This window comes from Manihot esculenta, chromosome 9 (assembly GCF_001659605.2).
Source record: "Manihot esculenta cultivar AM560-2 chromosome 9, M.esculenta_v8, whole genome shotgun sequence".
Lineage (NCBI taxonomy): Eukaryota > Viridiplantae > Streptophyta > Magnoliopsida > Malpighiales > Euphorbiaceae > Manihot > Manihot esculenta.
The window spans coordinates 1,685,665-1,757,753 of NC_035169.2; the positions used below are offsets into that span (position 1 = coordinate 1,685,665).

Consider the following 72,089-nt stretch of genomic DNA (forward strand, 5'->3'; position numbering starts at 1 on the left):
ACACAACATATCATTATAAAGAAAGGGACACTCACCAAGGAGGAAAAAAAGCTCAATATTTATGGAGGAGATTAGGGTGATTATTTGGTCAGTTCAGTTTAAAATCAAACTGAATTGAATAAATTGAAAATTAAAATTTTAGTATTTATAAAAATCGAATCGATTTTGATCAGAAAATGAATCGAACTGAATCGGTCTGATTCAATTCGATTCGGTTTGATTAGTTTTGATTTTTAATAATTTTTTTATTTTTTACATTTTATTTTTAATATTTTAAAATTTAATTAAAATATTTTAATCTTAATATGATTTAATTTCTCTATATTATTGAAAAAACATATTATTATCACTAATCGGTTCGGTTCTATTTTTTCGATTTTTTTCTGATCAAAACCGAACCAAATCGAAATAACTGAAATTTCTGAAATTAAAAACTGAATCGAACCGAAATATATAAAAAACAGAACTAAAATTTTAAATCAATTCGATTCGATCGATTTTTTCGATTTGAACCGAATACTGCTAACTCGTAGAATTTTAGATCTGGAGAGGTTATTAAAAAAACATAAAAATAAATATAAAAATTAAAACACAACTGACTAAAAGGGAAAAAGTAGACACAGGAGAAAATTATTATCGGTAACTATTCCAAGAATATCACAATATAATGAAAGAAAATTAGCAGATTAAAAAGAAAGAAAGGGGAGAAACTAAATTATAAATTTTGAAATTTAAATTTTAAAAATAATTTTGATAATTTATATATATATATATATATATATATATATATATATATATATATATTTTTTATGATATGAAATTTAATAGGGTTGCAAATATCTGAAGCAGATTTGCGTCGATAGAAATTTTATATGGATCTCTTTGTGCTCGATTTTAAAAATAGAACAACTCATAATATATGTAATTTTTATTAAAAAATAAATATATTATTGAAATAAATTTTGAAATTTGAAAAGAAAAAATTTCCAAAATAATATCACATAACCTTTATTTGACATAAAAAATTGTAAAAAACATTAATTTAATGTTTTAAAAAATGTTTTATTTGAATTGACCATATTTTTATTAAAAAAAACTATATTAAAAAATTATTTTCCATGGTAAGGTGGTTTCAAAATTATAAAATAATGATTAGATATTTGGCTAAATTTATATAATTATCACTGTTATAAATTATTATAATAATGCTGTTATAAATACGATAGCTGTAGGATAAAATTTTTTCTAAAATCGGACACGATCCGGTGCTTCTTCTACTCTTTTGTGTAATGAAGTGTCCATTTTCTTAATAATAATAATAATAATAATAAATTTGAAAATTAAAAAAAAAAAAAAAAAAACCAGGGTTGGCAGTCAATTTCTTACATGTCTCCACAAAACATGGTTTTGTAATCTTGCAGGTCTGGATTATCTGTGACAGCTTGTCCAATGTGTTCATATGCGCTGGGGAATCTTTTCTTTCTTTCTTTTTTTTTTTTTATTAATCTTCTAAAATTAAAAAAAAAATATTTACTTCTGCTGGAATTATCACATTGGCTCCAATTTGAATTGCATTCTTTTTTTATTTGAGGAAGAATAAAAATCCAATACAAATAATGTCCTATTATATATATAATAGGAGAGAATTTTTTCTTTATTATAAAAAAGATGAATATTTAAAATAAATAGATAAAAAAATTTAAATTCGATATTTTACTTTTTTAATAATTATTTAATTAATTATATTTAAAATTGTATTTGTGATTAATTTTGTGTAAATCTCAATATAAATATTTAATCTAATATTATTAAATTTAGTTTAATATGAGAGTGAGTATGAATTTCTGATAAATTTATTAGGGATATTAAAAAAAATTAAAGGTTTAGGTGAATCATATTTATATCAAACTCTTAAAATTTTGGATAGTAAAATTAAATATTTTTAATTTGTTATGATTATAATTAAGAAAATTAAATTTAATATAAAAAAATCAATGATAAATTATAATATAATTCTTAAAATTTTATATTATTAATAAAATATATAATTTTTAATTTAAATTTTATATTAAAATTAAATATATTTTATATTTATTATATATAATATTAAATATATTATATTGAATAAATATTTATTATAAATGAATTTTTATTATATAAAATATCACATATAAATAATATATATATATAATAAAATATTTCACTAGCTGATTCTCAATTTGAAAAAATATATTAAAAGTGACTAGTGAATCTCTCAATTTTAAAAATTATATTAAAATGTTTTTGACATTTTATAAAATCTACTAGTTAATCTTTCAGTTTTAAAATAATATTAAAAAATTTCTAATATTTTAAAAAATCTATTAGTTAATTTTTTAATTAATTTTAACGATTGAATGCTGCAAAAAAAATTAAAATATCTGTGATATGAAGATACTAATTATTAATTTTTTTAAAATTTGAGTAATTAATTAATAATTTTTTAAAATTATAGGAATTAAATAATAAAATACTTAATGAAAAATTAACGGAAGAATAAATAGTAAATTTTTTTAAATATTAAAAATTTTTTAATATATTTTTTAAAATTAAAATATTATTAGTGAATTTTTTCATATTATAAAAATTAATTCATATTTTTTCTTTCTTTTAATTAACTTTCTAATTATACCATTTTTAGAAATATTAAATTTTATTAAATATTTTAATAATTTATAAAACATTATTTTAAAAATAACATAAAATTAGAATTATAATAATAAATTTATATATTAATCATATATAAAAAAATTAAACAATAATTTTAAAAAAATAAAAATAAATAAAAATTATGAGATGAATAAAATATAATTTTATAAAAAAAATCATAAAAATTTATAAATATTTAAATTTAAAATTATCATAAAGTATAGAAGAATAATTCACTTTAAAAAAAATTAAATCACTTTTTTTTAATTAAATATCAATTTTAATATTAAAATTTCATTTAAAAATTTATAAATATTATATTATTATAAATTATAATTATAGATAATATTATATATATAAACTAAATAATATTAACTATAAAAATATATTAAAAATTAATTTATAAAAAAATAATATTTTCTTAATAAAAACTCAAGCAAAGAAAATATAAAAATTGTTAAAAGTCATTTTAAAATTAATACAAAATTATAAGATATTTTCTCAATTAATTTACAATATTATTTAAATTTCATATTTATATAAGAAAATTACATTTAAATTTTTAATATATTTTTTATTTTTATTACATATATTATATTGTCATAATTGTCTTTTTTTAAGAACATATTAAAAAACTTTAAAATATTTTTTAATGTTAGAGTTTGATCATTAGTTAATAAAAAAATATAAAATTATTTATGGTAATTATTAATATGAATTTAATTTACAATTTATTATCAAAATCGATTTTTACAAATATTAAAATTTTAATTTTTAATTTATTCAATTCAATTAAATTTTAAACTGAATCCACTGAATGTTGCTATTAAAAGTATAATTATATAAAATAATGAGATATTTTAATATAATAATTTTAAAATAGGGTTAAATTAATAAAATATTTAAAAACTTTGAAATATGATATAATTCTTCTCTCTACATAGAAGACCAGAGAATATAAGCATTGGTAGATAGTTAGTCCTATCTCTTAAATTCATTAAAAAGTTTAGTAATTAATTGAATGAGAAAGAGGTGTCACCAAATTTTGGAGATATGGTTGTTTGAATGTTGTGAAAAGTTGATGAGAAAATTGGAAGATCTGATGATTCACCCACTAAGTAGATGATGGAATTGATTATTTAGAATTATATATGGAGAAAAGGTCAATGGAAACCCATAAACAATGATGGACACTTGATTGCAAAAAAGATTTGATTTGGTTAATTCTCACGACACCACTGCGTATACATCACTCCAAATATATTGCTTTTCTCATCTGTGTTTCATACACAAATGGGAATGCACCAACATTTCCTTTCCCTTCAAGATTTTCGGAAAATCAAGTCTTGAACCAGACTCTGCTCCGCTAAATTGAGATTATCCGAGCGAATTCAATCCTTGGAATATTCCAGTAAATAAAATTAATAATAAAAATTAAAGGAAATCTAAATTTATATCATCTATGCTAATTGAGATTATGAAATTTTTTTAATTTTATTTTTATATAATTCAATCGCACCTGTAATCTTTCAAAATTTTAAATATTATTAATTTTTATAAAATTTAGGCATGTAAATATATATTTTAGAAATACATAATAATATCATTAATCAAATCTCCATATATATATATATATATATATAATTATTAGTTTTCTACAGAAGTATAGTATTATGAGATTCAATTATTATATTGTTTAGATTGTGTTTGAAAATTCTGAAAATGAAGAAATTTAACTTAATTTAATTTATTAATTATGATATTGGGAAGTTTAAATTTGTTAAATTTTGATTATTTTAATTAAAAATCAATTATTTTAAAGGAAATGCATGTCAAAAGTGATGATTTTGTAAAATTTAATTAATTTTTGTGCTCCTTCATTTCTTAATAAGTATTTATTTGATAATTTTTGTTTAGATGTGGCCAAAAAATAAAATTATATTGTAGTTGGCTAAATCTGTAAAAAAAAAAATATTAAATGTAAAGTGGTGGGTGTCCACAGTGATAACTCTGACACTTAAATTAGTAAATTGAAAAATAAGATAAATATAGAATTTGAAAATAATTGTATTAAAGATTTGTGTTCTCTTGCCTACGTGATCGTTCCTTTTTATATTGTAAAAAAATAAAGATAAATATAATATTTTATAGTAATATGACAATAATGTAAGAAATTTTATCGGATTAACTGATCATAAATTCCGTGATTATTGGTGTAATAAAACTGCTGGAGTATGAATACAAACAATAATTTTATACTGAAACTCATATTATTCAGGAGATAACGAGTTTTGATAATAAATCGGGTATTAAGATATTCAAATTTTTTTGTTTTCGTATGGAACCACATTTTCAATTCATATAATTTTATTTTGTGATCATAACTCATAATTTATTTTCAACCACCATGACTAATATCAGTAAGTTTATAATGATAATTTTTTTAAATATATCCTTATTAGTATTAATCAATACTATAATAAATTGTGTGGTTTTAACATTTCATACAAAAGGAATTTTAATAAAATATTAAGGCTTTAATCATGACTTCAATGTTAATGAAATGAGAAAAAAAAGACCTTTATTAAAAAATGGAGAGAGTAATTTTTTTTATTGAATGCAAAAAAGCTATTTAAATTATATTTTTGTCTTTACAAATATGAAAACAATAGATTTATTTCACTTATCAATTGTTTTAAATTATACCATTTAAATGAATTAATTTTATTATTTTTAAAAAATAATCCAAAGACATGATCTCCTTAAAAAGAAGCTCACTTGAATAGAATTAAAAGGATTGAATTAATAAATGAACTACTTTAAAACAACAAATTATAATTGCAAACAAATAAAAAATATATTCTTATAGAAAAAAAAAAACTTCTTAGCTATTATATTTTTTAGTAATAAATTAATTTTTTGCAAAAATAATATAGTAATAAAAATAAGCAAGTAAAAATAATAGCAAAATTTTCCTTTTTGCTAAAATCAATATATATGTGTTATTATTTTTAAAAAGTGATATATATTAATTTTGATATATTTTAATTTATGAAAAATAAATGATAAAAATTATTTTTTTTAATACTTATAAATTTAGTCTAATAGTAAGTGTATCTGAGTAAATCTGAAAGGTTTTAGATTTTACTATCTCTAAGTTTTTTAAATTTTTTTTTGAAGTGGTGGGGAAAATGCAATTATGGAAACATCCCTTTCTCCAACAAAGTTAAACACCGATTTTTCAAAACTTTTATTTTGTCAAATGACTAATCAAAGCCAAAGAAAAAGAGATGCTCAACAATTCAACACTAAAAGTTTGATGCTTCTTTTTTCTTTCTTTCCTTGTTCATGGGTTTTTTTTTTAATTTTTATTTTTATAAATATAAAATTTCAAACTCAAAATTACAAATAAAAATTAAATTAAAATAAAAAATTATCTTAAATTAATATTTAAAAAGTTAATTTATTAAATACAACAGTCGTACTATAAATTAATTTAAAAAAAATATTTGTAATAAAATTATTTCTCATATTTAAATGTCAAATCACAAAGATTACAATTTTGACGTGGAAATATCCTAAGAGCAATATGGTCTTGTAATTCTAGAAGGTCAATCTAGTGTGATTTGAGATCATATGCTATAGATTCTTTTACCCATTCCCCATGATTATTTCTTTGAACAAATTTTATTATTTTTATTACGAAAAAAATAAGAAGAATAAAGCTAAGAGATCTGATAAGTAAATTCTTGGAAAATCTCCTTTCATGTTGATGAAACTTCTCAGAAAAAAATGTGGTGGTGAATTTCTGTGTAGTATAAAATAAATAAATAAAATTATTTAAAAAAATAATTAAAAAAAATGAAAAATAGAAAGGTAGGATGTAAATGAATAAAATCTTTTATGAACTATTCCATGTTCGGTTCGATAAAAACTCAATCGAACTCAATTTAATTTCTAAACAAGTTAAATTCAAGTTTCATAATATTCAATTTGTTAAGACTCGTGAGCTCCATTCATTTCTTAATTTATCAGTCGGTTCGCGAATAGATTCGTAAACAGTATTGTTAAGTAAACTGAAATTATTATCATAAGAGAAATAAATTCAAATTCTGCATATATTTTCATGAGTCAAATCTAAATTTTTTAAAATTTAACTCTATAAAGTTTAGTTAAACTCTTAAACTTGTATGTATTTAGATTATTAAGATTTAAAAATTTATATTTATAAGCTTACGAATTAATTTGTAAATATATTTATTTAACTAAAATTATTTTAATTTTAAACTTATTAATTTTAAATTAAAATTCATTATACGTGTAAATAAATTAAACTATTCTTAAATTATTCGAAATTAAACTCGATAAAAACATAACTCGTCTAAACTCGTTTGCTAAACGAGTTAATCTTGAATTTTTTAATACTCGACTCGAGTTCGAAATGAGTAAAATTTGAATTTAATTCAAACTCGAACAAATTTTAAAGAATCAAATTTAAATTTTTTATTGTTCGGTTCAGCTGGGTTCATTTACTCTCAATACAATGAAAAACATAAACAAAAAAAAAAGAGCGGAGAGCTGTGGGTGAAAATCAAAAGGATGAAAGAGAAAGAGAGATCCAAGAACAAAAGAAGGAAAGAGATATCTAAAGAGAAGGAAGCCAAAAGTTTAAAATTATTTATTTTTAAACATATTAGCTATATTTGATAATTTAATAAAAAATAATAAAATTATGATTAATTAATAAAAAATATATTAGTTAAAATTATGGTAAGTCTTACTATTAAATTTAAAATAATGAAGTTTTATTTATTTGGTGCACTTTATATATTTAGTATTTAAGCTTTCTATTATTATTTTTTATTTTTTATTCACTTTTTATTGTTAAATGAGTCATTTATTATTTCATTTAATTATAATTACTTATATATAAAGTAAATTTATTTCATTAAAAACAAAACAACATTTTCTTTCCTCTAAGCAAGGTTGTTCTACTACGAGCTTGGTTCCAAAGCAATCTCCCCATGTGAGTGGATACACTGAATTTGCTCCTTCATGATGATTAATAGATGCTTGTTAATAAATATATTAAAAAAAATTACTATTTAATAAAATTTATTAATTAATTTTTTCATTTAAAAAAATATATTAAAATATTATTGATATTTTAAAAAATTTACTACTTAATTTTTATTAATTTTACTATTAAATATTTTATTATTTAATTTATATAATTTTAAAAAATTTATTAATTAGTCTTTCAAAATAATTTTTTAAAATGATATAGATATTTTACTTTATTTTTAAAAATTAATAAAAACCGAGCATGATTTTATTTTTTAAATGATAATTTTATAAATTATTCTTTCATTTTAAAATAAATTAATATAAAAAATTAAATTAAATTCCTGTAAAATCTTTTAACTCTTAAAAAGTGACTGTTTATATAAATTAATCCACTTTATAAGGGTGTGAATCACTTTCTTTGTTAATTAATTTATTTTTTAAAAAATATGAATTATTTTTTTATTAATAAAATATTATCTGTTAATTAAAATTTTAATATTTTTAATATTAAAAATATAAAAAATACTTTTTTCTATAAAATATTTTATGTAAAAAATGTAATTTTAAAATATTATTTATATCCACAAAGACTCAGGTAACGTACAAATAATAATAATAATAATATAATTTAATTTTTTTATGTGAATCTAAATGCTTACCTGCATTGTATAAAGAAAAAAAAATTAGGAGGGGATTAGGCAAACCACCTAAGTAAGGATAGAGAGAGAATGAAAATGGAAATATTTTCTGATTTTTAATAGTAAAAAATTTACTTTTTAAAATATTTATTTTATTAGCAAAATAATATTTCTGTTAAAATAAAATATTAAAAATTAAATTATTTTTTATTAAAATGGTAGAGATTAAATTATAAATTTTATTAAATTTGAGGGATTGTATTGTAATTTACAGAGATGGTATGGGATGGGATGGGATGGGATGGGCATGGGAAGCAAATCTTAAAAGGGAATCAAAGCGAGAAAATTGGCCTGTCTTTGGCCACCACTACTCCCCCACCTGCTCAAGATATGGTAAGTGCCACATGATTTCACATTACATGCTTACATCACCTGTATCTCTTCTCCAGATTTTTATGGGTCCCACTTCCCCTCTCCTTCTTCTTTCCCTCTTGCTTTCCTCCAAAACTTCTCATTCCCATTTTTTCTTCTAAATGTCAATATTGTGAGGATAACTCATGTTTATATGTAAAAATTAAATACGTTACAAATTTATGTTAAAATTTAAAATAATAATAATAATAATAAAATGTCAAATTGGGAAATTTGATTTTATTCAATTTTTTTTTTCTTTTATTACATGCAGTGTCTCATGGTCATAATCTCACAGCTCACATATATAAATAGAAAACTCACCACCTTTCCTCCTCTCCTTAACATTTCTATTTCCTATTTTTATTCTTTTATTATTTTGCTATTTTTCTTTTTACATTTCTTCCCCTCTAATTTTATTCAATAATCATCTTGGAAATTTTGCAAGATTTGGAAAGAAATCTGGTCGGATCTTGCTTTGTGGGGTGTGGATTTTGTTGGGTCTCATTTCAAATACAAAACAGCCTCTTCCCTTCCTCTTCTCCTTCCCCTCTTCTTCCTCTCCTCCTCTGTAACACAAGCCATTATATCAATCCACAATAGCAGGAGGAAAAAGAAGAAGAAGAAGAATTTTCTTTTTCTTGGTCTTCTCTCCTTTGTTTGTTATTCTTGATTTTGTATTTTGGATCTTCAATTTGCTGCAATGTCCTTAGCAGCAGACTCAAAGTTTCATGTCTTAGCTGTTGATGACAGCTTAATAGACAGAAAACTCATTGAGAGGCTCCTCAAGATCTCATCATATCAAGGTACTATTATTTTCCTAGCTACCAAACAGAAAATAACAAGGGGAAAGATTTTTTTTCCTTCGTGGTTATCATCGTTTCGATTGTTTAGGTTTTGTTTCTATTGGGTTCTGATTCAATTTCATATAATTTCAGTTACTACAGTTGATTCCGGTAGTAAGGCTCTACAATTTCTGGGTTTACATGAAGATGAACAAAGCAACCCAGAAACACCTTCTGTTTCTCCAGAACATAATCAGGTACAGTTTCCTTTCCTTTTTTGATTTTCTTCTAAATGTTTCAATGTCAGGAATTCCTGATTTCCCATGATAATTTTCCCAAATTTTCATTCTGGGTTTCTGAGATTTTCTCACCTCTGTTTGGTTTTATTTGGTTTTCCAGGAAGTGGAAGTGAATCTTATCATCACAGATTACTGTATGCCTGGCATGACAGGCTATGATTTGCTCAAGAAAATAAAGGTATGCTTTTTGGCTTTCTATTCTTTGTCTCTATTCTCGGCCATCATTACATGCCCTTTTCTTTTTCCTAATCTTTCCGAATAAGATCCATTTCTATTATTGGAAGCATTGCTTCATTGAAATTCTTCCTAATTAATGAAAATAATTTCTTTTTTTTTTTTAAATTTTCCAAATCGGTTTAATTTAGTAGTTGTGTATAGATAGATTCCTATTTTTGCCCCCTGGCTATTTTTCCACCTATTTTCAATCCAAGTAAATCAGGGTCAATGCAATTGTTGATTGTATGCACATTTTCTTTTTCTGGGTTAGAGAGATTTATGGGTTTTCCTTCATATTCTCTGACTTTCCAGGAATCTTCATCTCTGAGAAACATACCAGTAGTGATAATGTCATCTGAGAATGTTCCTTCAAGGATCACAAGGTAAAAAAAGACTAAATCAAGCTAGATTTGGATTTGTTCTTTGCTTCTTTTGGGAAATTTGAGGAAGAGAAAGTGAGTGATTATTGTAATTTGGTAACAGATGTTTAGAAGAAGGAGCAGAGGAATTTTTCTTGAAGCCAGTGCAGCTTTCAGATTTGAACAAGCTTAAACCTCATATGTTGAAAACAAAAGTAAACACCCAGAAACAAGAAAATGAAGAAATCAATGAAGATGTAGGAAAATCAGAAAGTTGCCCACAACTGCAGCAACAACGACCATCACCATCACCACCGCCGCCGTCACAATCACCACAACAACCACCAGCCAACAATAACAAGAGGAAGGCTATGGAAGAAGGGCTTTCACCAGATAGAACAAGACCTAGATACAATAACATCACCACTATGGTCTGATAAATCATGAAATCTTTTATTATGATCATTATTGATTTTTCTTTTTCATCCTTTAACAATGTAATCCAGATAACCTCTTTTTTTTTTTTTTTTTTTTTTTTTTTTTTTTTTTCCCTTGTAGAAGTTAGTGGTGGTTGATACAGGCTGAATAGCAGTGTAGAGATAGAGCTGTTTCATGTATACATTTTACATGAAAATATTTCATTCCAATTTTGTTTTGCTAATTAAAGCCAAAAGAAATTGAGAGAGATTTTTTTTATTTAATTTTTAAAATTTAAAAAAAATTAATCGAAATAAAAATTAAATCGAATCAGTTTAGATTAAAGTAATTTCAGTCGTAAAATAAATGAGAGTAGCCTCCATTAATGAACATTTTTATTCATATTATAGATAATTTTATTTAATATTGTCAATTTTATCAATAAGACAACATTCAATTATTAAGAAAAATAAATTGAAATTAATACTTTATTATTATTATTATTATTATTATTATATGATTTTAAAAATTGTAATTAAACAATGATAAGATTTATTTTTCATTTTAATAAATTAATTTAGTATGAATTATATGGTAGGTCTACCGATGATGGCCATGGCCAAGGCCCAAACCTTGAATTTCTCTTCTACATTAGTAGAACGAAATTTCTTTTTGTCATCCTGACTACTGAACTTTATAAAAAAAAAATTGACATCTTGACTTTTTAAAATATTTCATGGTATATTTAAATTATTTAAAAATATAATTAAAAATTTAAGATAATCTTACAGTCTTAATACAAAGTAGTATATATTATAAATGCGTTAATAATGTTTTATAATCTCTAAATTATTATAGAAAATCACTAGAGTCAATAACCTAGTACTAAAAATTATATTAATATGTAATTCTTGAGTTTTAATTCAGAAGATTTAATATTTAATTTCAGGATATTACCATTATTAACAAGTAAATTTTTATATTTTTAAAAATTTATTAAAACGTTTTTTTTTAACGAAATAGTTGTTCTATCTTTTTTTTTCGTTAAAAATAGTTAAAAAATAATAAAAAAAAATTTTAAAATTCAATTTTACCCTCAAATAAAAAATTTTTATTTAATTATTGAATATTGTCATTATTAATAAGACAGTCTCTACATTTTAAAAAATTTATTAATACGTCCTTATCTTTTCTTAAATATATTAAAATATTATTATTTTTTTCAAATCTATTAAAACATCATTGTCTTTTTTTAAATATATTAAAACGTTATTATCTTTTCTCTCCGTCAATAAAATAATCCCTCCTTATGAAAAAAAAAAAAAGAAAAAAAAGAAAAATTTAGTGTTTTACTATAATTTTAATGATAAAAATAGATAGAAGAATTATTTTGTTAACATATATAAAAGATAATTATGTTTTAATATATTTATAAAAATATAATAACTGACTTGTTAATAATAATAATATTTTAAAATTAAATAATAAAACTCACTATTTATTATACCTAAAAAATCTTTTCCCTATATTTAAATTAATCTCAAAATACTTTATAAGTTCTACAAATATTTTAAAAAAATTTTAATTTTTAAATAATTTAAATATATGATGAGATATTCTTCAAATTAAAATATTATTTTTTAAAATAAAATTTAAGGATACAAATGTATTTTTTCTGTCTTGTATATTAGTCAAATTGATTAAATTGATCATCGGTCTATAGCTATTCTAATCGTAGCCAAGGCATATGCTCTTGATCCTTGGAAACCGAGATCAAGTCCCCCTCCCACTACTGTGGAGTGCCCTTTGAGGGCTTTACAAGGCTAAAAGATGTGCTTAACAAAATTTTAATATTAGTCCAAATCATTTTTTATTTTTTTAATTCTTTTTATTTAGTATATGTATTTTTTGTAAATTCTTTCTAATTGATCAACTGCACAATTTTTAGAACTTTTATTTTGACATCATTACCTATAAGTTTTCTTATTCAGCAATTAACACATCCATCCAACTTCATGTTTAATCCAGTGAGGGATAAAAACTTATGATTTTTTCAGTAAAATTTCAAACAAATTTAGCAATAAGTCAAATTATTTTTTTATTTCTTTTCACAAATCATCAATAATATAATTAATTTATATATTAATTATTATAATTTTTTAATAAATTTAGATATTTAAGAATGAGATTTACACAACTTCTCTTTCTATTTTTCTTAATTTTATTTCTGTAATATGGTATCAGACCAAGCTTTTTTTTTTTTCATTTTAAATTTTCTTTCTATTTTCTCAAGAAAACTTATAGCTACCTATTAAGTTAGTTATTATCTCCAAAACCCTTCCAATTCTTATTTCTTGCATCCGAATGAAAATCCGATCTTAGTACTAGTTTATCCACCCCTTACTGTATTAAATTACCACTCATGGGCTAGGATAATGCGAATGGCCCTTACTTCCAAGAATAAACTCAAGTTTATTGATTGACTTTATCCCCTCCCGTTAAGACGGATCCTATGTGCTCTATATAGGAGCGATGTAATACAATGGTGCTATCATGGGTTACAAAATCGTTATCTCATTCGATTGCTCAAAGTGTTTTTTAGATTGATAAATCTATGGATGTGTGGAATGACTTGAAAGATAAATATTCACAAGGGGACATCATTCGCATTTCTGACCTTGAATAAGAGATATATGGCTTTACACAAGGTGAGCTTTCCGTCACTAAGTACTTCACTCAATTGAAAACTCTTTAGGATGAATCGGTTAACTTTAGACCCTATCCATCTTGTTCTTGCCAAACACCATGTGTTTGTGGTGCTGTTACTATAACTTAAGATTATATGAAGAGTGATTATGTAATAAGATTCTAAACTTTTCCATCCATAAATAAAGTATTTTCTTTAGTCTTGCAACAAGAAAGACAACAGTTGAATAGAGTAAGTATTGAATCAAAGACAATAATTACTAAATCTTTTAAACCTGAGAATATTAATGGCAATTCTAGAAATCCTTATAGTAGAAAGGATTTCTGCTATGGCAAGTATAATACTAATCTTAGATACAAAAGTTCTTATGGAAGAGGAACATCCTATGAAGGGGAGGTCCTATCAAATTTTGTACTTACTATGAAAAACAAAGACGTACCACTAATACTTGTTGCAAGAAGCATGGTTTTGTACTACGATTCGAATTCAAGAACCTAATTTACTCTACTAATAGTGTATTTTCTGAAGGCATACCTATTGGTAAGATACAAGATGGCAATGCAACTGCTTCTATGATAAATTTTGCCCAAGATCAATCTATTCCTATAAATTTTACTCAAGATCCATATTGAAAGTTGGTATCTCTTATTTAAGACCAATCTCTAACAACTCCTACCTCTAAACAATCAACTAGCCAAGCCAGGTAGTCCTTTCCTCTAATCCTTATTCCACTGCTTTAATTGAATCATCTAAAGGTAATTATGTGGTTCTCTGTTAAGCATCACCTCTATGGATCTTGGATATGAGAGCTACTAATCACATTTATTTCTCTTTGTCAGCACTTTTAAATTATAGATATATTAAACCTGTGTATGTAAAGTTACCTAACGGGTCTTAGGATATTTCAGATATAATATATTTTTCTTTCTCATTCTACTTAATAGTCATTCTTTATGTTTTTGTTTTCACCTTCAATCTAATCTTTGACACCAAGATAACTTCTTGTTTGAACTATTGCCTCATATTTAAAAGTTCTATCTATCTTATAAAGGATTTAACTACTTGGAAGATAATTGGTTTAGCTAAACCAAATTCACTAATACCAATATTTTTTTCACCTGCTTCATTATCCACTGTAAACTCTACTTTTCTCAACATAATTTATGGCACTATAGACTTGGACACTTTTCATATACTAAACTTATTGTAATACACAAAGACCGTCATTTAGTTACTTGCAATTCTTTGAATATGTCTTGTGATGTATGCCACTTTGCTAAACAAAAGAGATTACCTTTCACTTCAAGCACTTCTCTTACTTCTGAAATATTTCAACGGGTTCATGTTGACATTTGGGGGCATTTTTCGTTCATTCAATTCATGGTCATAAATATTTTCTAATACTGGTTGATGATTTCTCAAGACACACATGCTCATTTTTAATGAAGTGTAAGTAAAAAACTAGACGTTTTTTACAAAGTTTCATTCATCTAGTTGAAAATCAATTTCACACCACTATTAAAACACTAAGATTTAAACATGGACTTGAATTTCTTATGATGGCCTTTTTTAATTCCAAAGGGACAATTCATCAAACTTCTTGTCTTATAATCATCTCTCTCCTTCATATACTTATTTCATACTATTCATTTCAACTCATGTTGAACCAAAGACTTATTCTGAGACCGTTATGCATGCACAATGAAAGCAAGCAATGGATGCTGAGATTGCTGCACTACAGCACAACCATACTTGGACACTAATTAATTGACCACAGGGAAATACTCCAATTGGCTACAAGTGGGTATTCAAAATCAAGTACAAATCAAATGGTAGCATTAAAAGATATAAGGCAAGATTAGTGGCCAAAGAGTATACCGTCAAATCTAGAACCACAAGGTCGGCTGGAAGGCACCTACTCTCTACAAACACTGGACTAAACCGATAGACTAACTCTGCCACTAACGGGTCACACTTGGGTCCACTGACCCATAGGGGACACTCTAACCCAGAGACCATCAAACCCAACCTCTCAACGGCTCTCGGAGCAACAAAAGAATGAGATGCACTAGGGTCCATTAAGGCACACACATCTGAACAACCAATGATGAGATTACCTGACACCACGGTGTTTGATGCATTAGCCTCCTGCTGTGTCATAGTGAAGATCCGTGCTGGAGCTGATGGAGCTTCACCCCTGAACCCGCTAAAGAAGAGGTTGTCCCTCTCCCTCTGCCTCTGCCACTGGCCTACGTCGCGGCTAGAGCTACTGGCTGAGCTACACTACCAGAAGCTGTCTGCTGGGACTGTGCCATAAAAGCTGCTCTAGGACACTCCCGTGCCATGTGTCCCTCCTGCCCACATCTGAAGCAGGCTGTCGTCCCAAACCGACATACTCTCTTGTGTGGCTTCCCACACCTCATACATATTGCACTGTCTGTACCTGAGCTCGAGCCACTTCCTAATCCCAGACTTGACTTTATCTTATTCCAGAACTTGTTCTTCTTGGACTTGGCTTTACCCCACTTTTTACTGCCTGAAGCTGCTGCACTCAGAGAAGAAGGGTCTAACCTTCCCCCACATGGGGTCTTGGAACCAAAAGGTTGTGCCACTGACTGCTTAACTGTCCCCTGAATGATGGCACTAGCCTCCATTTTCCGGGCCATATCCACTATGGCATGGAAGCTCTCCCTTTCTGCTGATTGGATCAAGGAGGAATACCTGGAATGAAGCTTCATTATATACCTCCTTGCCTTCTTTTTATCTGTATCAAAAGTGTGCCCTGCAAACGGCAACAGCTCCAAGAACCTATCTGTGAACTCTTCTACACGTTGAGAGTTTGGGTTTTGTGATTGGGTGGAAGGTGGATTGGCTTCCGGCTGAAATCATTCTGCTACTCGTCATATTTCTGTGTTTTCTTGGTGATGCTCTGCAACTTGCTCTCAAGGTATGAGTTGTATTGAGCGGATGAACATCCAAGTCACATATTTAAAGAGCTGGTCCCAAGGAGGAGAGAAATTATTACATATCCGTACAATCTATAATGACTCAAGCAATTGAGAAAATTTATCTAAATTAGTTTTAATAAATTTATAATATAAATACATAAATTTGATTTTTATTTTACATTATAAATTTACATAAATTCAATTTATATATATATAGGATTTTATAATTAAATATTATGGCGATCTTGATACATTCTCCCCAGTAGCTAAAATGACCACAATCAGATTAGTTTGGCTTTAGCCTCCATTACTCATTGGCACCCACAACAACTAGATGTTAATAATGTATTTTTGCATGGTGAGCTTGATGAAGGGGTGTACATGACATCACTACCTAGTTTTCATTATTCTAAAGCTAATCAAGTATGCAAGTTACAAAAATCCCTATATAGTCTCAAACAAGCAAGAAGACAGTGGTTTTCAAATTTATCTCAAGCACTTATTAAGTGTGGTTATTGTTAATCAAAATCTGATTATTTTTTGTTTGTTAAGCTGATCAATCCTTTACAAAAATTCTTGTTTATGTAGATAGTGTCATCCTCACAGGCAATGATATGACTGAGATAACTAAAATGAAATAGTTTCTGGATAACTCCTTTAAGATAAAAGATTTGAGAGATTTAAAGTTCTTTTTGGGACTTGAAATTGCCAGAAACAACACTAGCATTTCTCTATGCCAGAGGAAATATGCCCTTGAAGTCTTTTCTAATATAGGTTATTTGGCTTCTAAGCCAGCTAATACTCCTATGGACACCCATTTGAAACTCACAGTATCAGGTACTTTGTTTAGACCTGAAGACTCTTCTTCTTACAGAAAAACAATGGGGAGACTACTCTACTTAACTATAATAAGACCTGATATTCCCTTTGCTACACAACAACTCAACCAATTCCTTTCGAAACCAACCTCAGCTCATCAATAGGCCTTGCACAGAGTATTAAGATATGTTAAAAGTACTCTTGAAAAAGGTCTCTTCTTTCCCTCTTCTTCAGAAATTCATATAAAATCTTTTAGTGATGTTGATTAGGCTAGTTGCACATTTACTAGGAGGTCAATCAGTAGTTATAGTGTTTATTTTGGTGATTCTTTGATAAGTTGAAAATCAAAAAAACAAAACACTGTAAGTAGATCATCTTCTAAGGCTGAGTATAGAGCTGTTGCTGCCATTATTTGTGAACTACAATGGTTATTCTATCTTCTTCATGATCTCAAAATCTCTCACAACATGCTTGCAATTCTTTATTGTGATAACCAATCTACTTTACACATTGCACCAAATCCAACTTTCCATCAAAGGACCAAGCACATTGAAATTGATTTGTCACATTGTTAGAGAGAAAGTTACTTCTAATCTAATCCATCTACTTCATGTTCCCTCCAATTCTCAACTTGTTGATATATATACCAAAAGCATTATTAGTTTCTCTATTTAATACTGTAGTATCCAAGGTGTGAATGATAAATATTCATTCTCTAATTTATGGGGGATATTAGATAATATGGTAGTTAGTTAGTTAACAAACAGTTAAGTTATCTTTTATAATCGGTAAGTTAGTTAACGAAGAACTAATATGTAACTCAGCTGCTTTATATTAGATAAAGCTCTTCTCTCTGTATATAAGCAGATTCTGAAATGAGATTTACAGAACTTCTCTTCCTATTCTTCTCAATTTCATTTCTATAATAAAAATAAATTAGGATAAAATCATAAAATGCAAGATTGATTAATTTAATATGTTTATTAAAACTCTACATAAGCTTATTTTGTTAACAATAAAAATTCAGAGGCAGTTAGTAAAATTTATAGTGCAGTCAATTATATGTATCATTAATTTTTACTTTTTTTGATAAATTATTAATAATATGACTAATTATATTTAATCATTAAAATTTTTATAAATTCTAGTGTTAATAGGCTAAATATAAATATTTTTTATATGTAAAATAGAATAGATTTTATTTTGGTAAAAGATCTATTTGGCCATTAAAATATGTACAATAAGCATAAGCTCTTAATTTTTTAAAATAATCTCTTGGGAATATATAAACCTTTTAAATTTAAAATGGATAAATAAAACCTTCTAACTTTTAAAAATAGATTAAAAGAGATTGGAACTCACTTCCAGAAGTTATTTTTTATTAAATATTTTAATAAAATTTAATTATCTAAACAAAAATAAATTATTTTTTTAAAAATTTTATTCGACTAATAAATTAAGAAAATTAGTTTTTGGCATATGGTTGGATTAGCTTTTAGCTTGGTAACCAAAATAATTAAACTAACAAAAATTTTATTTTTATTTTTTGAAATGGAATTTTAATTTTATTATATTATTCTTATTAAGCGTTATTTACATAAAAATTTTTTAAAACTTTTTGCTATTTTATTTAATCTAAAATTTTAAAAGTTGATAAAATTATCAAAATCGCACGATGTACTGTAATTGTATTTAATTTTAAAATTTAAATTGAAAAAATATATTTTATTAACATGACAGTACACATGACTTAATATATTTTAAAATTTAATTTAAAATTATTAAAATTATATATTTTAATGTAATTATATCTAATTTTAAAACTTTAATCGAAAAAAATATATTTTACTGATGGAGCAATGCCATGTGGCTATATAAGTATGTTTTGCAATTGTATCTAATTTTCACAAATAGATGGTGAATTTTTTAAAAATTTAAGTAAAAGTATTAATTAAATAAATATAATTTTAATATTTTTTAGAATTTAAAATTTTCTAATTGAATTATTCTAACCAAATAAAACTTTAATATAACTAAAAAGATTTTAAAAAAATAACTTATACTTGAGATTATTTAGATTATTTCTTATATAACTAACACAAATTTTCGATAACGTGGACAAAGTGATTCTTAGATGTATAAATTGAAAAATACAGAGATGAAATTATTGGTTTTTAAAAATAGACATTAATTTATTAATTTAAATATAATTAAGGAGATAAATAATAATTTATTTTTTTATTATTGAAAGCAATAAAATATCAATTTTTTTATTAAGAAAAATGACATTTTTTTCTCCCTCCATCCCCGGCGCATCTCATTCCCAATTTCTTGGAATTTGGGAAGCGCAAATTACACTCCGAGGTCTCTTGGGTTGCATTGTTGGTTACTATATCCGAGGAACCGGGGATGAAATTAGCAACAAATCCTGCAGTTGGGATTCGTGTCAGGATTTGCTTGGTCCCTGTAGGACACCAGCAATTTGTACATCAAGGAACACGAGGAAAAGTTCGTAACTTTGCCTGCGGATCATAGCCAATGAAAGGCAAAAGGTATCGGAAAAAGAAAAATACCAATGTCTAAATATTATTGGATAAATTATAGATAAATTTTTATTTTTAAAATTAAAATTTTAAATTTTAAATTTATTTAAATTAAAAAATTTGTTATTAATAAAATATGTTAATCAATTAATTGAATATGAACATGTTTAGTTTGAAAGATCTTATAATTTCTTAGGGGTAAAGTAGATATTTTCATATCCCTAATAATAATTTTTTTAAAAAATAAATGGAAAGACTGTTTGTTAAATGGATTTAAAATTTAGAAATATAAATATTTAATTTTAAAATTTTAAAAATATAAATATTTAATTTTAAAAATATAAAAAATAATCTATTAATTATATTAAAATTTAAAAATTAAAATATAATTTATCCAATATTATTTCATATATGAATTTAATATGAGCTTATCTTTTATTAAAAAAAATTATATATAGATATTTAATTTTTTAGTAAGGAATTCATTTTTGAGTTCGTGTTTTCCGTAACATATCATTTTATTTTTGTATATGGACTGATTCGACTTTTGAAAAACTCCTATTTATGTGGGAATGCTGTCAAGCCAAATTGATGACAGAAAAAGATAAAAAGCAACTATTTATAAACACACAAGATAATTTTTAGGAAAAATTAATATTTAATCTTTATAGCATAAAAATATTTATTAAATAATTTTTTAGTTTTAAATATATATTAAAATATTTTCACATTTTATAATGTTTATTAATTAATTTTTTAATTAATTTTATAGTTAAATATTTTATAATTTAATAGTTATAATTTTAAAAAACTTTATTAGTTTGTACTTTAAATTTTTAAAACATTTGATTAATTAATCTCTTTGTATCGTGAGTATTTTATACCGTTTTACAATATTTAACGCGATTAAATAATAAAATTTTTAAAATATTAAAAATATTTTAATATATTTTTAAAATTTAAAAAATTAAATAGCAGATTTCTTTATATTTTTTTACAATATTTAACACAAGTAAATAGTAAATTTTTTAAAACATTAAAAATATTTTAATATATTTTTAAAATTTAAAAAATTAAATAGTAGATTTCTCCCTATCATAAACACTAAATAACAAATTTCATAAACACTAAATAACAAATTTTAACAACCCGTGAATACAGATATAATTTTCATTTTTATACATTCCAAATCATGTCACTTTTATTTTTTTTTTTAAGATTTATTAATCAAAATTTTAATATATTTTTAAAAAACATTTAAAATTATAATTTTAAAGTAAATTATAATTTCGATTTTAACATAATTAATAAATTAATTTTTCAATTTTTAAAATTCAACACTTAAATATCTAAATTTTGAATTCATCCAAATTAATTTTGATGTCCTTCCATTTGTTTTTCTCTTAGTCAATGCCTAAAATACCTTTTTTTCTCTCATAAAAGATACAATACAACTTTTGTTCTTATTTTCTCCTTCCCCTTCTTTGCATTATCTCTTTTAATATATTCACACATGATATTAGTTTTATTTTGTTTAGATAAGAACTTTGCTTCCTCAAACACAATAAATCATTTGAAAAAGATAAAAAAAAAAAAAATTCAATTGATTGAAATGTATAGATGCACCTCCTAACTATGATCAATGTAGTTAAAGAATTAAATTGAAACAAGATAAATAGAAATCATGTATAATTGAAAAAAGAAATGGATGTTGATAGAAGTCCCTGCTGCTGTTGTCAATGATGTCCAGACCCGCTACTAATGCTTATATCAAAGCATTTGAAAGATATCACGTATTTTGAGTCTCTCACTAACGATAGGATGAGAACAAGACAACTCAAGCGGCAGCAACCTTTGAGTTTCCTCAAAGACAATCATTGCCCAATATTTTATCAACTGCCTCTGCCTCCACATTCCAGTAAGTGTCCTTCACGATGCAGCCACCACACCCAATCCATCAAGAATTGGAGCCAACAATCTTGGTTCAAGATCGCCTCCTATACACCATCTCATCCCTTGTTTTGGGAGGTACCACCTCAAGAATCAATAGGACTAGGGCCATAATCGAATCCAACCGAACCGGACAGAATTTTGATAAATTTCCTTTAAAATAGCTTTTAATTTTTCATTAAATGTGCTCAGTTATCTTCCCAGAATATATATTCCTTTGAAACAGAGGCTAAACACATTCTTCGCAGTCTGGTTAATACACTTATATTAGATGCACCCAAATAGAAATTAGCTCAAGTTCGAATTATTTTGGTCAAATTTCGCAAGAATTTAAGTACATGATGTTGAATATGAAAAATTCTGTTCTATCACATGATAATCAAATTCAAAGGAACCTCAATTTCCATATTAAAACACAAACTATCAACAAAAACAGCTTTTATCAACACACCAGAATGCAAATCTCTGTTCCACCTTCCACAACCAACCTTGCGATTCAATCCATCCTAGTTATGATGGGTCGAAAGAAGAGAGATCTATGACATGTTATTAAATACTTTTCATCCTAAAACAAATCCTAATGTCAAGCTGTACTATGATTCTAGTCAGAAAATTTTCACAAACCAATCAATACCTTCCATGGAGTTCTAAATTTGGAGTTTCTTCCCCTCAAAGTCTATATACAAATCTCCTAACCACAGGGGCACTGCTGGACCTGCATTGGTGGAGGGAAGAGCCATTAAATAAAATCAAGAAGACAGGCAGCGTCAACCACTATCATCACTAGTTAAATGGAAAAGCTAAGAGAGAATTTTAACAGGCAACACATCTTATATCAGTACTCCTTAGAATAGCATCACCATTTATATCTTTCTTTTGTTTAAAAGATAATTATTATGCATTAGTTACAATGGGTTCCCATAAACTACAAAAACCATCTTATCCTGTTTGGACAATTATAAAAGCCATCACTGAAATGAATTTTCAACAAATAAATTTTTATCATGTATGTGATGCAGCAGATATATTAAGCTGCTACTGCTAAATTAATCAAAAGAACACGCTAAAGTACAGCAAAATTTAAGAATATCATTTAAAAAGATGTGCATAATGTCTCCTTTATGTATTTCCTTAATGATTCATTAGCAAGAATTTCATGGATTAAAATATAAATTTTATTGTATCACCCCTCATTATCTTTCTTCCCCAATTGCTCCCAGGATTATGCGTTGAACTTATTTCCTTGACAAATACTTTTTTCCTCCTTCATACTGAAAGGTAAGTTTTCTTGAAAGCTTCTGATAAATTGTCCTTGAAGCCACTACAAACATACATGAAATAAATTCTTTTGGAAGAGAAGTATCACCTACTTGGGAACAAAACTTCCAGATGCAAAAGTAAATACAGTTTTAAGGAAAAATTACTACTTAGTCCCTATAATATGGAGAAACTCACTAGTTAGTGCATCGGTTTTGAAAAATATATTAAAACATTCATAACGTTTTAAAGGGTCTACTAATTAGTCCCTCCATTAGTTTTAGCAGTTAAATATTATAAAAAAGTCTAAAATGCCCCTAATACGGATAGACTAATTAGTAAATTTTTCAAAAATCTGAAGGATTAACTAATAAATTTTTCAAAACCATAATCTAAATAATAAAATATTTAATGGCAAAGTTAATGGAGGGACTAACTAGTAGACTTCTTAAAACATCAAACACATTTTAATGTATTTTTCAAAACTGCGAGACTAACTTAATGAGTTTTTCCATACCACAAGAACTAAGTAGTAATTTTTTCTATTTTTAAAGTCACTTATTTTATTGAAAGAAATAGAATAATCATCAATTATAGACCAATGTGACCATATTTTAAGTGAATGTTGTACTTGACTACATACTCGTAGACCACAATTATCAACAACCATCCAATGTAGTATTTGATTCCATCAGTGAAGAAAAATGCTCAAGTGTGCAAGCCATACTTTATTTTCAGACCAAACATATTCTGAACTGTAGGAATAACTTAAGGAGAAACAAATTTCGTGATAGATGCTAATTAATATTAGTAAATGATGAAGGTGACATCATTAGGGGAAAATTCTATGAGAAATTCATCTCATTTGCCAATGATATGATAGTAGAATCCCTTTACAAATGTAGAAACCATACACATTGTGGATTCAATCAAAACTTTACACGCGGACAAATATAGAATTCAATACAATTTGACGCTATTTTCTAAAATGCAAATACCCTTAATTCATACTTCATTTATATAGAAAGTTCAAAGCTGAAACTTTAGAGCTTTTGAACTAAATTTGTGTTGAGAGGGATGAGAGAGCCAATGCGATCCACTTGCTTTACATTATGTTTGGTTCAATTCCAATTCCTAAAATTTTATGGAATCCATGTTTTGTGTGTTTGGTTTGAAGAAAAATTAAAATTCAATTCTAGGAATTGAATTCCATGGAATTGGTTATAACTAAAATCAATTCAATTTGAAATGAATTCCACAAAACTTACATAACTATGTTTTGTGGACTAAAATACCCCTAACAAAACTTTTTCTCTCAATTGTCATTTATTTTACTAATTAATTAAATAAATAATTGAAAATTAATAAATCATTAAAAAATATTAATGATTACAAAATAAATGGTTAAAAATTATTTTAATAAATAATTATACTTTTTTAATTTTTTATATTATTTGTAAGTATTAAATAAAAGCAACAGACACTACTAAACAACCGGCCATCTACCTTAAACCTTCACTTTGAATGGAATGGAAACTTCTTTACACAAAAGTACACACAAATATAACTCTCATGTTATTTATTTTGATTTTATCAATATATTATTATTATTATTATTATTGTGAATAAATTTTTTCAATAATAGAGAATATATATATATATATATATATACACACACACATACATATATATATTACCCTTAAGGGTAATTTAGAAATTTAGAGCAAATGAATTTCAATTGTGAAATTAAATCAAACAAAAATTATATAGAATTCAATTGAATTCTGCGGTTTAAGTTATATCAAACCAAACAGTGAAATTCATTTGAAATGATTTCTATCCGGAATTCAATTGAATTCCACGTATTTCTAATCTTAGAATTGAACCAAACACTATGTTAGTGCATTTTAGTTTAAGAGTTTTGGAACTTCAGCAGCAAGAAATTCCTAAGAAATTCTACATACTTTGATGGTTCAATGGAATTGAAATCTTAGTGTTTCCAAATACGACAACTATGTAACATGCAGTAGCAAATGAATCCCTGAAATTTTGCAATTCATTTCTACACATCTACCAATCAATGGCAGCAATTGATTAATATAAGGAAAAAAAAACTACTATAAAGAACTTACAACTGAAATTTTTATGGTTTGTCACTTCCAAAATCATCATAATTCACACCTTCTGATATAGTGTCCAACCTTTTATTGTCTCCTATAAGGTCAGAACACATAATTAGCTTCATGCTCTGTGATGAATCAAACAATATGGAACATGACAAAAAAGATTAACCTTGATGTTCTCTTTCACCAGAATCCAAGAAGTTATCGTTGTCAGGTGCCAGGAAGGGTGATCTTGGATAGTTCTCCAGAATATCTGAAAATTTTGAGGCTATTGGTTAAATTTAAACAAAAATCTAATATTCATAATTGGCAATAGCATTCCCCATAAATCTCATGCACATTAAGCCAGGTTCAAACTTGGCACCATCAACATACTAATAATTCAACTTGTACTCGTAATTCAACTTGGACGCTGGCATGAAGACATCATATAAACATAGGCAGATTTTTTATTTAAAGTGCTGGGTTCCAAAAACAGAAGAAGAAGGAGGGAACATGAGCCATTGCAAGCATATTAGTGTGCATGTGCTTGCATGATAATAAACACAGATAAATGGTAAAAAAACCTGAACTCTGAGCAAAATGGGCCGTCAAATCAGAGAGACTGAAACTTGGAGGAATTTGATCCAGAAATCCATACGAAGAAGTGTCAGCATCCAAAAGTGGTTCATTCAGAGCTTGTGAACTGGACTCAACACTACTTAAAGATGCAACTGATGCATCTGGAATTGATGGGCGAGCTTCCAGGACATTGCCATCGGCACTGAATATATAAGGGGAAGCGCCTGAATAACCAGCTTCAGACTTTATCATTCCCCCATTAAGTGCTTGCATCAAACCCATGTTTGAGCTTTGAGTTGGGAGCATGCTTGGAGGGGCATCGATTCTATTGGTATGAGCAGACATATCAACGGCAGTGTGTATACTTGAATGCAGTGCTGATCCACCGTTGGAAAAGGCATTAGTTATACCGGAACCAAAGGGGTGATGCATGTTCTCTGGCTTCAATGCTGGTCCAGTATGCTCTGGGGCAAAGCATGCAGAATTCTGGTGCACTGGTGGGAAGTATGATCAGTTGCCAAAATTATGGAAAATAAGACGTGATATTGGAAGACCATGCATCGGACATATTAATCACAGGGGTTTAACTGATAGGCACCAAATGAAAAATGATAACAATTTAACAAACACATTTAGATGCCACAAATTTAGCAGCCAATTAGTCATATATCACATTTACCAAACTTCTAATTTTTTTGGGTATGGTTACTCCCATCTTACATGCACTCAATTCTACTTTTTGGTGATAAAATTACAGTATTACCCACAATTGCTTTTTGTGAGGAAACTCTTTTGATACAGTTGATTAAGATAAAAAGTGCGAGCAATTTTTACACGAGGATTTTGGAGTGAATAATCTTGCACTTTTCAATTGAAACATACACGCAGATATGACATCAACGCAAGTGCTTATGATTTATGCATATGAACTATGAAGCTGAAGCCTGAATTGTGACTGATTAAAAAATTTCAAATTAAGAAACTGAAAACGCAACAGTACTGTGTTAAGTACATCTTACAGGCATGCAACAAAAGTGAATTATATAATAGATTAAACACAATTTTACTTTATTTCTATAAGGAAGATAATGTGAAACAATATCCTGAGACTCTTAGAGAGAGAGAGAGAGAGAGAGAGAGAGAGAGAGAGAGAGAGAGAGAGAGAGAGAGAGAGACTGAGACTCATAAAAGCTTAACATTTTCACAAAAATATTCTCCCATATTTTACCACCCAAAATCTCAAAATGAGGAAATGGCTTCACCAATCATATCTATTAAGAACAGTTAAAATCGAGATTGGAGCCCTGTGATTACTGATGTATCAGTGGAAGTATAAGAATAACTACAAATAAAATGTCCAACATGAATGCATGGGCCACAAGGCCCAAAGATAATAAGAGATTGCTGAAAAGCAAAAAGGGTAACAGAATAAATGAGCTTTATGATAATAACCTGGTAATCTTCCTTACAAAAATAAGATCAGAATATATACTCCATCCAGCATAACCATTGTAAAAGTAATTAATGGAGAAACTCAAAACACACCTACACAAATCTTCAAGACAGCATACAGTGGCATCAGAAACTTAGGCAGGCCACTTTCTCTCCTTAATCTCAACTAAAAACTTTCTGTTTTCTTTCCAACCAGACATTGAATGAAAATATTAATAATATCAAAGCAAAGCATTATCAAATACTCGGACAAATTTGACCTAATAACTATGTCCCAGGACAGAAAGAAAATTAGACTTACTTGGCATATGTGATCCATTAGAAGCATGCATTGAAGCAACTCCAGTAGGATTTATCTGACGCATCAATCGCACCTGTTGCTCAAGCAGCTTGTTAAATTCTATTATTTGTTGCTTCACTGTCAGTCTTAAATAATATGCCCTGAAAAATTCTCGATTCTCTTCTTCAAGCTTTTGCCAAACTGAAAAACACGGTTGCAATTTGTGAGAAACAAGAAAACATAAATTGATGTTGCAGATTCTAACCTAGAGAATTATGATCTCAATATAGAGAAAGAAAGAGGAGAAGAAAAGAAAGAGCAATTAAGGAAACATTTTTGGATTCAAGGTTGAACTTTTGTGGATATCAAATATTAGCCATGCTATTCAGACTATAAGGCAAGTTTAATTGAAATACTACATCTTAATTTGTCAAAAGAACAGTTGCACAACATGAAATTAGCCCCTCCACAAACAGAATCATGATTTTTCACTAGAGAAAGTGAGAGATGTTGAGAGAAAGATAAAATTACAATGTGAACTTTTGAATTAATTTTTTTAAGGTAAATAAAAGAAATTTCTATTAGAGCACAGGTTTAAAACATGGTTACCAAGTTCAGTGAAACCCGGCTCTATCTTTGCCTGAGCTAATAACGTATCCACAACCTCCCTCTGGTTCATGTACAATTGAAGACACCGTTCTATCAGATTTTGGACCTGGAACCAGAGATCAATAAGCCAAACAAAAATACAGACAATAGCATAATCCATCAGGGTTTACAATATCAATAAGACAAACAAGAATACTGAATAGCATAATCTATCAGGGTTTACAATTATCTACCCTCACAAAAACAAAATTTAATGCACTTCTCCCCCTCCTTTTTAGAAGAAGAGTCGGTGAGAGACATATTTTAGCTAATAGCTCACTGTAATTGAAGATATTCCAAGGAACGAGAGATTGTGTCACTAGAATAGGAAGGCTGAACCTCATATCATTTTCTCCCCATCTTAAATCATTCATAGCCATGATTTTCTGGAGAAAATAATTTTAAGTTACTTGCATTGCAATTATTAAATGAGTTGCCAACATAAAATCAGTTACTTATAACTTTGCCACCTCATTAAATGATTAAAATCTGTAATTGATCTACAAAAGAATCTCAACAGAAACAGCGGGTCAACATTTAATGACTATTGTCATAGTTGTTAACTCAAGATTGGCATTGAGAATCAAATCTCCATTTCATGAATTGAGAATCGAGAATCCAAATCGAATCATAAGATTTGCTAAAAATTTATAAAAATCAATTAAAAATAATCTAAGTTCTAAAAATAAGTAAAAAAAAATATAATGATGCATTTAGATAAATATAGAATTATCATTTATCTAATTAAAATATTCTTCATAATAGAATAATATGTATTTATTATGTTATATAGTTTTCTATAATAAATTATGAACTTTGGAATTGTAGATAATAGGCATCCTTATAGATATATTAAAACTCTCATTTAAATTTGATCAAATAATTAAATAGAAAAAAAATAGATAGCATATTAGAATATTATAAATATAAATTGTCATTACCATGACAAATACAATTAGTTAAAGTACACCAACTAAAAAGAAAGAAGAGGGAGAGGGAAAAACATAGATCTAACAAATTTTTTATGAATAATTAATTGAATAGGATGAATATTTGGTTAATTTAAATTGATTCACTATTTATTTATTTTTTATTTTTTGATTTAGTCACATTTGAATTAACCAAATGACCTTGCTAAGAATCAAATCCCAGTGGGGTAGAGAATGACACTTTACACTACCATATAAAAGGACATGAGACCCCCCTCCCCCAAAAAGAAAGAGGGAAAAAAAACATGAAAACTCTCCTCCTCCTCCTCCTTCCCCCCTCCCCCCCCCCAAAATAAAAAAAAACACTAGAAAAAAATGATAATTAGTGATATATTTTTGTTCAATATTTTCAATGACAACTAAAAATCATTGTTATGCAGCAACATGCTCTTTTGGTGTTTAAAGTACTGGAAATTTATTGATTATAACAAGGTGTTGAAGAACGCCAGTAGTTCAAGTATATACACAATTTGTATCAATAAAGTCTGAATTATTAAGCTATTAAAAATGACAAAAAATAATGAAGGTTGAACCTTCTCAATCTCTCTTTTCCAGCTACCCATATTTTTACTTTACAAATTCTTTACACACAAAGTTCTCACAGCAGTAGCAAAGCAATAACACAAACAATGAGCAAACATGTAATGGAACTCCATGAACTATAAAAATTTTAAAGTTCAGCAGCTAACCACTTGTATATCTTTGGTTGAGACCCTTCTCGCTGGTCCACTCGACATATCTTGAGATTTCAAAAAAATGAAATATGCTTAAGAAAGCAACTGCTGCAATTCACTTCTAACACTCCAGCGTTGAACCAGTAAATTTCACGCAATGACCTCCAGCATGAAAAATATCATATGCAAGACAAATCTAATCTGAAACAAGGACAAATAAATAGATACAAAGTATAAATAGAAACAAGCAATTAGAAAAATTCACATCCATAATTCATTATAGTGTGTTATCAGATAGAAGCAATCGGAGAAAGACAAAAGTTTAAATAGGCAAAAGACAAAAAAGTTTAACAATCATGAAGAATGAAATAAATATGCAATCAAATGCAAAGGATTAACGAAATCAATTGCACAAGAGCAACTTTAATAAAAAATAATAATAAAGGATTGAATTTCAGTTGCAGGGTACCTCGGAACTATCAAACTTGAACTTTGATTCCGCAAGAATCCAACAACACCAGTAGGCTTCTCTGCACAACAAACCACGAGTACCCAAATTTCACGAATCGAAAAAGGGAGAACTTAGTCGAACTATCAACGACTGATGGATTTAAATATCGGCGAGATACACATGAAATCGAAAATAAATAAATAAAAGAAAAGAAAGCTCACCTGAATTTCAAATAACTTGGAAGGGTATGGATTCATGGCTTGATCGATTTGGGTTCTCTCGGTTAGGGAAGGGAAAAGGACGAGTTAGGGTATGTTGGGAAGAAGAAATTTATAGGGTTTGTTTGGACGGCCAAGATCGAATTGTGGAAATCCATTAGAGTTTTATCCAAAGGCTGATATTAAATAGAAATTTAAGCAACTTTAATTTATTTAAATGCATGTAACCATTTTATTTAGAGAATAATTCTATTGAATTTCTATAAAATTATAAAATATAATTTAATTTTTTAAATTTAAAATAATAATAATTTTTTATTAATTATAAACCAAACATAAATGGTTTATTAATTTGATAAATGCTAATTCAAGTATGGCCCTCCATTAAAATCCATATTGTTGTCTAAATCAATCAAATTTAGAATTACAAAATAAAAATAGAGTTACCCACATTTATAATTAATTATGACTTTGTTATTTAATGATTATAAAGGATTGAGTATTATTCTAATAGAACAAATTTAAATAGTTATAATTGAATTTGGAATGAATTTAAATTTAAAAATAGCATAATCAGTAAAAAAAATACTCAAAATTCTAAAAGTCCAACTAAAAGTATAAAACAGAAAAAAAAAAAAAAAAAAAAAAAAACAGTTACGCCGGTATAAAAGAAAAATTAACTATGAAAACCCTAAAAAATAGAAAATAAGATGACTTTTTGTTTGAATATGCAAATATGAATTGCATTAGACATCTAATTTTTATTTTAAAATCTATAATTTAATTTATTTTAAAATTTTTAACTTAATTTAAAGTATGTAATTTTATTTATTTTTAAATAATATTTTTCATATTATTTATAAATAATAATAATTTATAAACTCATATTAAAATAAAATTTATATCACAAAATATTATTTATTCATATTAAAATAAAATTCATATCACAAAATATTATTTTGATATTAAAATAAATCAAGACTGATGAAACTATAGAATTTTTTTCTTTTCATTAAAAAAATCATCCAAATAACTGGTTATATAAATGGGCCCATCTCTGCTCTCGATATATAAGTCAACTTAATTCCAAAACCTTAAAACCTAATTTAAAGAGAACCAAACTCATCTGTAAAAAATAAATTGTTATAAAATTTATAATAATTAAATAAATATAAAATATATAAAAATATAATTTATAATAAAATATAATATTTATTTTAAAATTAGCTAATATTAATTTTTCAATTGGCTGAATTTATTTTTAAATTATATAACTGAATTGATAATAAAATCTAGTAATTTTTTTAGTCAAAATTATAAATCATTTATACATTGATTATTATTATTTTTTATGTTAAAAATTTATAGAATAAAAAGATGTGCATAAAATATAAAAATTACAAATAAACTATCTTGATTATTTTAAAATTTAATTTAATATATTAAAAATAATTTGTACTTATATAAACTATCTTTTTTATGATTCTTTTAAATATATAAAAAATTAATCATATAATTATTTAATTATTCTATTCTTTTTCTAAAAAAATTAATTATCAAATAATCAAGTTAAAATTTTTTTCCTGTAAAAAATATTATTCCATTTAATTGTCATATTTTTTTATTATGCAAATGGTTACTTTTGTACAATTGACTTATTTATTCAATAATCATTTTAATAATATTTAGTATTTATTTAATTTTATTTAAATTTTTTACTTTCAATTTTTTTAAATCAAAACTGATGGTTTAAAATTTCAACTTAATTAAAACGAGAATACTACTAGCACTCATGAAATATTTGTAATCACTTGCCAGTAAGCAAAAGGTTCAGCACTGTTGCAATCTAAAAATTCAGTAAATGTGAAACAATCACTTGCCTTATGCTTATTGAATTTAGAAAAATAACAATTTCGGATTCACTGGACTCAAGTGCCTACAATGGCCCAGTTCTTAGTGCTTGGTCTAAATCAGAAATGAGATCATTCACATCCTCTATCCCCACAGAGATACGAACAAGATCTTCAGTGAGACCTCTAGCCTCTCGCACTGTCGCTGGTATACTTGCATGGGACATAAAGCTAGGCATGCTTATAAGAGACTTAACACTCCCTACAAAAATAATCAGTCAGATAGTAAGAAAAGCAAACTTCATTCAAACCTAGGAGCCAAAATATTAGTTCTTAAATACCCATTTCTTACATGACAATAAAGATTGTAGTAATTTAGGATTCATCAATAAAGAAATTTCATGTTTTAGTTACAGCCCTCCTCAGAGCGTACCAGTGTGGGATGATTCATGTTACTGGGTGTCTTTATATACTAGGACTATTACTACTTCAACACTTAAGAATGTTTCTTTTCTAATGAATGGGCTTAAAGCAGAAACGATGATTACCAAAGCTGACAGTTATGCTGAAGTACTTGGTGGTCTCAACAATGTGCTTTGAGAGAGCCAGTGATCCTGTTGTGAAGCTAAGCACAGAGCCTGCTCCTTTTGCCTACAGGGAAAAAACGAAGAGTTTGTAATCTAGGTTATTTAGTACTGAACTCCATAATCTTTCTCAAGACATCACCTGAGTATAGTGCAAATGATGTCCAGGATGACTAGTGAGACCAGCATAGTTAACTTTCTTTACTCGTGGATGTGATGCAAGGAACTCGGCAATCTTCTGTGCATTGTCCTGCCAAAGACACAAGTGCAAATTTCAAATTTCGAGTCTCCATCACAACTCTTAGTTGCTATAAGAACACATATCAAGAAGAAGTTGGGAGTTAGGAAGCAAAAGAAAATAATAAATTGGACCAGTGAGATCTCAAATTCGAGCCCCATTTGGAAGCTTGCAGATTCATGATATAGGGTGAAAATTTGAGCAATAAGACAAGAAATCAATTCAAAACTAATTAGAATCAAGAAACGAAAATAGCACCTGTTGTTTTTCAACACGTAAGGCCATAGTCTTGATACCACGTAAACAAATCCAACAGTCAAATGGTGCTAAACCAGAGCCTTCTGAACTCTGAAGCAAATGCAAATCTCTTGCCAAGCTACAAATTATAGAAGATCAAACAATGTAGATTCATATTAAAGCAATAAGTTAAATAGCTAGGGTTAGTAATAAAGATTAAGATCTTAACCAGAAACTTGATTAGGGCTACAACCTTTCTCCTTTTATTGAAAGCACGCCTGCCATGACATCGCTATGGCCGGATATAAATTTAGTAGCAGAGTTCATCACTAAGTCTGCAAGTAGCATTCGTCCATCAAAAATAAAACTATTAGGTCCATCACTAAGTACTGTAATTCGTATAAGCATATTGTTCATACCTGCCCCAAGTTCCAATGGCTGTGACAATACAGAAGACATAATACTATTATCTACCAGGACAAGAGCACCATGAGTGTGAGCCATTGTTGCAATTCTCTGAAAAGAATTGACAAAATAATTGTTAGCAAAAGAAAATTCACAAACTTAAGAAAGCAAGATCTCATACCCGAATATCAGAGATTTGCTGACGGGGGTTGGTTGGGCTCTCTAGCCACACGAGCTTTGTCCAGGGGCCAATCGCATTTGCAACATCGCCTAGCATACTTGTATTTACCCGTCTGCACATTGTTAAAAGTATTAACGATTTCATAATTTAATTGCACAAAATAACTGATGAGATGAAGAGGAGATAGTTAAAACAATACTAACTTGACCACAATTCCAGATTTTGGAGTTATTTGTGACAGCAGCCTATCAGAACCACCATAGAGATCATCTCCAGCAATAATTTCCTCACCTAAGACCAAAAAAAAAATGTCAGTGTGTGTAGGCAGAACATGCAAGAGAATTGAATGCATGGGAGGATACTGCCCCACTGCTCAAATCTCGTATAATTAAAAGAAAAAATTACTACTTAATTCCTATGCAGAGATTCATCGGTTAATCCTTCAATTTTAAAAAATGTATTAAAATATTTTAATGCTTTAAAAAGTCCACTAGTTGTTGTTTTAAAAAATTTATTGATTAATCTCTCCGTACTAAGAACACTTTAGATTTTTTACAATCAGAAGTATTTTAGACTTTTTTGTAATATTTAACCGTTAAAATTAATGAATAAACTAATTACTATACGTTTTAAAGAGTAAAACGCATTTTAATATATTTTTTAAAATTAAAAAATTAATATATTATAAAAATTAAATAATATTTTTTTAAAATATTTTAATATTGGCACCATAATTCACCGTATTTTTCAATTTTGCCCCTACAATTCATTTAATGAAGTTGTTTCTCTGTTGTATCTAGATTAAATACAAATCATTATTTTAATTTTAGTTAAAATACAACCCAAATTTAGAAAATAAATATTATTATCATTGAATTAAATTAATTTATTCATTATAATATATATATATATATATATTATTTTTTATTTCATTAATAACTTTAGCATCCAAAAAAAAATTATTGCGACCGCCCCTGATTAAATGAAGAGTACCAGTTCCAACAAGATGAGTGACAGCAGCCAAAGCAGCCATTCCACTTGTGAAGCACAATGCTCGATCTGCTTTATCTAGCTTTGCCATGAGGCTAAGAAATAACATAGTAGACAAAGTAAACTACAAGATAGAGAAAACTGCTTTAACAGCTTTATTTGCAGAGGTAAGCAAATAACACACCTTTCTAAAGCATCTCTTGTGGGATTTCCATGTCTGGTGTAATCATATGGGCCATATTCTGATGCTGATGTCTGAAAACCAATGTCAAATACAAACTCAACGAAAACCAGCTTTAGAATTCATTTGAATTATTTTCTTACGAAATTAATCATGATAAATAGAAAACATCCCTTTGAAATGTTTTTCAGTCCTAGCCCAATCATGCATTCATGGGGTAAAATTTGTTTTTCTTGATCATTAGGAACATGAAATGGGTAAAAAATTTTTAGCATTGCCTGCTTAAACGTAGCCGTTTGGTAAAGCGGCGTACTCATTGCACCATAAGGATCAAACTTGCTCTCAAAGTTCATCAGCATTGTAGAAATGCTAGGCTCCCTAAGCTCAATTTCTGCAGAAAATTGATAACAGTGATCATCATAATCACCAAGGAAACATAGATTTTAAGTAATTATGTGAACGTCATGATAATACAAACCATTTAGGCACTCTGCTACATCATCAACCAAAGCTGAAGTGCTCACATCTGTTTGTCTCTTTGCCGAGCAATTGAACTCAAATTTTTTTGCTAATGCTAAACTCTTACTCCTTGAATAACATTCATTCCTCACCCAGAAATTCTTGGGGAAATTCCCAAATTTGGATACCTATACATGAAAGAAAGAGCAATCTGAGAAACAAGTTAAATCTTTAATTATTCTATCTTTATTGTGGAAGCCATTAAAAATTAAGCGGAGTAGCAAAGCAGGGAGAGGGAGAGACCTGAAGCTCTCTGATCCTATCATTCCAAGAATTGCTACAATTGTTCGCAGGAACAGTGGCAGTAGATGTTCCAACACCCAACATTTTGCACAAAAATCTCTGTCTGTAGATTTTCTCCAGAAAATTAAAGAAATACAAATGCAAACTGAAATACTCCAACGAACAGATCTTTTGAGCTTAAAAAAATAAATAAATAATAAAGAAAATACCAAACTTTCCTACAAAAAGGGAGCTAAAGACTCCAAAATAAACAAAATAAGAAAAAAAATTCCAAATTTCAAGAACCTTACGCGATCTTTAACAGAAAAATCGGGCATCGAAAGACCTTTTTTTTTTTTTTTAAAAAAAAAGGTTAATTCTAAACAAAATTGAAATTTAATTTTGAGTAAATAAAATTAGGAACGGCACTTCGTCCGATATCTGCCCTACCCCTTCCACTCCAACCCGATTAATTTTTTCCCAGCAAGACTCGATTCAATTTTGTGTGAAGCAGAGATATTCAATCACAATGCACTTAATATAAATTATATAATCTCATGTATAACACTCTAATGCCATCATTTATTTTTATTAAAATTTTAATTTATTTTATATATTTAAATATTATAATTATAATTTTTAATAAAATATACGAATTTATAATATTATATTTTTATTAAGATCAAACAGTAATCCGTTTATATCGAAAAAATTAACCGAATTAAATTAATTTAAAATTTTAATTTAATTTTTTATTTATTTTAATTTAATTTAATTTTTAATTTTAAAAATTTTAGTTATTTCGATTCAGTTCAATTTTAATCAGAAAAAAATTAAAAAATCAAACCGAACTAAATCAATTAGTGATAATAATATATTATTTTTAATAATATACAGAGATTATATTATATTAAAATTAAAATATTTCGATTAAATATTAAAATATTAAAAGTGTAAAAAATAAAAAAAAATTATTAAAAATTTAAATCGATCAAATCGAATCGAATCGATTTAAATCAGATCGATTCAGTTTGATTCAATTTATGACAAAAATTAGTTCGATTCGATTTCCATAAATACTAATATTTTGATTTTTAATTTATTCAGTTCGGTACGGTTTAATTTTTAATCGAACCGACTGAATATTTATCCTAATTTTTATAATATAATTTATTTTTTAATAAATAAATTTGTATAAAGAACTCTATAGAAAGTCTGCTTCGTTTCATTTCCAACGTGAAATTTCTCATCCCAACCCTGACTCTTTGCGGGGATGGAAAGCGATCACCAAACCCCTCTGTTACCATTCCTATTTATTTACTCAAATTTATTATTTAATAAAAATTATTGGCAAGCTAAAAAAACTATTACTTACCTTTATCTTAATGTAATAACAATTTTAAAATTAATTATTTTATTCTTTTATTTTATTTTAATATATTAATTTTAATGGTAAATTAATAAGTAATTCATAATATATATACTAATCACTACTACATTTTAGAGAAATAATGGAATTATAGATTTTATCGTTATATTATTTAACTATTTTTCATTAGTTTTAAATTTTGAAATGAATAATTATTTTAATATTTAAATAATTTTAAATTAATAAATTATTCATATATCACTTAAAATGATTTTAGATATTTATCATTTAAAATTAATGTATGTTTAAATTTTTTATTTATGAATTTAATTAATTTTATTTGATAATTAATTAATATTTAAATATATTTAATTCATATATATATATATATATATGTATATGTATGATGATTAAAAATATTTAAATATTTAAATATGATTATTAAAATAACAAACTCAAACATTATTTAAAAATATTAAAAATAATTATCATAATAATAAAATATTAGATAATAAATTTAAATTTAAAAAATAAAAATCATAAGACATATGAAATGACAATTCTTTTAAATATGATTCGATTAATTTTTTAAAATTAAAAATTGAATCGAATTAAAATAAATAAAAAATTAAATTAAAATTTTAAATTAATTCGATTCGATTAATTTTTTCGATTTAAACTGAATACTGATTAGCTTTCGAATCAACTCGATTTAAGAAAAATAGATAATCGCATAAATAATTTAAGAGCATTGCGAGCTGAATTAATGCTAGTAGCTCCCATATTGATTGTGCAAACATCTAAAGACCTAAAGAACAAATTTATTCAGAAGTTGAAGATAACACCACCTTACCTAATACATTCAAATCCTCTATTATTACTTCATTTCAAAATCAACTCCTACCTTCAACATTTTCCTTTCGTTTCTTTCCTTTTCTTTTCTTTTTTCCTGATATTCATAACACAGGTGAGCCGAAGGGTACTGGACCATCCACCAAATTGAGTAATAAGCTATTCCAGTAATTCCCCTGCATGTCTTCAAGATTCGCGCAGCAACTTTGGCTTGTAGTTGTAACGTTTTCTCCAGCCATGGACGAATTCTGTTCCCCATTGTTATAAGCCATAATATCAGAAACCCCTTCTACGATGTTCCCCATAATATCACTTGCGGTTGCCCTAAAAGAGTCGTAAACCCATGCATTTTCACTAATGTACATAGTCATTTCATGCAATATATTTGATTCATCTATGGTTTCTTTCACCTGGTGTGCCATTTGATTTGATTTTTCAAACGATTTCCATTCATTTTCGCTGTGGGAAGCATCTTCATCTATCCCTCCTTTGCATGTAATATTACAAGTAGGAAACTGAAGTTGAGGGATCGAAGCAACCACTGGAGTCAGCAATGCGTTTTCTGGGAAATTTAATGTGGATGTTGGAGACTCTAGGCCGCCGCCGGAGACCATTCCTTGCCATGCTCTGAGCACGTCTAGGCACTTTGGTCTAACTGATAGAGCTGCTGCTGTGGCTTTGCTGGGTGGGGAGAACTTAGGAAGATGGAGTGAAGAAGCTGATGCTGCTGACGATGAGAAGCCGAATTGTTTATGTAGGGGTCTTTTAGACTCACGGACCAGTCTTGCTTCAGCTTCTAGGCGAGCGCTTTCCCACTGAGCCGCGTGGCTCAAATTGGCTGCATCCTTGTATTGGCTGCTGCCGGAGCCAAAGGCGTCGGCTTTTGGCTTATGGGTCATCGGATCTATGCCCATTCTATCTAATCTTTTCTTTAGATGTGTGTTCCAGTAGTTCTTTATCTCATTATCCGTTCTTCTGGGCAAGTGAGTTGCTATAGCTGACCACCTGAGCAGAATAAAAGGATCGATTTGTTATAGACATTTTCATGGAAAATTATCAGGTAATTTGACAGTTAAACGTGTAAGAAAAAATTACTTAATACAAATAATTAATAACTATAATAAATTTATTGTTCATATAATCAATACTTAATAATTTCACCATACATATAGGCTTTTTTATAAAAAAAAAAATTCCATAAAATGGGTTTTTGAAAAAATATTTTTTCCAAAAGGATGAATTTATGACTTCAAAACAGTAGTAGATATAAAACTTGAATTCGAATGTCTTACACATTTCTTTCTATATTTTAAAGATAAATTTTATTTATTTTTAGAAAAAAGTACTTGAAAGTATAATACCCAGCAGTCACTGCCACCTAATAAATCTGATGAAGTTCATAAAAAAACAAAAATTCAGTTCATTGAACTGCTTCATCTATTAGTTTCAGTCAGCCTTGACATTGTGCAACTGTAATTATTAGTCCTTAGTACCTCGTGCTTACACTGGAAATTGAACAATTGGCAATCTCCCTTTAGAGAAAATTATTTTTCCAAAGCTTCTAGAAAAAACTTTGTAAAAGTAGATTTTTTAAGAAAAAAAACTAAAAATATTCATAAATAAATTATCATCTTAAAAAACCTATAATTTGACATGATGGAAAAAGAAAGTAAGTTTCAGTCAATAAAATGCAATCTAATAGAAAATAATTAGTTAGATAATTGTAATTTATAAGATCAAAGAAAAAACCTAATAATTATAATTTTAGAGGATAGATATAAACCAAGCCCAGAACAAGATAAACCCTAATGCCTGCTAAATGGAAAAACCCAGAAACCTCAATACAAGAGACAATAGAGAAAAGAAAAGATAATGTAATCTCACTTGTTTCCAAGAAGTGCATGAAGTTGAATGATTGTCTGTTCTTCCTGCGAACTAAACTTTCCTCTCTTTATGTCTGGTCTGAGATAGTTAATCCATCTAAGCCTACAGCTCTTCCCACATCTTCGAAGCCCTACATAAGTAAAAAGAAAAAGAAAATGAAAATCTTGAAGATGATTAGATGAGAACGAGAAATTATTTGATGCTCCCTGAGTGTGACGTGACATCAGTGACGTGATATTTCTAGCCAATAAAAATAAAAATTTATTATTTTATTATTAAAATATATTGAGTTATTTTTATTTACGTGTCAAAATATAAATAATGGAAAATACTCTCCCATCATGTCACGTAGTACTCTGATTTATTGTATATGTATATAAATTAATAAAACATCACCGGCTTTGGCCGGCAGGGCTTGCCAACTTCCATGGCTGTGTTCTTCTATGTAAGCCACGAGCTTCTGATCTTCTTCTGGAGTCCACGGTCCTTTCTTGAGCCCACCTTTCTCATTGCATGGAGACCGAACCATCTTTTCTTTGCCAACAGACAAGCCTACAGTAGAAGTAGTAGTAAGCTAATGTGTGTTGAGAGAGAATCAGAGAGATAGAGATCTAAGAGAAAAAGTGATGAGAAGGGCAAACGTTGCTTCCCATAAATAAGGAAGCAAAACATTGGAAAGTTGAGTTAATTGAATAACTTGGTTTGCAATTATTAAGAATGCAACAGCTATATTTGTGTGTCATTCATAGCCTTCCTGCTTGCGTACGAACGTAGCAGAACTCAGTTATTATGGCAGTCTCACTTTCACCCGTTTGCAGACAGAAATTAATTATTGAAAAAAAGAAGAAAGCTTAAGATTTTTTATTATTATAATCGTATTTGTAAGTACAAGCAGATAACTTAAATAAACCACTAAGATTTACAGTAGATAAAATAGAGTGAAGAAGAAGCTAAGAATCTAGAAATTTGAATTAGGGCCTAAAATCTCTAATTTTATTTATTTTAAATGGTGATGAACTAATAAATTTTTTAAAAATTTAGAGACTAAATAATAATTTTTATCTTATTTATTTAAAATTAAGATAAAATTACGTAGTAATCCTAAAAATTTTAAAAATTTCAAGGAGACCATGGTCTCTTGTCCTCAACGTGACTCCGCCATTGAAGCTAAGGAATAAACTAGATAATGACAACATTAATGTGTATAAGATGAGATTAGAACAACACTTTTAATAAACCTTATCACCCTCTATCAATTCTTGCAGGGACTGATAGAATTGTGGCTGCGGTCGAAGATGCTCATGGCGCATTTGAGTTAGTGACTTGGTAAGGGCATCAACTATTTGATCCTTGGTGGACAAATCAGTTGAAGGTCCCATTTGGCAACTTCATCTTTGACAAAACCAAAGTCAATTTCGATATATTTCATCCTTAAATGAAAAACGAAATTGGCAATAAGGTAAATCGGACCAACGTTATCACAATAAAAGGTAGGAGTCATGCTTGGTAAAAGAGGAATTTTAGAAAGAAGAGATTGAATTCATATCAATTCTAAAGTAGTGACATGTATAGCAGAATATTCTACTCCTTCTAAAGGCCTTAAAGGAGTAGAGATACCTTTGCATATTTGCATATAAGAAGAACATAGAATGGAGTAACAGTGGCGGAGCCAGGAGCTTCTCTTTGGTAGGGCACCGACTGCGCCGCTGCGGCACCACCGGCTGCGTCGCTGCAGCACCTTCATTCCCCTTCAAAGCATTTTCCGGTCGCCGGTACGGCACGTGCCCCCTTGCCGTACCTTCCCTCCGCCCCTGAGTAACAATGCCAAGAAAATAGTCGACATCTCGAATATTTAAGTATAAATTCAACCTATAAAGCTTGTAATTATATGTGAGAATAATATTATCGATACAAATAAGATAAAAATATCTAAATTATATTAATGTGATAATAAAATTGAAATATATCGAAAATAAAAATTTAATTCATAGTTTTCATATGTATATATGTGACATAAGAATATTAAACTTAGGATTAAGTATTACTAAGATAAAACATTCAAATAATTGATACTTTTGAACAAAAATAAAATATTAAAATAATAAGTTCACATTTTTTTTTCAGTGGATATTAAAAGAATAGGTTCAAACTTGATGAAAAGCACATATTGAAAAATTATTAAAGACAATTAAAAATTATTTCAATTAAATATTTTTAATTTCTTTTTTAAAAAGAGCCATAAAGCTATGATAAGGCATAATATGTGCTTTGTTTGGATAAAAAGTGAAAGGGAAAGAAAAATAAAAGAAGAAAAATAAGTTTTATTTTCTTTCTTTTATTTTCTCCATAAAAGAGAAATAAATTTATTTACATAATAATATCATTAAAAATATATTTCAATTAATAAAAAATAGGTGAAAATAATTATATTTAATTATAATAGTTTATTCACTTTTTATAAAAATTTATTTTTTGAATATATATTTATTTTATATTTCTTCTATTCCATACATTTTGTCTACTTTAATTTTTTTATACATATTAAAAAAGATAATTTATATTGATTTTTCAATTATACCCATATTAAAAAGATTATATTTTATTAAATATTAAAATATTTTCAATACTTATTTAAAAAAATAATAATTAATGATAGGTTGATTTGGAATAACATAAAATTAAATAAAATTACACTAGTCAATTTATATATTATTATAATAAGAAAAATAATAATAATTTTAAAATAATAAAAATAATAGAACGAGAGAGTATATTTTATCTACTTTAAAAAATTCATCTCCCTCGACTCACAACAAATCTGAATAGACTAGGAAAGTTGAAGCTGCAAGATCATCTTAATACTCCCTGTCTTTTACTAATTGTCATTGCAGGAGTTTTTTTTTTTTTTTTTTTCTAAACAAGTGTTGTTTTATAATTTCAATGTTTCATTAATATTTTTTCCTCATTTATTCTTTAATAAGAGATTATTAATTAGGTTCATATTATTTATATAGGCATTTTAATTGAAAGACAATATAATATTTTTTATCCATATTTTTTTATAAATTGTTGTTTTAAGAAATTTTTTTTAAATAAGTGTTGTTTTATATTTTCAATGCTTCATTAAATATTTTTTTCTCATTTATCCTTCAATAAGGGGTGATTATTAATTAATTAGGTTCATACTATTTGATATTATATTACATCCGTATACAATAAACTATGAGCTGTTACCGCAGGATAGAGACCACGTGACAGAGATTTGACAAGTGAGAAATGCGGTCTTGATCAAAGAAAGAGAGACCCGAATACTTTAACATTTGATTTGATGACAAGGCTCGCTCTCCCCTAATAGGCCAAGTCTTAATATAAAGTTATCATAGTCAGACACATTGCCATCTCGTCTGAGCTGTTACTGCAAAACTCTCGGCAATGAGTGCAAGAAAAGAGAAAGGATTAATGAAATGAAGTGTTTTGCATACAAAGTTAACTTATGAAGATCAAGAAGGAATAAATCAAGAAAGGGTTGTTGAAGCAGCTTTGAAATTCTGTTAGAGCTTGAGATCATCCTTCATTTGCAGTGATCGTGATTCTAATTTGCAGATCTACTAGCAACATGGCTCAAACAAGTTATCTAAATAAGGATGCTTTCCAAGACAATTGATGCCGCAGAATTCTGATCATCCAGAAATGAACCTAGTGAGTCTCCTTTTAACTGGTGATAACTGCCTAAAATGGTGTCGATCTGTACTCGTTGCACTCATGGAAAAGGATAAAATTGGAATCTTAAATGGAACGTATAGAAAGCTTAATGTAGATTCACCAAATTCTTGTACAGATAGTTATAAATTTGTTCATAATCATAAGATATCTCATTGGTCATGGTCTCTCCGGTTTAAATATCATCTCTATATGTCTTTGTTGATTAGCATAGAGATACTAATGAGAATAGAATGATGAATCACATGCTATTTGACATGGGATATCTAGACAAATATGGGTGCTTACGGTGATAAAAGATTTGAACTAATAACAGTTAGATAAGGAATATATGGAGTTTACTCTTGTTATTACTCGCTTGTCTAGTGCATATAATCCTTAGACTTGAGATAACATATATTTCATGTATAGATTATTTGAGTTTAATATCACTTACATGCTTATACTATGTGTAGGTATATAGTGAATATTGGCTAAAGTTAGTTATATGTAGCTACAAGCTATTAAACAAGATGGTATTCTTTACTTTGAGTAAACAAGCGGAATTTTATGACCAGAATTAATTATTCTTAATATCTATATTTACTAGCCGGAACAATGTGACTTAATAAAATAAAGAATTTTATATTATAAGTACAGTTAATCAAAAATGAAATTAATGGTTTGTCGTATAATTCGAAGATTAAAATTTAACATTACGGTGATTCTATAAAAAAAAAAAGATTTTAGTTCATAATAATTTATAATTGAGGTTCAAAAGAATAGAATAAATATATTCATTATTAATTGGATATATTAGCCGTTAACCATAATTTACGAAAAATTAAAAAAAAATCAAAAATTATTTTGGATTAATAAAAAAGTATTCTTAATTTTATTGTCAATTAAGTGACTACACACCTAACATCAATCTTAATTTACAAGCCAAGTTAATTTTATTTATTAATTAAAGTGTTAACTAGCTAATTAATTAAAGTGTTAATTAATTAATTAATTAAGGAATGTAGTTTGCAATGTGCTTACAAAAAGTTTCTAGAATGACTTAGAACTAAATTTAATATGGATTTTGCAATTTTATATTTTATTGATGTGATGTATAAATTCTATATATTACATGGAAGACAAAGAATAAATATCCCATAATTTTGATATAAATTCATTAATGGGATTAATGTATTAATTAATTTAATGATGATTCAATTAATTTAATAAAAAATTAATGACATGTAATTGATATATGTTAATTATATCAGAAGAAACCCATTTCATTTGTCTAAAATCTCCAAGCGTAGTTTAGGGTTTCTAATCTCTAAATGAATTTAGGGATTACTTTAAGGACTTGTTTTAAGGGTTATATATTTAGCAATTAATTTAGGGGTTAGAGAATGAAAACCCTTTATTCTAATAGTAATCTCATGATATAGGTAAATTAAATTGTGAGACTTAAAAGTAAATAGTGGATTTACCTATATTTCACCCCTTTTTACTTTTCCTTAATTTATGAACAAGAGAGCTTAAAGAAGAAGCAATCTTATTCTTTCAAATGAGTTGGATGGCAATAATAGAAATTCAAGAGAGGAAAATTTCTTCTTCCTCGGCTGAAGTCTCAAAGAAAATTATAGTTTAGAGTAAACTGCAATGTGATCCACCTGGTGTAGCTTTCATGGAGTAGCCACTAAGTCTTATTTTAACCAATTCCTTTGAATATAGTTTTCGAGTTTAAAATTAAAGCATCTAAGGTTTTTTATTTATTATTTATGAGCACTTATTTATCTCTTTCTTGTAATGTTACCACTCTTTATATTTGTGGTACCCACTTCCAATTACTTAATTAGTCACAGTTTTAAGTAGCTATTAGCATTACTCATAATCAATTAACGAGCAGAATAGATTTATTTTGTACTCTTTTTTCTCTTTTTTTCTTTTTTTTGGCACCTTAAATATCTTTTTTTTTATATAAAAGTTTCATAAAAATTAAAATTTTATGGCAAGGTAAATCTTAGCTATGCTCTATTAGTGCATTTATCATGTAAGCATACACATGTTATTTAAGTTCAATTATTTATATTTCAAGACAATTATCAAAAAATATTATATGTAATGTAAAAATTGAGAGAATTATCTACATAAATATTAATATATCATTTATGATTAAATTCAAATTTTCAAGAATTTAAAAGCGAGTGAAACAATCAAATTGTATGCTTAGTCAAAATGTATAAAAAAAAGTAAAAAGAAATACATGAAAATAAAATAAAAAAAATCAGAATAAAAATGCAGCATATATAATTTCCTCGCCCACACTTAACTAATATATTGCTCTCAATATATGCAAAAATAAAAAATTATACAAAGTGAGTTAGAATAATACTCTTTTAGTCAAGTTGATGTGGACAAGATATAAGGTAAGACTCATGTAATTAATAGAGGGAAATGAATTCCAACATAATCAAGCAAAAAGTGTAGTATGACTTTTGTGTTGGCTATAACTCATTGTGCTTATGAAGTAAAATAATTAATTTCTCATCTTTTAACTGAAGTATGTCTCCAATCTCTAGGTATGAATATTTGAGGTGATTGAAAATAACTTTAACTCCAGTCCAGGTACCTTCATAACTGGACAATGGTAGAATGCTATCTAGAATATAAACAGTTTCTTATAACTTTTTATCCGCAATAATTTTTATATAAAATTATTTTATAAAAATCTATTTTATCTTATTAAAATTTTTGATTTTAAAATTTCAACAAATAGATATGTAAAATGACAACGTAACTGTTTCGTAACTATTTTGAAGTGTAGATTATAAAATTGGTAATTGTTTTGAAATGATATTTAGAGATTATACATGAAATTACATGATCAATTTTTGTGCCACATTACATGGCTGATTTGTTAGTCATTTGATGGGTGAAGTTGATATTGGAGTACAAATGACATCATAAAAAAACAGTACAGATTTTTAATTGACAAAAAAATATAATTATAAAAATTTAAAAATATGATTTTTTTATTATCTCATTTAAATATAAAAAAAGAAAATTAGATGCAGCGACTATTAATTTCATTTCTGTTTATGGTAACTATGCATTTGCTTTTAAATAAATTAGTTTGTCCTTCATTTTTATTTTCCCACACAAATTGCATGCTTTAAATTTTATGACAATGAGGAAAACGATAGAATTATTAATGCATGACAGTGGCGTATATAATTAAACTTAAACCCTAGCCTGCTGCCACCCAAATAAATTTTAATTAATTGATATACCTAAACTTTGTCCTTCTTGATGAGATTTATGCAAGGGAAGATGGTGATATAATGGCCCAGCCAAAAAAATAAATTAAATTAAATTAACAAATTATATTTTTATATAAAAAATATAAATTTATGTCAAGTTTAATTTGATTTAATGATTAAAAAAATATCATTTATTTAATAGATTTATATTCAAATCTATGTACGTACCTTTAATCTCTGATTAAAAAAAAAGAGATTTATAATTTAGTTTCTGAGTATTGTCATTATTAACAAGTCAGTCCCTGTATTTTTAGAAATTTATTAAAACGTTCTTATGTTTTTTTTCCATTAACGAAATAGTACTTATGTCCTCTTTTCCGTTAAAATTAGATAAAAGAGGAAAGAGAATTTTTACAATCCAATTTTACCCTCAAATAAAATCCTTTATTTAGTCCTTAGATATTGTTATTATTAAAAAGTTTGTCCTTACATTTTCAAAAATCTATTAAAACGTTTTTATCTTTTTTCATATCTATTAAAACGTCTTTCTCGTTTCTTTCTGTTAATAAAATAGTCTCTATCTTTTCTCATATATATTAAAACGTCTTTATCGTCTCTTTCCATCAATGAAATAGTCATTTCTCATCGTTTCTTTCCGTCAACGAAATCGCCCCTCCCTATATTTTAGAAATCTATTAAAACGTCCTTATCATTTTTTTTTGTCAACAAAATAGTCCCTATCTTTTCCCACATCTATTAAACCGTCCTTATCGTTTCTTTTTGTCAACAAAATAGTCCCTATTTTTTCTCACATCTATTAAACCGTCCTTATCGTTTCTTTTTGTCAATGAAATAGTCCCTATCTTTTCTTTCCTCCTCCTTCTCCTCCTCCTCCTCCGAAAAAGAAGAAGAAGAAGAAGAAGAAGAAGAAGAAGAAGAAGAAGGAGAAGAAGAAGAAGAGAAAGAAGAAAAAGAAGAAAAAAAAAGAAGAAAAAGAAGAAGGAGAAGAAGGAGAAGAAGGAAAAGAAGAAAAAGAAGAAAAAAGAAGAAGAAGAAGAAGAAGAAGAAGAAGAAGAAGAAGAAGAAGGAGAAGAAGAAGAAGAGAAAGAAGAAAAAGAAGAAGGAGAAGAAAGAGAAGAAGAAGAAAAAGAAGCAAAAGAAGAAGAAGGAGGAGAAGAAGAAGAAGCAGAAGCAGAAGCAGGAGGAAGAATTGATGAAGAAGAAAAGGAAGGGGGAGGAGAAAGAGGAGGAGGGGGAGAAAAATAATGGAGGGTAATTTAGTCTTTTACTGTATTTTTAACTGCAAAAATAGACGGAAGGACTATTTTATTGACAAAGAGAAAAGATAAGGACGTTTTAATAAGTTTCTAAAAATATAGGGACTGACTTGTTAATAATGGCAATACTCAGAGACTAAATTATAAATTTTCTAAAAAAAAATTATAATAGTACATCAAATGACAACACATTATCTAACATTTTATTTAAAAATAAATTACTATTAAATTCTTAAAGTTTAAGAAAATTTATTAAATTATTATTATTTTAAAATCACTAAATTAAATAGACTCATATTTTAAAAAAAATAAAAATAAATAGACACAAATCTAAGAATTATTTGCAGAGAATATATAATAAAAAAAAAAAAAGAGGTAAAAGATCCATCGATAATAAACTCACCGATTTTATTGGTATCCTTTTACTATTATAAAATATATAAATTTTAGTATTAATTTATTAGTGCTTCTGATAATTTAATAGCTTCATATTTTGAATAAATAAAAAATATATATATGTACATTCATTAAAAACCAATTTCTATAACAGAAATCCCAAAATGAAATCAATATTTTACAATATTTTATAGAAAAATATTTTTCTTATTTTTTCATATTTTTCTAATAAAAAATAAATTATAGTCATTTTTCAAAAAAAAAAAAGTTTTATCTTTTAAAATAAAAAGTGATTTTCTAAACTTTAAAAATATAAATAATAATATTATTATATATAAATCTATTTTTTTTTCTAAAAAGATATGAAAATTATTGTTATTTCTAAACAAATTATTTTCCGCATAAGCTTAAATTTTGCGGAAACTCACTCCAAGATTGCCACCAGAAGTCCTCCACAAAAAAGCTTAATGGCAATTGGCAATGGCAACCGTGGCAAAATTATGTGCGCCTAAGTGAAAATAGGGGAATAATGGAATTTTTCAAAATATCCCTATTAATATTTAAAAATTATAATATTTTTATTATTTAAAAATTTTTTAATTTAATTATATTAATATTTTATTTAATATCAAATTAATTGAGAATATCTTTTAATATTTAAATTATATTTAATTAGGTGAGTTTTTTATTTAAATTTAAATTTTATTAGATTAATCGATAAAATTTTTATTATTTTTATTTTAAATTTAAATTATAAATTAAAAAATTATTTTAATTAAATGAATTTCTTATTTTAACTTCAATTTTAAACTTCTTAATGGATATAATTTTATTATGATTTTTAATTCAATTACAATTATAGATTTGAGTTTTAAAATATTACCATTAGACTTATATATAAATTATTTTAAGTAATTTTTTATTATAATTAAAAATTGTTAAAAAAATAAAATCGTCTAAAAAAGTGAAAGCTTTTAATTTTTATAAACTATTTAATGTAAATTTAATATTTTTTAAAAATAGTAATATTTATAACATTTAAAAATTAAGTTTTTTAATATATTAAATTTACATGATAAATTTAATAATAAATAATTATTATTTATTTATATGTGATTGAATTTTCATAAAATAATAATTAATAAAGTTTAATTAGAATATAAATTTATGATATGGCTTACTACAAGTATCTGAATGCTGAGTACATTAAAATATAAAAAATTGATTTTTGAGAAAAAAAATTAAAATTTTAAAATAAATATTATTGAAATAATATATTTAAATATTAAATAATTATAAAACTATAATTAAATATTAATTATATAAATAAGTGGTTCTTCTGATTATTAATAATTATATTAAAAATTATAATTAAATATTAATTAATTACAAAAAGAAATATAAAAATAATAATTTTAATAACGTTAATCTTTTAATTATAACAATCATAATTTATTTTTAAAGTAAAAATAATTGTTACTATTAAAATTAATTCAAAATTGATAAATGAGTATGTAAATTTTATGATATATATGAATAATAAAAAAAAATAAATTTTGAGATAAGAAATTATAGGATAATAAATAATAATAGAATTTGAATAATGACAAACTAATTTTTAATTAAAAATATTAAAATAATAAAGTAATTGTAATAATATAAAATTATTAAATAATAAGTATAAATTTATAAAATTAAAATTATAAAATAATAATTAAATTGATTATAATAACTTTAAGAATCAACTAATATAAAAAAAAATCTAACAATTTTAATATAATCTAAAAATTTCTTTAAAAAATTATAAAAGATTAATAATTTTAATCATATAAAACTATCATATAATAATTTTTACTTTTATTGTTTATAATTATATTTAAATGTTAAAGTAGACAATAATTTTTATTTTCTCAATTTATTTAAATTAATTAAATAAATATTTAAATTTTGAGATATATATATATATATATATATATATATATATATATATATATATTTAAAAAATTAAAATTTTGATATAAAATTATCAAAATAACATATTTAAATGTTAATGAATTCTGAAAAATGATAAAAAAATTAACTTAAAATTATAAAAAATATAAATTATTAAAAATTATAATTTTAAAAATCAACTTAATTTTAATTGTTTACCATTTTAATATTTTCTAAAAATTAATTATATGCATATATTGATAATTATAAACTATTAATAAATTTAGTAATATTATGTTATAAGATAATAAGTCCCTGTTTATATTATTAACCATTATATTGAAAATTTAAAATGAATAATAGTTTTATTATCTAAATTAATCTAGACTATTAAATAATTATTTTAATTTTAGAATATAGATAAATAGTAAAATAAATATTTTGAGATAAAATTTTTAAAATAAATTTTAATTTTGATAATATTAAATTGGTAAATAAGAGTTTTAATTTAAAATATTGAGTATCGCATAATAAAGTAATAATATAATTTATTTATATGATAATGGTAATTTTATATTTATTTAAGAATATTAAAATAATAATTATAAATATATATAATGAGTATTAATAACCTGCAACTGATACTAGTTTATTTAAAAAAATAAACCGAAAGACTTTATGAAGAGTGAAGGTGATGTATATCCTGGCAAAACAAAAGTAAGCAATCAATAGCTATAAAAGAAAATAAAGGCAAAATAAATTCTCCGCAAATATGCGGTCACCAACTCACCATTTATGGCAGTTATTAAATACTGCTAAATGCCAACCATGTTTCATAGAAATGATACAGAGGTCGCCATCCCCAATAAAAACACTTGGCCAAATAACTAAATTTTAATTTTAAACAAAAATATTCATTAATTTATTTATCAAAAATCAACATTTTTTAAAATCTCAAAGCAATTGTAGATGGGTGTATGTAAATTTATACATCAATAACAAGTTAAAAGATAAATTATGTAAAAGGGCAAATTACAGATAAAAGCCCAAATATAAAGGCAGGGAAAACAAAATTAGTTCATTCAAAAATTTCATACAGCAAAAGCAAATCTATAGAAATTCACTTTTATATCTTTATGGAAATTCACTAGCATTACTATTGAACCTCAACATCCAGCAAATTAACATCTCTATAATGGAGAATTTGCCGCCCGAGAGTTATGTGAATGCCATCAAAAACTCTTAAAGGTCTCCTACATTAGAATGTCGGGATGTAAAATCTCTAAACTCCAAACGACACTATAAATCGACTCCATAGTATGATGGGGTGTTTCTTGTTGGTGTCTCACTCTCTCTTAGTCTAAGGGAAGATAGTATGATGGGGTGTTCCTTGTTGGTGTCTCACTCTCTCTTAGTCTAAGGGAAGGAAAGCCTATCATAGAAGAGAATGATATTTAGCTTTCAAAAGAAATACAGCCGGTGCATACACTTTCAACGAGTAGAACATCCTAAGCCCATATCTAAAATACCATCTACTATAGATCTTCACATAAGCCCTCTACTAAGAAGCACCAAGATCAAAAAACCACAATAACAAAAACAGAAAAACAAAGAAAAACATGAAACATTTTATTGAAGGGTAACCATTGTTGATGGAATCAAAAATCACAACACACCCTAAACGAAAAAAACAAGAATCGTCCTTTACTTGAGACCAAGGGAAATAGACTATTTTTTCAGAATGATAGATTATTAAAAGTTTATTATCAATAAGTTTACTAACAATTAATAGCATAATTATATCAAATTGAAATTGAAACAAATTATATATATATATACACACCTTTATAAAAATGTCTTAGTATGTCACGTAATATTACTGTAACGACCCGAAAATCGGACCGCCACCGGCGCTAGAATTCAGGTCGACTTAAGGTCGCCGAAACCCGTAGCAAGCCTGCTATACCCTCTGAGTACCTGTAAATCCCATACATGATCATACATTTTCTGTGAAAATAACAACTTTTCTCTGAACTAAGGCTCAACCTGTGCATGCACTAACTATGTACACAGACCTCCTTGCCAGTGCACTCATCAAAACTCTATCTGAGTCCACACAGTATATGTTAAACCTGGTTATCCATACTCATCAACTATTACATTTAGAGTTCTCTAATATATCATTTTAACATTTTTCAATAATTCAAATGGCATGAATAACCATTCAAATGTCTCAATGGAATCTAAACACCTGCAAGTGATTCTAAACACATCCTTTAGAGCTATAAACATTCGATTAAAACTAAAGAATACTTATAGAAAAGATAACATCTTATATTTAGTAGTGACATTAATAAGCATGTCTGCTATGAAAATCACATACATACCTTTTGGAAATGTAATATCCAGATCCTTGAATCCAATGCATGCACACAATTTTTTCCATTCTTTTAAAAAATATATATATTAAATAAGCACAAACTATTACTTTGTTGGTCTGATGAAGACATATTTCAATACAATTTCCTTAACCTTCAAAATAACTTCTTTTAACATTCTTTTAGGCTGTTGTTGATAAGGCACAAGGTTTGCTTTTATTGGTAACTTATGCTCTACCAAACTCCTCTAAAGGCATAGTATTTCATCACATGCATAAGCAAAATAATCTTTACACTTATGAAGAAGACAAGTAATACATTATTTGATAGCCGGACTTGCTCTCCTGCTCCCATCATATTAGATGAACTAAATTCTTCTATAATAAGTCTGGATTTCGATCAGTTCGGTCTGTTTTAACCGTGGACTGAATTGTATGTTAATAGGCCAGCTTGCGTAATGAGTTCTGATAAGTTTTAGACCCGACTCTCCTGCAAAGGCTCGACTGTAGTCTGAGTGCGAGTAGTCCGGCGAAATCAATGATAATTTTGAATTAATAGTATACAGTAAACTATATTACTCATTAAATATTTTATAAATATTACCGTTTAATTTTAATAAGTTTAACTGATAATATTATTTAATACTTATAATTTTAATTATTTACATTATTTAATGTTTAATTAAGATTAAAACAAGTTAATTACTATTTTATTTGAAAAAAATCCAAAAGTGAATTATGTGAATAATTTTTAGATTACCTAATTAAATTGATATAATAAAAATAATTTTCATAAAAGATTAATTTGATAGCTTAAATATAATTACTAATAGTTATGATAAATTTTAAGGAAAAGTATAATTTATCCTATGGTTTCATCTTTCACTTCAGGTTTGTAGATTTTGAATTCAAATTTTAATTAAAATTAATTAACTTAATAAAATATTAGTAATTAAATTGTAAAAAGTATAGAGTTTATATTTTTCTTTTGTATATGGTATTTTTGAATTAATAATTACTAGAAGACTATATTAATTAATAAATATTATACTGTTTAATTTTAATAAGTTTAATTATTTATATTATTTAATTTTTAATATAAAACTAAAACAAGTTAATCACCATTTTATCTAACAAAGATTTAACATGATTGGTATTCGATCAAATCGAATTAATTTAAAATTTTAGTTTAATTTTTTATTTATTATAGTTTGATTCGATTTTTAATTTTAAAATTTTTAATTATTTTATTTGGATTCGATTTTAATTAGAAAAAAATTAAAAAAATTGAACTGAATTAATTAATATAATAATATATTATTTTTAATAATATAAAAATTAGACTATATTAAAATTAAAATATTTTAACTAAATTTTAAAATATTAAAAATTTAAATTAATCAAATTAAATTAAATTGAGCTGAATCAAATCAATTCAATTCGATTCAATTTTTAATTAAAATCGATTCGATTCAATTTTTATAAATATTAAAAATTTAATTATTTTAAATTACATCAACGGAATGAAACATCCACAAAGTTTCACTTTACAAATTATAGAAAGTACTTTAATTAAATTTTTTAAAGAAGTAGAAATTAAAAAATAATTTTAATAAAATTAAAAAAAAAACAAAAAGACCTTAAGATCATGATTGGAACTATGACTTTTAACTCGAATGATCATATATCATTCTGACTGCACCTGCATCACGTGAATGCGGACACAGAGAAATTTTTTTTTTTTTTTTTTTTTTTTTAGAAAAATCTGTCATTCACAAATAACAAAAAAGATTGACTAAGAAAGAAATTAAATGCTTTTGAACAATTTAAGTATTGAAGACTATAACTATGATTAACATCTATTGGTGAGGCCATGCGAGTGGAATAATGATGCCGACGTCCACGTGTCCTACATTTCCCTTCTTTTATTTTCTTTGAAAAACCTATACGATAAACAATTTATTCTACATTTTAATTTAAAAAAATTATAAAAATAAATTCTATAATATAAAAAAAATTATTAATTAATAAACTTTTTTACGTAATTATACATGGATTTTATTTATTCTAAGATGAAATTTTTTTAAAATTAAAAAAATTATTATAAACTAAAATTAGTCAAAAAAATCAATTGATTTATATTTTTATAAATTTCATAATTTTAAATATGAGAGAAATGTTTTCAAAAATCATTAGGTTTTTGAAATAATTTTTCATCCGTACAATGATAGCATATCATCTTCATGAATACTATATTTTTGTGGGACAGGGTATACTTATTTTGAATTGATTTTGTATTATTTATGTTTTATTTGTTTGATAAAAAAAATATTTTTTTGTAATTTTTAATGTTTAATATACTTGTAAAATTTTTTAATGAGAAATAATTACTGATGAAAAATTATTTTTTAATAAAATAATTTTTATTCTTAAAAGACAAAATTAATTTTCTAAATTTTAAAATTTTTTATTAATACTATAAAATTGTTTATACATAAATGCTAATATATATATGGCCTATATTGAATAACTATTATGTTATATTTTGGGGAGAGCATATATCAGTTTGAATCGAAAAATTCAACTGAATCGATTAATTTTAATTTAATAATTTGATTAATTGAAATATTCAGCTCAATTAATATTTTTTAATTTATTCGATTTTCAATAAGATTCGATTTAAACGTATTAAATAATTGATAAATCAAATAATTGATTTTATACATATTTTATACTTACTTTTAAATTTTATATAAATTTATATAAATTTTAAATATTATTATATATTGAAACAATATTTATTGATAAATTTATATAAAATATTTATTAAATTATTCTACTGAAATTAGAAGCTAAAAATTAAAAAAATTATAGATTTTAGTTTGAAGTAATTAAATCGAATTGAACTGATTTTTATCGATTTAATTCGATTCGATTATATTTTTATAATTAATTTTTATTAATTTTTAATATTTTTATAATTTAAGTCTTAGTTTTTTTAATTTAATTTATTCGTAATCGAACCGATCGATTCAATCGCCTTAATTATATTAATATTTAATTTTAAAATATACTAAAAAAAGGAATGTCTTGGATTCCTTATTGGATACTGATTTGAATTAAGTTTTGGCAGTTTGTGAGTTTATTTTTGTGGCAAAACAGATCTGTGATGATTTGGCACTGATTCAAATGCAATAATCACTTTTTGTACATGTAATTATCACTTCATGTGGATTTACAACTACTCTGTCGGTAGAGAGAAACCCTTTTTAAATGATTTATTTTATTTTACAAATAAACTTATTCATTTTTTAATTTCAAAACACAAATTAAATTGTACATTTATAATTTTTTATTTTATTTGAAAAAATATATAACTTGTTGGGTGGTTGCTGTTTGTATTTTTTATTAGTATTTATAAAACAAATATTTTTAAATTAAAAAACTCAAAATTATAAATTATAAATATTATTTTTTATTATAAATTCTATTAATTATTTTTTTTCTAATTTTATTAAATTTATTTTTTTTAAATATATATTCATTTCATTAACTTAAAAAAATATTTTTTATTTTATTATTATAAAATAAATTTATTATTTAACCTATATAATATAAAAAAATTATTAATTAATCACTTAATTTTAAAAATATATAAAATATTACTGAGTTTTAAAAAATTTATTAAATAATATTTTTATTCATTTTAACTGTTAAAAGTTTTACTGTTTAATTTAATTTTGTAATTAAAAATATTTACTAATTGATTTTTTATAATGAAATATTTTAAAATTTTAAAATATTTAATGGGTAAAATTAATTGATAGATTAATTAGAAAACTTTTTAATCTCATATATTACTATATTTTTAAAATTGATAAATTAATTAATAATTTTTTTATATTAGAGAAATTAAATAATAAATTTTATTTTTATACAAAACTATGAAATATTTTAGACTTAGGATAAAATTAATAGGGTGTTTAACTAATAGACTTTTTAACATCATATATTATTATATTTTTTAAAATTGATAAATTAATTATGAGTTTTTTTATATTAAAAAAATTAAATAATAATTTTTATTTTTATACAAAACTATTGATAAAATTATTTGTATTTTTTTTCTTATTAAATATGAATATTTCAAAACAAATATTATTTATTTTTATATAAAAATTTGTAAACTTATTTTTTAATAATAAAAAAATTTTAATTTTAAAAAAATAAAAAATATAAACCCTAAAACACATCCTAAAATATTAAGAAATAAAGTTTTTTTAAATCTAGAGAAAACATAAGTCTACAACAAGAAGTCCAATGGCCCAACAATCAAATAGCCCATACCTAATAACCATAACCCACAAAGACTGTTATGTAGAAAGGAGCCACTGCAAACCAACAAGCTATCACAAACTAACCATCAGCACCGGACAACTTACATGTCTGCGCACCACCATGGACCACACCCATGTTTCCAAGAGCCCAACCCATCTCCTTCGATAGACCGAGCGTGGATCGAAGTCACCCAGTGAATCTGCGAAGACTCACCTCCTTGATCCATTTCTTTCGAACACTCACCAAACCCGAACCTATCTTCACTCCCCAGTCTCCTATGCCATAGCTGTGGTTGTTCTAATTGAACTGAAGCAGTCAGGGAGCATTGCCGCATTGCGAACGGTGTTCAGTGCAGCGCGATTGAGGTGAGCTTTCAAACCTGAGATTTGTTTCTCGACTATTATTATTACTATCAACATTAGATTAAGCTCAAGTTTAGTCTTTTTGCTCTCAAATTCTGAGATGATGGGAAATGTTTGTATCACATTAGAATTGATCATACAATTGATGAAGATTTCGCCTGATAGGAAATATGGCAACTCGGTTACAGATAGAGGATGACGACTCAGTCCTCTTGCGTGTTACTCATTCTAACCTCAAGACCTTCTCAGCCAGTCTTCGCTTCTCCCTTCAGGTTTTCCATTATTGTCATTTGATTATTGGTGTTCTTTTTATTATTATTATTATTATTATTATTATTATTGTTTACTTTCAATTTGATTTTCTTTCTTCTTCTACAAAAATTTAGTCTACTGTGGAATCTGTAAAAGAGAAGCTGTGGAGAAAATGTGGAACATCAGTTAATTCAATGACCCTGGAGCTTTATGACGACACAAACTCCAAAATTTGTGATTTAGCCGATAATTCCAGACCCCTTGGTTTTTATTCTCCTCTTGATGGGTTTGTCCTCTCACTTTCTTCTTTTTCCAACCTAATATAAAAGTTCTGTTTTCCTTAGTTGTGCTATTTTTTTATTTTTGGTTAATTTTTGTTAATGAAGTTAATAAGTTTTTGTTTCAAAACAAAAAGGTCTTAGTTTATTGATTGTGATATTTTTTTTAATTTTTTTTTTTTTTTATCAAAAGGTTTCGGCTACATGTAATAGATCTTGACCCTTCATCAGTAACCTCTGGTGGGTGGCTGGAAGACACTTCATTGGTAGAGAAATACACAATTTCAGAGGAGAACTATCAGAAACGCAGTGGTGAGTTTTGAAAAACAATATATTTCTTTGAATAGCAGTGGGTACATTCTTCTCATATTTTTGATGCAATACAACTGTGGCTGGTGAAGATTTTATATTAGACATGTAGTGACAAAATGTTTTAAGTGCAATAGACTATAATGATTGATTTAGTAATTACAAATCATATGGCTTAGGTGGGCTAGATTTTGCTTTTCTTCTCTGTTTTTCCTTTTCCTACACTGACTGGGCTATTCCAGCTATGTCTCTCTATACTCGGGTTGATTTTTAATTCTCTTTTTCATGCTTGGCACTTTTATCTTGACTCTATGCTACATCTTCTTCTTTACATTCATCCTGTGAATTTGATATTCGAAAACTTAGCAAATGTACTTCATCATAAAATGCTCCAATAGTCCAATTCCTTTTCTGTTCAAATAAAAGTACTATATATAGTTGTCAGTGGAGACCACTTTTCATGTTTAACTTGCTAGTAAATTTATTAGTTTGTGTTTATCAGGCACTTTCAGAAAATTTAAAGAAAAATTGGTCTCACAAAATCCATCAGCCTTTGAGCCTAAGGTAACAACACTGTTGTTTGAGGTTTTGCCTTTGGAGGGCTTTCATTTTTTCTTCTTTTTTTTTTTTGGCTCCCAAAAAGAGAGAGAGTTAGAGAGCAGAATAGAAAGGAATTGCCAGAAACGAGGGCGGAATCCAAGTGAGATATTGCACTCACTTTCACTTTGTTCATCTTTCACTCACAGATAACTGACAACTACATGGAAGACCTTTGTGCAAATATCAAGGTTAGTAATTCGCTTTGCATTTATATCTTAGTGTCCATGGTTTTGGAATTGTCTGCAGTGGGATGCCTAAGATATGCAAACATTATTCTAATGGTAAATCTCATTTAAAGTTTTTAAGATGACAGACATATATGTTTCATTTTTGTAGTTCATACTATCTAGATCCTGAAAAATGGCTCAGATATTCAACTGTAATTTATGGAAAATTTCAGCTATCTTCTCTTGCCTTTTGTGTCATACTGTAGAGTTGAAATCACATCCTGAATGCTTTATTGGAAAAGGATTTAGGCATCACATGAATTGTGAAATGTGAAATCAATATAAGTTTCGTTGTTGCGAGACTAATGTAAGTACTTCTCCCAGGTCTTTTTCTTTTTTAAGCTTATTAAATGTCACTTACAGATTAACTCTATCACTGAAGGGTTCTAATGGTAAATCTCATTTAAAGTTTTTAAGATGACAGACATCTATGTTTCATTTTTGTACTTCATACTATCTAGATCCTGAAAAATGGCTCAGATATTCAACTGTAATTTATGGACAATTTCAGCTATCTGCTCTTGCCTTTTGTGTCATACTGTAGAGTCGAAATCACATCCTGAATGCTTTATTGGAAAAGGATTTAGGCATCACATAAATTGTGAAATGTGAAGTCAATATAAGTTTAGTTGTCGCTAGACTAGTGTAAGTACATACTTCTCCCAGGTCTTTTTCTTTTTTAAGCTTATTAAATGTCACTTACAGATTAACTCTATCACTGAAGGGTTTGGCCAATAGATGATGTCAAAGTTGTGATTTCCTCTTTATTACTACTATATTAGTTCCAGTATCTTTCAAAAGATTTTGCTCTGTGGATTTTCGGGAATTAGCATTCATGAATATAAATGTGATTCTCAAGTTTTTGCAATGAAGAGATGTGTGTATATAACTATAAAATACTGTTTAATAGCATCATGAGTTAGAACATAATGGGTTGTAACATGGTAGGAAATTTGATGCCTGCAGATTTTGATGGATGCATTTTAGGTCTTAAAGACTTTAGTTTTCTATCCTCTTTAACTGCAAAAGGAGGAATGGTGATTTTATTTTTTTATTCATTTCTATTCTTTCTTATACCAAATACTCAGTAGCATTTTTCCTTGTCTACTTAAATTTGCCACACCCTTGTTTGTCTCTTTGCATTTACCCAATTCATTAATGATTAGGTGGGAGACAGATGTGAAGTTGAACCAGGAGAGAAAAGAGGGGTTGTCAAATTTGTTGGTCCAGCAGAATCTCTTGCACCAGGTTTTTGGGTTGGAGTTCAATATGATGAACCATTGGGGAAACATGATGGCATGTATGTATATTGCTCGCTTTCTCAATATTCTGAAATTTTCAAATAGACTTCTTTGCTTTGCTTTATGTGTTGTTTAGTCTCCAATAATGCCTTCTATAAAATTGATGTTGTCTATTGATCATAGTTGTATTGACAAACCATTTAATAATGTTAAGACCAATCTTATGTGTGAGTGCATAGGTAAGATCAAATATAAGGGTTGAGGCCATAACACTAATGTCACATTATTAATATGTATTATCTACTCATTGTTTGCCAAATATAGTATGAACGTTTTTGGTTGTTTCACTGTTAAAATTTTTAATATGGTCATGAGATTCTAGTACGGGTGTCTTCTTGCTGATTGCTTAAATTGTCCCCATGCCATTTGAAGATCTCCGTTTGTCTATCTATCATAGATCATTATGTTCCGCATTTTAATTATTTTTTTTTCATTTATCACGTTTTAGGGTGAAAGGAGTAGGGGTGAGCATTCGGTCGGTTCGGTTCAAAACCGAACCGAATAAACCGAAAACCGAAATTTTAGTTTTTATGAAAACCGAACCGAACCGATTTTGGTCAGAAACCGAATCGAACCGAACCGGTCTGATTCGGTTCGGTTTGATCGGTTTCGATTTTTAATATTTTTTTAATTTTTTACTCTTTATTTTTAGTATTTTAAAATTTAATTAAAATATTTTAATTTTAATATAATTTAATTTCTCTATATTATTGAAAAAATATATTATTATCCCTAATCGGTTCGGTTCGGTTTTTTCGGTTTTTTTCTGATCAAAACCGAACCGAACCGAAATAACCGGAATTTCTGAAATTTAAAACCGAACCGAACCGAAATGTATAAAAAACCGAACCAAATTTTCAAATCGGTTCGGTTCGGTCGGTTTTTTCGGTTTGAACCGGATTCTGCTCAGCCCTAGAAAGGAGTATGCTATTTTGACTGCTCTCTCCGTTTGTCTATCTATCATATATCATTATGATCCACATTTTAATTATTTTTTTTTCAATTATCACGTTTTAGGGTGAAAGGAGTACGCTACTTTGACTGCCCTCCACTTCATGGTGCAATGGTTAGGCCTGATAAAGTAAAGGTTTGTAGAGAACCATGTTCTAATATGTTGGAATCTTGCATTGCTAATAAACTCATTAAAACACAGAGCACTTTGACAGTCTGATATCATAATGAATGAAATGCAATAGTGTTATTTATATTCAAAGTCTAGTGATATTGAGCATTAGGTTGAAGGTTGCAAAGATATGGGTAGTAGGCACATAGTGATCTGTTTTTGCTTTAACGATGCCATCTGGTTGACTGCCCCACAAGTACAATTGTTAAACATTCATGGACCTGGAAAGTTTCAGGGCCAGCACACATTGTTAATAACAAAAAGCATGTTCCCTTTGGAAGATGGTGGGAGTCTGGAAGGTAACCCAGAATTCTTAGAATTAGATAGATTATGAGCACATGCAGAAGCAGTTCACATGCAAATTGACATTTTTGGTTTCCTCAACAGAGCAGAACGCTCTTGTAGCCATTTTGGTATCCATGCTATTTTTTTGTCCAATTCGCAAAGAAAATTATATTATTGAAAAAAAAAAAAGTTCTGTTTTGTTCCTTGATGTTGTAAAATAAAAGTGAAAAATAGGTTGTTACAACAACTGAAAATGCAAAGGTTGTTTTCATGACCTTCTTTCAAGATGCAGTTTCTTTAGTATTAGAAACAACTGAAAACAAATAATAATTGATGGCAAACTTGCAGTATATTGTGCATTTTTCTGTTTTGTTTGTTACTTTGTTGCTGCTAGCAACTTCTAAGGGATTTGGTAGATTCTTTGTTCACATCATTTTCGATAAACTTCCATTTAGTCATTTTCAGGTTTTGATTTTAAGGGCATTGATATCTTTGATTTCATTTGATAACGATGCATATTGTGCAATACTAGTAGGAATATCAGTTATTTTTTAACCATATAATTTAAATTTTGAGAAAATAACTTGATTATTGTGGTTGTATGCACCACTGTTCTTAGAATCTTCCAAATCTCGATTTAATTCCCTAATTTAGTGATTCGAATCTGTGGGTTGAATCTACCGTTAGAATTTTATGATTCTTGATTCAATTTACTTTGTACAATTTGATTTGATTTCCCATCCTAGTGATTCAAATGTATATGGTGAACCGCAAATGTGTGAGCAAATTGAAAGAACCAATAGTGAATCGGGTGAATTGACCGATTCTGTCAGTTCTTTTCTAGAGGTTGTTAGACCCTATAGCTTCAAAATTTAGGTTTCACTTTCTTTTACTATGAGAAGTGCATATAACACTCTCTTAATTATATATATATATATATTTTCCACCAGCCATTCTTTTCCCTCTCCCTTCTTTTTATAGTTTACTTTTCTGATTATAGCTATCAAATTATGACATGTTATAGTAATATTGTCTAACCTTTGTGACCCCTTTTCTTTATTAGTTAATTATTTGATCAAATTTAAATGGGACTACTATAAAGCATGCTTCTAAGTAGCTAAATGATAATTTTATGTTTATAAAAAATACAGTTTTCTGATTGGACTAGTGGGATCACGGTGAAGTTAATTTCATTGTCTATTCTAGAAGCTCAGCATAGGTCTGTATGTTTTTTGAGCATTAGAGTTGTGTCAAGCATGCTGAAAATTTATAGCTTAGCTAGTCATACTCGTTATAAATGGTCTGCCACTGTTAGGGACATGACAAAACACGTTCTTACAAAGAAATTGCGCATTTTAGTTAACGCTGATGAAATCATTGTTACCATAAGCTTTGGCTATATGAAATGATGAATCATGCCTTCATTCTTCATGTCTTTGATGTAATGATATTCATCGAATGAAGTTACTTCTGAAAAAAATGATTTTGGCATCATTTTAAAGTTCCTTGTATCTTAGTAAATCAAGACATTTTCCAGGTTGGTGACTATCCGGAAAGAGATCCCTTTGAGGAGGAAGAAATATGAAATAGAGATGGCAAAATTGTCCTTTTCCTGTATGCATTTTATTATCATTACATTTTTTATTGTGAGAATGCATTATGCACTGTATGTTCTCTCTCACTCTTTTTTAGTTTTATTTTTTGTTTTGTGGGATGTGTTTTTTTCTGTTTTTTGGGGGTGGGGTCTGGTTTGAAGTAGTGTTTGGACCTAACAATGTTTTTGTATAACGATGATGAATCACTTTTTTTATATTTACGATTGAGAAAAATTCACTATTTAGTCTTTATATTATGAAAAAATTTATTAGTTGTGTTTCAGTTTTGAAAAATGTATTAAAAATTCAAACCGATTAAATTGAATTAAATTAAATCTGATTCATCAAAATCGATTTGATTCAATTTTTATAAATACTAAAATTTTAATTTTCAATTTATTCAATTTGATTTTAATTTAATTTGATTTTAAACTGAATAATTGATAAATAATCTTTCATAATACATTTCTTCAACCATTAAATTCAAATTACTAAACACTATTATTAAAATTGTTGCTGATCAAAGTGTGGTAAAGAAAGTGATGAGATTCTTACCATAGAGATGATTTATATAACATTGTGTGAAAGGAGAAAGCGATTTTATCACGAAAGTTAGAAAATAAAAAATAAAAATCTCTCTCTGATTCTGAATATAATACTTTTATGAGACTATGAATGAGTTAAAAAGTCTAGTGGTCCAACCTAATTTTAGAACGTTTCTCTTTGATTAGACTCATCAAACTACACTTAAAAAAAAAAAAAGGTTTAGGAAGTGAATTTACAAAAATTTTAAGCTTGAAGCTCAACAATCTTTACCACAGATGAATCTGCAATCTTTTGGAAGACGACTATTTGATCATTAGGCTTAAGCAATCCCACAGATTTACCATGATCAAGGGCAATTTTCAATCCAGACTCTTCACTTGAACGACCTGAAGTTGCCTGCCACCCAAATAACAAAATATAAATATTACATAAAAATATGAAAAAAAATAATTATATAAAAAAATCAAATAATTTATGAAATTTTCATTTATTTACAAATAACTATAATTTCTAGATTCCATACCAATATAAAACTCATATTACAAATATTATTTTGAAATCAAATTGAACTAGTCGAAATAAATCATATATCTAAAATAAAAAATTAATAAAATTACAAGACGGGTAAAATCGATAAATCTAATGGGACAATATGAAAAAATTTAACCATATAAAGGAAATTTATGGGTTGTTTAGATTGGTGGAAAATAAGTGAGGAAAGAAATTAAGGGAGGAAAATAAAGATATTTTTCATAGTTGATGTAATTATTTATTTATTTATTATACTTAAGCTAGATATGCACAATTATTATTTTAATTTTAGAAAATGCTATAATAAAATTAAAAAAAAATATATACACAGGAAAAAGAATTGCCACTAAATTATATATATCTAGAGAGGTTCAATCTCATTAATAGAATATTTCTCATCAGAAAAAAAAAAAAAATATATATATATATATATATATATATAATCTCATTAAAACCTTTATATTACATATTCTTGTTTTTAATAATCTTTCTAACGAAATAACTTTATCTAAAGAAAAAAAATGTAGCCATTAAATTCGGTTTGATGTAAGAATTCAAATAGTCAATTGCAAAAATAATAAATGACTTATTAGATAACTTATACACATTTGATGATTAAAAAAATAAAAAAAATTAATAAGTTCTTAACGTAGTAAAACAAGTATTACTTAGATATTATAATATAAAAAAATTCATTAGTTAATTTCTTTCATAATATTTTAAAAAGTAAATTAAATATTATATTATTTAGTTTTTTTAATTTTTTTAAAAAAATTATTAATTAATTATTTATATTTTTAAAAGATTTATTAAATAATTTCACCGTATTAAAAATATTTTATTTTTTTTTACAATACATAACGAAAAGACTAATTATTAAACTTTTAAAACGCCGTAAATGTTTTAATGTATTTTTTAAAATAAAAAATTAATTAATAAATTTTTTTATATTATAAAAATTAAATAATAATTTTTCATTTAATATATATTACTCAAATAACTTGATTTCTGAATTAGTCTCTTTTTAATAAACTATATATGAATTATTACATTTTTTAAGAGTCAATTAAGTAAACCTTTTAATTTTTTTACTTATACATTATCCATCTATTATATGAGTTTACCTTTTAGTCCTTCCATCTTAAAAATAAAAATTTTTAAAAAATCTCTCATGGCCTAATCTCTTCAATTTTTTGGAAACCAATTTTTTTTTAAAAAAAAAAAACAAAAACAAAAATTGAACCAAGAAATGTTAATTCTTACCACATTAGGGCTAGCCAAGATAGGGTAAACTCCTCTGACACCAAGCAGCTGACGAGCCTGAACAAAATGGAACAGAGCACTTCTATGAAAATGTTGCGACTGTTGGTTTCAACTCCCCTTCCCCAGTTAGCAAAAAAAATATATTAAAAAAATAATTTACTATTTAGTCCCATTAATTAATTTTTTTATTTTGAAAAACACATTCTTTCATTAATTTCAATTTAATTGAATTCTATATTTTGTGTGTTTAATTTGAATAAAAATTAGAATTCAATTCCTAAAATTGAATTTCATAGAATTTATTATAACTAAAATTAATTCTTTAAGTTTTTTTATGGAATTTGAAATGAATTCTATAAAATTTATATGGACTAAAATACTCATTTCAATACTTTTTTTTTCTCTCTAAATTATCACTTATTATTATAATTAATTAAATCAATAATTAAAAGATAAATAATTATTAAATTAATGCCACTATTTTAATTTTTTATATTATTTTATAAATTAAATAATAGTAATTAAACCCGCATATTGAAGGAATATTTTTTAAAATAAGAGTAAAATTGTTAGGGTTTTTAAAACCCGGATGCCACATACTGTGCATAAGAGTAAAATTGGGATTTTAAAAACAAGTGTAGCATAACCAAAGTTTAGTTTCTCCCATATAGCTCCTACAAATTGATAGGGATTTTTAGTTAGTTTCTCTTTTCATATTCGTATATAATTTTTTTGTCAATAATTATATTAATTTTTATCTTAGCTTTATATTACCCAAAATTTTTATACATTGGAATTCTTATATTATTTTATAAATTTTAAAATAATGAGAGATGTTAATTTATTTTGATTTTATTAGTATCTTGATAGTGGTTTTACATGCTTGTTAGTAATGAATTTTTTTTTAAGCTTTACTCTTGAGAGTAATAAAAATGGAAAACAAATAAATTTCTAGAATTAAAAATAAATTCAATTGAATTCTACATTTTAAATTATATTAAATCAAATAATAGAATATTTCAAATTAATTATATCTGAAATTCAATTTAACTTTTCACTATTTTAATTTTAAAATTGAAATAAAGTATTTTACTATTTATTTCTTATAATATGAATAAATTCATTAATGGATCCTTAATTTAATAAAAATATAAACTAATTAGTCTTCGAAAACAATTAATTAGTAAATTTCTCTATATTATAAAAATAAAATATAAAAAAATTATTATTTAGTCTCTATGATATAAAAAAACTCATTGGTTAATCTTTCGATATTAAAAAATATATTAATCAATGCCGTTAAATGTTATAGAAAAATATAAAATGCTCTCAATGCAGGAATTAATTAGTAGACATATTTTATACAACTGAAAAACCAGTTAATAAATTTTTCAACCTTAGGGTATTTTTTAATACCTATTAATCAATTACTATAATCAATTACTATAGAGATTAAATGGTAAATCTTCTAAAAATAAAAAAATAAAACCCCGACATTGAACATGGCATAGACAAATTTCACTACATCTAAGATGGTTTTGTTGCCAAAAAGAATGTGAAGAGAGCTTAATTTAATTACCTGCGCAGAACCGGTGCAAGTCCATTTCAACGAATTCGATCTGAGACGAGGAATAACAACCGCAAACACAGGCACTGGTGGCCTATACTTAGCAATCAACCTAAAAAACATGAGCTTGCATGAATCAGCTAATTGTTTAGTTAGCATTCCAGTAGTTATTGCAAGAGAAAATAAGAAAATTGAAGCACCTTGCTGCTCTTCCTGAGGATGTGAATACAACAATCAGTGCAGCCTTCGCCTTAATTGCAGCACGTACCTTTGATAAAAACATCAACACTATCAACATGAACTATTCATAAATGCCACTTAACATGTTCATAACATTATCTCTCTTCACACACCTTAGGAGAAAGAGATAATAGTATGTGAGCAGAGGAATGTTATTAATCTTTTGTGGCACTTGATTTTTTTAATTTTTTTAGCAGTTCAAACACTGAATCTACACACATCAACATAAGTAATAGTGATGAAAAGATACCGCTGATGAAGCAACAGATTCAGCATGAGACATAGGCTCTCCAACATGTTTGCTGATTCTCTTAAAATGAACAGAATGATTGCACACTGTCTCAGCCTGCACAAACATGAACAACTCAACTATAATATTTGGATGATATTAGGCATCAGTCCATATATGAACCACAGATGATTTGGTGGTGGTTCCTAATTGGCTACTGACCAAAATTTTCAGATAATTTGGCTGACACTGACTAATAGCGGTGAGGAATTAGGCTGCATTGGATCTTTGAAATCATATCATTGGACAAGCTGTGATGTTTTTAGTATATAGTGACATGCCAAGTCAGGACCAAATTACAGTTGCAAGAAACGAGTAGCCTTTTGAACTTTCATTTCCTGTACAACCTTTTTGATATGGGTATTGATAAATTTCAAGAACAGCACCCATGTTCAGAAATTCCCTTGTTTTTGGAAGAGATAACAGTTCTAGAATTTATTTCTGGTGCCATTACTTTCATCTCTGCTGAATTACCTTCCTTCTGCATTTATACTCTTACATGCTTCACCAATTCCACTAATTTAGGCTCTATGCCGCAACAATTTTGAAGATAGTGGTTTAGTATTTTGACTGGGTTAAAACAATAATATTTAGAGGTTAAGGGATTGAATTACGAAAGTTAGACAACTAACAGCTACCAACTACCAAAACAGCTAGTATTGCCAAACAGGGCCTCAACCTTTTAAGCATATTCGATTCTACATGATTGTAGCATAATTGGAAAATTTGATAGTGTTTATACTAACCTCAGCACAAATTCTCCCCACAACTTTTATTGTTTCAATGGGATATAGTCCTCTAAGTGTCTCAGCACCCAATAATATACCATCAGCACCTAAGAAATTATGCAGTAAGAAAAATTTTAAAATAATGATAGTATTATTATAAGGTTGCCAACTACAAAGAAACAAAGAAATGATGTTTAAATGTATCATACGTACCATCAAGTACAGCATTTGCAACATCTGTTGCTTCAGCACGAGTTGGTCTTAGATTTGCAGTCATGCTATCAACTACTCTACTGATTATGACAGGTTTCCCTACCATGTTACACTTATATACAGCAGACTTCTGAAACAAGAAAACCTGCAATGAAAAGATACCAAAATTTACATTTTGTTTCCATTTGGATAGATATGAATTTGAAAGAAACAGGTTCTTGAGTTTGACATTCATTGACATTTTATGATTTAGCATGAAATACAAATCCAAAACTATATTTATTTCTAATGCACTTCTATCCTAACGAATGCTATGGCCTATGGGAATTCTTTTATCAGATACAACAATCTGGAGGAGGAGATATCCTCCTCACCCCTCTCAAAGAACTCAGAATAACCAGAAATCAAAACCAATGAAGTTATGTTGGAGATCGGTATCGATTTCAACCACATGATACCCTTATGCCAAATGACACAAGCCTATAACCAGTTCTCAAACAGATTCTCTGTTAGAGTTGGGACAGCATAGAACACACCCAAACAAAGGAAACAAAGAGGAAAAAAAGTTACAGAAATGGAGCTTCCTTGCTCTCCCATTGATAATTCAAAAGCTAACTTAGGTGTAAATTACATCATTAATTACAAGAAAAAAAGTGATTGATTACTGATATAACTTGCATTCCCATCCCGAAGGTTGAAACTCTGACTGATGGACGAGTGGACATCTGTCCTCATGGCATGGCAGTTTGTCAGGATAGATGTCCACTTGTCTATCAGTCAAAGCTCCAACCTTCGAGATGGGAATGCTGAGTTATTTCAATTACCATACTCACAACATACATTTTCCTAAGCTAATCATCATTACCTGATCAAAAGTATTTTTACCTAATCCCACTACCAAAGATACATCCTCATGATAGCACCAAAAAAAAGGGAAAAAAAATCCCAACTTAAAGTATTTGCCTTTAGGACAACTTCCAATAAGAATTATTGACATAGAAAATAAATAAGAATTATTGACAAAAATTATGACCTTTTCTGGGGGAAGGTCAATTCCTAAATTTCCACGACCAAGGATAATGCCATCTGCTTCCTGAAGGATCTCACCAAAATGTTTCAAACCCTGGTGCAGTGAGCAAAAATTACAGTGACATGTAATGGGAGATATTTTCAGTGACCACAACTATGGATTACAATGGTAGAGTTATATATACTAGTGATGGTTGCTACTATTAGATGAAAAGCTACTTTAATCATCTTGACACACAAGCAATGCATTAGCTTACCTCCACAGTTTCTATTTTGGCAAATACTTGAGTCTCATTGAGATTATTTGTTTCAAGAAAAGCTCTGAGCTGCAACAGGAACACATACACGTAATTAGCACTGACTTCTCACTCATAAAGGGAAGAACAATGGATTTATTTCCTTTTCAACTAAAGCAAACTTCTTGGCAATGAACAGATAATTCTGAGCTCAAAGAAACATCAGAAACATTATTTGCAATGGATAATGGTTGCCTAACCTCTCGTACATCTTCAACACTGCGAGTATATGATAGAGATATCAAATCAACATTGTTATGTGAGCCCCACTCCAAAATAACCTATCATATCAACAAAAAGAGAGGATATATTTTATCTATCAACATATAAAGGAGATAGTGATATGGTTGATGGAGTGCAGTTGAATGTAGCAAGATGGATTTCTTTTATTCATTAATCTATTGTTACTTGCAGGTTTCATTTTGTTTCCTGCCATTATGGTCTACCAAACAATAGTTACACTAAAATATCCTATTGAAGGTAGGATCAGCTCAATTTAGAGCTTAGCTTATTTTGCTCTACTGTTAATGAAATCATACAAGCTCCCTAATAAGTAGTATAACTGCCTATGCTTGCTTGCAAGTTGGTGATTTGGCTAGAAAGGGTGCATTGTTATTATGTAAAGAAGGCAAATGTAATAAAGTTTTGAATAAATTATTTTTGAGAAGCATACAAAATCATGAATTTTTTTTTTTATAAAAAGGTACTAAACAACTAAACAGTAGGATTTCAGCCCACTGAGACACCCTTGAACATTTACTGCTAACTAACTAATGAGATTTAACTTACCGGTACTAGAACCATCTCCAGCTCCAGGGTTGTAATTTCAGTAGTTTAGACCCCCAGTTAAAGCAAATCAATAAAAAGAAAAAACATACTGCTAACTAGACAATCCTTTACGCAAAGTAATGGTCACACGGACTCCTCTTGAGCATGAAAATACAGATGGATAACAATTGAAAACATAGGAAAAGGTAGTTTGCTATTGATTAATTGTACCTGTTTATCCTTGTCACTCAAATTTGGTAAACTTTCATGCACTTGAGAAACATGCATCAATATAAAGCCTTCAAGAGTCGCAGTGTTTTTTATAAGGCAGATGACATCCTGACCATTTGTCTCTAAAACCTAAAGATCAAGCAAAAACTTTAGCTGAAAAGACTGCCTGTTTAAACAAGCATTTAAACAAACAGAAAATGAGCATCAGAAGAAAATTTTCACCTCAAGCCATACAGAGGTGCTTTCACTTCCTGTGAAGAGATACTGACCAAGAAAAATAGTGTCGCCCTTCTTCAGAATCTGTAATTCAGAAAGGAAACTAAAGACTAAAATTTATCTGATGCATGATAAATCAATAAAAAGAGCACATCATAATCACACAAAAGGCATCATTTAGAAAAGTTAATTTGAGAAAAGATTAATGTTAGAAATAAGAGTTGAATGTCTTCCAACACATACCTCAGAGAGTCCACAATAATCAACAGGCAAAAACTCTGCTGATGGTTCTTTGGAAACATCTGAAGTAATAGTTAAATGGTCATCAGCCTTTAGCTCAATTGGTTTCCCAGTCTGGTTACAAACTGGAAGTTCTGGGCCTACAGTGTCCAGCATAACCTGAAAATTTATTAGTTGGAAAAGAAAGATTACAACTCCATCTGGAATCAACAATTTCACAAGAATTCAATTTAATTGATTTCTTTTCTAACAAATCTTTTGTTTTGAAGAAAGGAATCCAACTATTTTCACTTAAAAAATTTTCATTTT

The 72,089-nt window shown here is 26.9% G+C and overlaps 6 protein-coding genes across 10 annotated transcripts in view; 2 read left to right on the top strand and 4 right to left on the bottom strand.

Annotated features, from left to right (window-relative positions):
- The first annotated feature begins 9,083 nt into the window (after positions 1–9,083).
- On the top strand, positions 9,084–11,108 carry LOC110622643 (two-component response regulator ARR8). Its single transcript, XM_021767233.2, has 5 exons — positions 9,084–9,610; positions 9,743–9,846; positions 9,989–10,066; positions 10,417–10,487; positions 10,588–11,108. Exons 1-5 carry the CDS (start codon positions 9,508–9,510, stop codon positions 10,898–10,900), a joined length of 669 nt encoding a protein of 222 aa, XP_021622925.2. The 5' UTR covers positions 9,084–9,507; the 3' UTR covers positions 10,901–11,108.
- Positions 11,109–22,231: 11,123 nt separating this feature from the next.
- LOC110623010 lies at positions 22,232–30,643 on the bottom strand. Of its 3 annotated transcripts, none has more exons than XM_021767818.2 (9): positions 30,504–30,643; positions 30,301–30,361; positions 29,847–30,027; positions 28,130–28,235; positions 27,542–27,721; positions 25,794–26,282; positions 25,397–25,480; positions 25,237–25,318; positions 22,232–22,562 (listed from the first exon to the last, which is right to left on the bottom strand). In XM_021767818.2, exons 3-8 carry the CDS (start codon positions 29,892–29,894, stop codon positions 25,248–25,250), a joined length of 978 nt encoding a protein of 325 aa, XP_021623510.1. In that variant the 5' UTR covers positions 29,895–30,027; positions 30,301–30,361; positions 30,504–30,643; the 3' UTR covers positions 22,232–22,562; positions 25,237–25,247. The 3 variants fall into 3 exon arrangements, with proteins under 3 accessions (XP_021623510.1, XP_021623511.1, XP_021623509.1); XM_021767819.2 differs by having other exon boundaries at positions 25,800–26,282; positions 29,847–30,032; XM_021767817.2 differs by having other exon boundaries at positions 29,847–30,032.
- A 1,678-nt stretch (positions 30,644–32,321) lies between these two features.
- LOC110622596 (cystathionine beta-lyase, chloroplastic) lies at positions 32,322–36,157 on the bottom strand. The gene is made up of 12 exons (XM_043959700.1): positions 35,929–36,157; positions 35,645–35,813; positions 35,170–35,557; positions 34,989–35,080; positions 34,199–34,286; positions 33,996–34,107; positions 33,829–33,925; positions 33,663–33,744; positions 33,431–33,548; positions 33,077–33,184; positions 32,899–33,001; positions 32,322–32,612 (listed from the first exon to the last, which is right to left on the bottom strand). The coding sequence occupies exons 4-12, from the start codon at positions 35,074–35,076 to the stop codon at positions 32,437–32,439; spliced, it is 972 nt and encodes a 323-aa protein (XP_043815635.1). The 5' UTR covers positions 35,077–35,080; positions 35,170–35,557; positions 35,645–35,813; positions 35,929–36,157; the 3' UTR covers positions 32,322–32,436.
- A 1,879-nt stretch (positions 36,158–38,036) lies between these two features.
- On the bottom strand, positions 38,037–40,622 carry LOC110622595 (transcription factor MYB106). Its single transcript, XM_021767156.2, has 3 exons — positions 40,409–40,622; positions 40,013–40,142; positions 38,037–39,133 (listed from the first exon to the last, which is right to left on the bottom strand). The coding sequence occupies exons 1-3, from the start codon at positions 40,539–40,541 to the stop codon at positions 38,233–38,235; spliced, it is 1,164 nt and encodes a 387-aa protein (XP_021622848.1). The 5' UTR covers positions 40,542–40,622; the 3' UTR covers positions 38,037–38,232.
- A 16,779-nt stretch (positions 40,623–57,401) lies between these two features.
- LOC110623566 (tubulin-folding cofactor B) lies at positions 57,402–63,844 on the top strand. Of its 2 annotated transcripts, none has more exons than XM_021768558.2 (9): positions 57,402–57,656; positions 57,782–57,925; positions 58,040–58,191; positions 58,377–58,495; positions 58,995–59,056; positions 59,239–59,280; positions 60,486–60,619; positions 61,638–61,707; positions 63,566–63,844. In XM_021768558.2, exons 2-9 carry the CDS (start codon positions 57,824–57,826, stop codon positions 63,611–63,613), a joined length of 729 nt encoding a protein of 242 aa, XP_021624250.1. In that variant the 5' UTR covers positions 57,402–57,656; positions 57,782–57,823; the 3' UTR covers positions 63,614–63,844. The 2 variants fall into 2 exon arrangements, with proteins under 2 accessions (XP_021624250.1, XP_021624249.1); XM_021768557.2 differs by having other exon boundaries at positions 57,406–57,656; positions 57,819–57,925.
- Positions 63,845–64,264: 420 nt separating this feature from the next.
- Positions 64,265–72,089, bottom strand: part of LOC110622003 (pyruvate kinase 1, cytosolic) — a 9,526-nt gene continuing 1,701 nt past the window's right edge. For both annotated transcript variants that reach the window (XM_043960475.1, XM_021766336.2), the window contains 13 exons: positions 71,784–71,939; positions 71,547–71,624; positions 71,325–71,453; positions 70,526–70,606; positions 70,287–70,355; positions 70,034–70,123; positions 69,001–69,145; positions 68,806–68,894; positions 68,021–68,116; positions 67,731–67,798; positions 67,543–67,642; positions 65,964–66,020; positions 64,265–64,565 (listed from right to left, as the gene is read on the bottom strand). In XM_043960475.1, the coding sequence (XP_043816410.1) occupies positions 64,413–64,565; positions 65,964–66,020; positions 67,543–67,642; positions 67,731–67,798; positions 68,021–68,116; positions 68,806–68,894; positions 69,001–69,145; positions 70,034–70,123; positions 70,287–70,355; positions 70,526–70,606; positions 71,325–71,453; positions 71,547–71,624; positions 71,784–71,939 (1,311 nt within the window). In that variant the 3' untranslated portion in view covers positions 64,265–64,412. The remainder of the gene's footprint in view (positions 64,566–65,963; positions 66,021–67,542; positions 67,643–67,730; positions 67,799–68,020; positions 68,117–68,805; positions 68,895–69,000; positions 69,146–70,033; positions 70,124–70,286; positions 70,356–70,525; positions 70,607–71,324; positions 71,454–71,546; positions 71,625–71,783; positions 71,940–72,089) is intronic.

Bases quoted from the DNA above. Each gene is read 5' to 3' on its own strand.
- LOC110622595 (XM_021767156.2), bottom strand. From the start codon at position 40,541: ATGGTTCGGTCTCCATGCAATGAGAAAGGTGGGCTCAAGAAAGGACCG. The intron at 40,143-40,408 runs GTGATGTTTTAT...TTACTTATGTAG, and splicing joins AGCCCTGCCGGCCAAAGCCG to GGCTTCGAAGATGTGGGAAG. The intron at 39,134-40,012 runs GTGAGATTACAT...TATTCTGCTCAG, and splicing joins CATGCACTTCTTGGAAACAA to GTGGTCAGCTATAGCAACTC.
- LOC110623010 (XM_021767818.2), bottom strand. From the start codon at position 29,894: ATGTCGAGTGGACCAGCGAGAAGGGTCTCAACCAAAGATATACAAGTG. The intron at 28,236-29,846 runs GTTAGCTGCTGA...CTCTGGTTCCAG, and splicing joins CAACCAAAGATATACAAGTG to GTCCAAAATCTGATAGAACG. The intron at 26,283-27,541 runs GTAAGTCTAATT...ACTTCCCACCAG, and splicing joins TAATGGATCACATATGCCAA to TGCACCAGAATTCTGCATGC.
- LOC110622643 (XM_021767233.2), top strand. From the start codon at position 9,508: ATGTCCTTAGCAGCAGACTCAAAGTTTCATGTCTTAGCTGTTGATGAC. The intron at 9,611-9,742 runs GTACTATTATTT...ATATAATTTCAG, and splicing joins CAAGATCTCATCATATCAAG to TTACTACAGTTGATTCCGGT. The intron at 10,067-10,416 runs GTATGCTTTTTG...CTGACTTTCCAG, and splicing joins ATTTGCTCAAGAAAATAAAG to GAATCTTCATCTCTGAGAAA.
- LOC110622596 (XM_043959700.1), bottom strand. From the start codon at position 35,076: ATGGCAAAGCTAGATAAAGCAGATCGAGCATTGTGCTTCACAAGTGGA. The intron at 34,287-34,988 runs GTACTCTTCATT...TTTTGGTCTTAG, and splicing joins CACTCATCTTGTTGGAACTG to GTGAGGAAATTATTGCTGGA. The intron at 33,549-33,662 runs GTTGTAGCCCTA...TATAATTTGTAG, and splicing joins CTTTCAATAAAAGGAGAAAG to CTTGGCAAGAGATTTGCATT.
- LOC110623566 (XM_021768558.2), top strand. From the start codon at position 57,824: ATGGCAACTCGGTTACAGATAGAGGATGACGACTCAGTCCTCTTGCGT. The intron at 60,620-61,637 runs GTATGTATATTG...ATCACGTTTTAG, and splicing joins TTGGGGAAACATGATGGCAT to GGTGAAAGGAGTACGCTACT. The intron at 61,708-63,565 runs GTTTGTAGAGAA...GACATTTTCCAG, and splicing joins TTAGGCCTGATAAAGTAAAG to GTTGGTGACTATCCGGAAAG.